General features: G+C 43.7%; 1 protein-coding gene across 1 annotated transcript; it reads right to left on the bottom strand.

The window, feature by feature from the left end:
- Positions 1 to 7,588: 7,588 nt before the first annotated feature.
- On the bottom strand, positions 7,589 to 17,025 carry CPOX (coproporphyrinogen oxidase). Its single transcript, XM_075197024.1, has 7 exons — positions 16,547 to 17,025; positions 15,539 to 15,682; positions 14,694 to 14,804; positions 13,549 to 13,690; positions 11,138 to 11,356; positions 10,287 to 10,391; positions 7,589 to 9,456 (listed from the first exon to the last, which is right to left on the bottom strand). The coding sequence occupies exons 1-7, from the start codon at positions 16,956 to 16,958 to the stop codon at positions 9,369 to 9,371; spliced, it is 1,221 nt and encodes a 406-aa protein (XP_075053125.1). The 5' UTR covers positions 16,959 to 17,025; the 3' UTR covers positions 7,589 to 9,368.
- Between the last annotated feature and the right edge of the window lie 48,691 nt (positions 17,026 to 65,716).

Raw genomic sequence — 65,716 nt, 5'->3', positions numbered from 1 at the left:
TACTAAACTGTGGGTTTGAAAAAGTAGAGATTTTGCCTATAGCAACCAATCATTTATTTAGTACCTTCTACAAAATGACAGCTAGAATCTGATTGGTTGCTACAAGCAACACCTTTTCAAACCCGCAGTTTAGTAAATCTAGAACTTAGAATTGGGATGGGGGCATGTCCTTGCTGATGCAACATCATTAACAATTTTACCAACGACTGAAAGTCGTGATCAAGGGCGGATCCAGAAAACGACTGTACCCGGGGCGATTTAGAGGGGGGGGCGATTTAGGCCCCGCCCCTTTCTAACAGTTTAGGCTGCCGACGGCTGCACAGTATGTGCAGGTCTGTCCAGCCGTGACAGGCAGGGACAGTGTGCTGCCCGGCTGCTCTGATTGTGTTTCAGAGCAGCCGGGCAGCACACTGTCCCTGCCTGTCACGGCTGGACAGACCTGCACATACTGTGCAGCCGTCAGCAGCAAGTGTCTGCTAGGGGCCCCGATCGCCCCCCCCTGGATCCGCCACTGGTCCTGATCAGCAGCCAATTCATGTGAACACACTATATATGTTTTACAAGACTTACCTTCAGTTCTGTGCTCTTCATCTGTCATAAGCATCGGCTGAAAAGATCACAACTCTGTAAACTCTATGGAGATCTACCTACACTGCTGGTCGTGAGTACATACACACTGTCACATGTTCCTTGTTCAATCATTCGTAGTGATTTTTAGTCAGTTTTTGATTTGTAGTCAGTTTGTAAAATCAAAACAAACGACACAATGTGTTTTGGAAAGATAAAACATTATCATGTGATATAGTCACTGGTACATCTATTTTGAGGATTATGGGAAAATATGTCAGTATAATAATATCAAGGTAGGTACATACTAACAAACCTTATTTTTGCAGCCATTCTAGCTGTTGAAGATAACTCAGACAGACCATATACTGTTCACGTGGCAAGTGCACATGTGTAGGTATCCTTAAACAGCTGACCTGGCAGATCTCCCATTAATATTAATGGGGCAGTGGACATCCATATAACATATATAATAAGGTAAGATAGCGCAAAACTCAAATCGATATAAAATTTATTACAAATACATGTGTATCAACGATAAAAATGACAAGCAATTGCTTATCATTTTTATCGTTGATACACATGTATTTGTAATAAATTTTATATCGATTTGAGTTTTGCGCTATCTTACCTTATTATATTAGTCTTTATACCTTTGACTGGTCCAGATCCCATTTAGATAGCTGCATCTTGATCGATTGACATAGGGTAACTAGCGCCCCATATATGTGTGTTTGTTTTGATAATCCATATAACATGAATATTCTAAATCCACAGTTCCTGCAGCTGTATGAACTAGAAAACCAAAATAGCAGCAAATACCGGGGAGTTTTGCTTGTGCAGTTAGGACACTAAGATTAGACATAAGCTCCTGCAGCGGCAACAGATGATCCCACTCAGAAATCCCTATTCTGAAATCAAGATGTTACTGTGAGACAGAGGGGCTGGAATGATGTTTCTTCTCTTCTCCAACACAGGTTGCACGTGTTAGTCATCATATTTATTAAATGTTATGTGCCGCACAGAATATACAATTGGCTACATTGGAATATTATCTCTAGGCACATATTGCTGCTCAGTAGGGACCTCTAGTGATATTATATGTCCTGTACTGTGGATGGGTGGCTGGTGCTACATACCCCAATATGCAGTAACTTGTAATTTACACAATATGCAGAATACTTAAACCAGGCTAGAAATTAATTAACAATATGAATATTGTTGTTAGAGTTCAGGGTCGAGTTTGCCCTTAGCTTGCCAGATCAAGGGGTAAATGTATCAAGCTGAGAGTTTTCCAGCGGGTTTGAAAAACCAATCAGATTCTAGCTATCATTTCTTTAGTACATTCCACAAAATGATAGCTAGAATCTGATTGGTTGCTATAGGCAACATCTCCACTTTTCAAACCCGCTGGAAATCTCTCAGCTTGATACATTTACCCCCAAATTTCACATTAATGATTAGCGTCATTTAGGGTATGCCAGTTAACATTACACCCCCACCTGAGATTCGTTGCCTCCAGGTAGCATAGACTAAGCAAAATGCAGCTCAGATTGGACTATCAAAATAGGATATTTAATCCCTATTCGTATCATAAGTGTCATTCTCATAGCCATTTGGTCCAACATAGGGTGTCCAGCACCTTTTTTCTGTATATGCACTGTTCAAATCAGAAATCTTTTTTTTTTTTCCCCCATTAACATCATAGGGGTAACAGAGAGACAATAAGGATACCCCAGCACTATAGGACTTTCATACAGAGCTTTTTTAAGGGTCAAGCAATTTACCCTATAGAATTTTGTGGAGTTATACAAGGAAGACCTAGACTGCCTTACAGTCCCGTTCAGCCAAAACACTATGTTGTACTGCCCAAAAGAAGCGGTCTACAATTATGAGGTGACTCAAGAGATTGGCTTGAACCATATTGCCTAGCTCTAAGTACACTTTCCTAATAACAGTTACATCGATCTGTATATAGACTGAACGGAAGCAGTCTGCCCTCTTTTGGACTCCTCAAGCAGGAGTTTCGTCAAACACTCTTTTTTTTCCCTGAGTACATGACACAAAATGCGGAGAACTAATTTCCCCCATAGTCATGTAAACATGACCAACACAACCAACTTGTGTAAGGAGATGTTCTTTACATTACTAAGAAACGGACCGAATTGGGCGCAACAACTTCTGAATGAGGTGGAAACTTGATACCACCTTGGGTAAAAAGGAGAGGACCATTCATAGGATGGGCTTGTTCTTGAAAAATATAGAAATGTAATTTATGGGACAGAGGAATGAGACTCAACAGAACCACAAGAAATAAAAACACAAGGACCAGCATCATCTTAAGTATGAGGAACCAAAATGGATAAGAATGATAAGAGGAGTTTAAGAAGAACCCCTTTTCCAAACATTTCTGTAGAAAAAAGTAAAAGCCTAGTAGGCAAAACAGATTTCTGTAGAAAAAGTAAAAGCCTATGTAGGCAAAACAGATCAGGAGACCATGAGTTCTCCTCACACCATGGCAGGTAGTTTCTGAGACGATAATGACCTGTGTGTCCTATTCATCATAGCAATCACAGATTTTACAAAACCCTTCTACCTGTGGATCATAGATTCAAGAGTTATGCTGTTAGAACCAGGAACATCATACCTTGCTTGAAAAAGGAGAAACCTCATTGTTGGAAGCCTCCAAGATCTGTTGATATGTTGAGGTCGAGGGCATCTATATACCATGTCCTTTTGGAGTAATCTGCAGCCATTATGAGGGCTTTAGCTTTTTTTTCCCTGAAATGAGGGAAAGGAGGGCAATGGATGGAAACAGATAAACAAAAGGTTTTCCAGACAGGTTGTGATAGCCACAGGAATAAGAGAAGATTTGTTGATATTCCAGACATGTCACATCCAGATTTAAATCGCTAAACGCTAGATCGCAAATCCTGGCCAAGGTTATTTTTTTTTAGACAGGGGATAATTATTTTCCCCTGAATCATTAACATGTGAGGGCAACAAGATAGCCTGAAAAGTAGGGTTTGACATTGGAAATTATTCACCATGAAAGTGAAATAAAAATACCTTTGAGACTCAAGTGAAATGAGGATGTAAATTGGTATTCCCCTCAATACCAAGGCATGAATTACTGACTTCACCGTTTCCATTGAGATAGGGAGAAAACAAAGCATTCTGACTAGATATGCCAGTGATTCCTGATCCTTAGAGACAATGGGCCTGAGTCATTAAGGCAAAAAATGAATAAATGTTCTCTGGGACAAACCATGTTACAATGCAAGGGGTGCAAGTTTGTTTATTATTTTGCACATAAGTTAAATACTGGCTGTTTTTTCATCTAGCACACAAATACTTAATAGCTTTATTACTACACTGAAAATTAAAGTTGATCTAGGACATGCCCTACCTCAACTATAAATCTGTCCCCACATTTTAAATTTACCTCCCCTCCAATGCAACATGGTTTTGCCCAGGTGCAAATGTTACTCCTTTTTTATGCTTTGCTCTCCTTAATAACTCAGGCCCAATGGGTGTATGTAGTCTCCTCACCATCAGCCGTGGGATCTCCCCAGCCATGCCCTAGGTACATTATAGTGGCTTTTCCACTGCAGCTGAATGATAGTCTTCACCAGCCACTGTTGGGTACATCTGCACATGTCTAACCTGGCTTGCTGGTTCACAGTGGAACTGACTTGGGCATTACAATACACTTGTTAAAAAAATAAAATGTAAAAAATATCTAAAATATTTTTTTCATAAAAATAATTGCCTGGTGATTGCAAAAGAAGGACAGCGACAGTACCATCGCGATCCTTGTTAAAAAGGCTTCGCTATTTTGAACCCGGCAAATGAACAATGATGCTGCTCTTTGCCACAGTCTGGAGACCATAGATAGCAGATAAATCATTGAAGCACAATGTATGTGTAAACTCTTATGACAGATGGATATTGCTAAAGTTATTCAGGGAGAGAAGAGAAGATTAATCCCACAGAAAAAATAAGAATGAGAAGTTAGAGGTCTTCTGATCAGGAAAGATTTAAACGCAAGATTTAATGTCACAGGCAGAAGTGCACTTAATACAGTGTCGAATCTAAATCAGATTGTTCACCTGTAAGTGTCAGTTTATCAGTTATGAGCTCATCAGCTGGAGAGAATTAAATACACTGCATGGTTTGAGTGTACAATAAACTCTGCTTTATTAGTTACAAGTCCCTATCTATATAGCAAAAATCACGTATTACAGAAAACTAGTCCTCAAAAGGTTTTAACCACTCATGCTCCCTTTACACAGATGTTAATACATTCTCTCATTATCACACAGGAAAACTACCCAGGGGGGGTTGGCTTAGCTTCTGTCTGCTATGTCCAAGGTTATAAGCATAGCCTTGCAAATAATGAATTACTCCTACAAAACAGGTGCATCTAATTTGTATTTAAGCTATAACAGAGCAAAATGGCTATAAGGCATCAAGATGGCGTCAGCTTAGCAAAATCACATTATTCAACAGTTAACAGCAACTTATTTTTCCTGGGAAATAATGTAATAACAATTGTCTAACATTACCAGATGAGAACAAGTGGTCCCAGAACAACCACTGCTTCAACATAACAGTTAATGAATAGGGAGTCCCTTAGATACATACAAAGGCCATAGGCGAGAAAGGGGTTCCAGGGATTGTTTTTCAGGAATCAAGAGTCAGATTACCCCAGCTAAGTTCCCCACAGCCATTGATCAAAAAATGCCTGAGCAAGATCCAGCAATCATCCGCATGTATGGCCAAATGTATGTTCCATGAAGCTGGAACACCTTTACCTACAGATCCTCCATTGCCTTAATGTGATGGCCTGGACTCCCTGGAGGTTGAAAGGCAGGACATGGACTTTTCTTCTCGGTTGGTGTAAATCTTGTTAATGCACAAAAAATATATGAATAATACACATTCAACATACCACAAAATGTAGGAAAAATTATTTATAACTACTGTGTTCCTGAAAAACAACAAGAGTCACGTATTGGTTATCTTACAACCAGCTTATATAAAAGGCATTATATGATAAATATCATGCTGTTAGTGCCAATCGTGTGAGCCAGTAGAGCATCAAAAGGCTTCAGAAGACCCCCCCCCCCCCCTCCAAGCCCTTTATCTGTGGCCCCTGTGTTTAAAATACCTGCTGATTTGTTATTACAGATAGGTGTCTCTTTCTTTGATTAAATGTATTGTTTTACTTATTACGGTGATTTAAAGGTGACGTGTGGACCAGTTAAGGGTATAGGGCCGAACCATGCGGCCCCTGAATATTATCAGGTTGCCTATCACTGCAGTAGTGTATCAGACATCCAGGACTTCTTTGGTAAGGAAACATTTATTTCATATTAAAAATGCAAGGTAGGGGTGTAGGATTCCGACAATCCAAAAACTCCTCTTGCCTGTTTTATCCCCGAATCTGCATTCCCCACCAGAGTAACATACATTTTCATTTAACAAGAGGGCTACCGAATGGAAGCGGCTGCTACTACGGAAGCTACTTATGGTAGAATTAAATCAAAATGTATTTCTACCACAATAGCGTTTGCAATTTGTGCAAGTCAAATCCCTTTGATGTGTGACATAATGTGACCCCAGGAAAACAGAATTACTGCTCACCCTGACCCTTGTGCTTTCCTTGTTTCTGCATAACTAACACTTCTTGTGCTACAAACTGTATATCAGACCAGTCCTTTTTATTGCTTTTGTTGATGCATCAGTCGCATTTTGGGAGTAGAGAAATTAACCCTTCGTTGTACTGACAGACGCGCACATCAGAAAAGGAGAATTATGTAATATGGGTAACAAATTAACCTTTTCATACTCATAAACTGGACATGTTCACCTGCTTTGTGTGACAAGTGTCCCATTGATAGTGACTACCCTCACCCCCCCCCCCCCCTCCAACTCTCCCCCCACCCACTTCCAGGCAGACACAGGTGTCATTGAGAAAGGGCTTCTAGGATCATAGGGAGGATTGTTTGGATCTTGAAGTGCTGTACATCCAGGGTACCTTTCTCAGAATAGAAAACAACCAGCACTGGGAGAACCAGTACTTTTAGCTCTTGTCCTGCTTTTACCATTAACAATGGTACTAGATAGATTGGTCAGCTTTCCTCCACGATCTTTGCGTTAATGATCTAGCCATTTGGGACCCTTGGGTTGGTTTGCAGCTTACAGGTTTTGAGAATAATATTATTATTATTAATTTTTATTTATAAGGTGCCACAAGGTGTCCGTAGCGCCGTACAGGGACAAACAAATTACAATAAAATGGGAGGCAGCACAGTACAGTAAACAGTAAGCACAGTAACTCAATAAGCGCAATGCACAGCTAGAGAGGGCGGGGGAAGGGGGAGGGAGGATCCGCAAACGACGGGGCACAAGAAGGATGGTGCAGAAGACAGGGAGACCCCCAGGGGGAGGAGGGATCGAGAGTGGACGTGGGGTGGAGGACCCTCGAGGAGGAGGGCTAAGTAGCTGGAGAGCAGAGTTAGAAGTGGTGGAAACAGGAGGAGAGATGGCCCTGCTCAGAGGAGCGTACAATCTAAGAATATGAACTAAATACCACCTACTTTCATTTCACCTTCCTCAAACACGACAGATTCTTATACAAAAGACAACGCGACAGCCTCAAGGTCAGTTCTCACATCCTTTTCTATTTACCTCCAAGAGATTTCTGTTTCAACACTAAACCTATGAAAAATATTTGATATATTTTATGGGGAAAAACGAAAACACCATGCCTCAAAATGCTCATTCCTGAAAAATTTGAAAAATAACATAATTACGTAAATATAACAGCACAATAAAACATGGTTTTTTTTATTTCTTAGTGGTGCATGGTTATATTTCCACAAGGAGCTCACTCCCCACCTCCTTATAAACCAGCTAGTAGTGTGTGAGTCGAACGTTTGTGAATGGTGAATTAGATTACATGGACCATGCAGATGCATTAGAATCAATACCAATGAAAAAAAAACAAAAAACATTTTGATTTGTCATGAAAATAATATTTATTCAATTATAATATTGTAACTGCTTTACATTTATGATCATAATAAATACAAAAAGTATAAAATCTCATTGGTATCTTCACAGTTGGAACTAAAGTCCAGCCCAACATAACATATAAAATATTAAATCAAGTAATACCCCATCTCCTGACCTAGCTAGCAGATACTGCTGTACATTGCAATTGGAGACCTGGAACACATAATGAATGGACCAGGATCTAATCTGATTGGTGAACTCATGGCAAAAACAAAGGATATTGATTTATGCTGCAGAAACAAAGGTACAAAAATGCGAAATGAAGATAACTGAAGAATTAAAAAAATGACTTCCATTATAAATGACAGTGCACGCTGTATAAAAAGACATTAAAACGAATTACCAACATGAATGCCCAAGTGTGTCCTGATATTTATAACAGGAATACATTGGAATTCCATTTAAGCCACAGTGTTGTTACAGGTTCACAGGCAGGAGGCTCCCGTCTATGAAGGTTGTGTACCTGTAATATTGTTTTGTAAAGATTTAGGGGTATACGTACGAAACTGCTGGTTTGAAAAAGTGGAGATGTTGCCTATAGCAACCAATCTAGTTATCATTTGTTTAGTACATACTACAAAATGACAGCTAGAATCTGGTTGCTATAGGCAACATCTCCAATTTTTCAAACCCGCAGTTTAGTAAATTTGCCCCTTACAGATGGAAAAGTTTATTACAGTGGAATGTCGCCATAGTTAGGGACGTAGATAAACCGTGATATACTATGGCAAATCTAATTAAATTAGTGGTATGTCAGGATTATCAAGATAATGACTGTATTAAACTCTCCATTTGTACGTACAAGACATTGGGGTATAGTTACTAAACTGTGGGTTTGAAAAAGTGGAGATGTTGCCTATAGCAACCAATCAGATTCTAGCTGTCATTTATTTAGAGCAGACCTGTCCAACCTGCGGCCCTCCAGGTGTTGTGAAACTACAAGCCCCAGCATGCTTTGCCGGTAGACAACCAGTTGATAGCTGGAAGGGCATGCTGGGACTTGTAGTTTCACAACACCTTGAGAGCCGCAGGTTGGACAGGCCTTATTTAGAGCATTCTACAAAATGACAGCTAGAATCTGATTGGTTGCTATAGGCATCATCTCTACTTTTTCAGACCCGCAGTTCAGTAAATATACCCCATTGTCACTTTATAGGGAGAAAGCAGTATATAATTTATTAAACACTTTGTTATGCCATTTTCTTGTGTTTGGGCAATGGTGTAAAAGTCATTGGACAAATTTTATATAAGGAGTCATAGACCCTGCATGCTACTTAGGCTGAACATTACACAGGGGCACTGAATGCACAATGTAAAGAGATCTAACAGCTATATAGCCATATATCTGCTGAAGATGTAACCTACTGCTATTATGATCATTGCAGGAAACGTATCATTCCAACAGCTCATCTTTACACAGATTTTATTTTCTGCATCTAATGTGCTGTCCAACAGTACAATAATTAGTATAGAATCACAATGTAAACATACATAAGATATGCTAGAAACACATCAAGAAGGGTGAATGGCAGATCTGATATACCCAATGACAAGATAACTCCAGAGCTGGGCTGGATGGGTGAACCAGGCACGGTTCCGAGACCAGCAGCATCCAGCAACAAAGGAAGTATTGTGCAATGAATGGATAAGGCACATGGTGAACTAGGACAGAAGATAGGACGTCTGCTTCTTCTTGTTAGGACATAAGTCTGAGGTAACTAGTGCACCCAGTCCTTGGGCTGCTGCAGGACACTGAGGATCTCTGCCTCCCGAGACTCCGGAGGTGGTATATGCATGTACTCCCATCTAAGGAAACATTCACAAGACTCAGGTTATCACGTGTAAGGAGCCCAGAAAAGAAGGGGTTTATTAAAACCAAGAACCTCTTCTTCCAAACTACTACTTATCTATGTTATATACCAGCTCCCCGATCCTCTCCTCCTTTCACTGTGTAAGCAGATCTGTGATGATTACTGGAAGGGGGAGACTGAATAGTGGGCTGGCAAACCCTAATCTATAGGAACAGTAAGCAGCATAGAACATCCAACAACCTTCATATCTTAGTATGTGTAAGGACAGCTATTTGCCCGCACATAGCAGGCAGTGTAAAAACCAGGGCTTGTGGCACACTACCACCATTAGGCTCTAGGGAATCTGCCTGCCAGGGAGTACAAGTGCCAGGTTCATGGGCTGTCACTAAACCTAAGCTCAATCCACATAGCATTGGAACTGTATTTTACCTCCATGCTCTAAATTTTGTCCAAGACACACTTGGTGTGTGTGTGTGTGTGTGTGTGTGTGTGTGTGTGTGTTAGGGAATTTAGAATGTAAGCTCCAATGGGGCAGGGACTGATGTGAGCGAGTTCTCTGTACAGCGCTGCGGAATCAGTGGCGCTATATAAATAAATGATGATGATGAGACAGTATAGAGAAGCCACAGTGATCCTACTTTATTTAGTGCATTGGCATTTACACAATAATCATTCTACCCAGATGTGTGGCAGAAGGTCTGAGAACTGAATGGAATACTAGTAAAACTGCAAGTGTGCAAGGTGTCACTAGAACAATGGTTTAGTGTTAGACCCGGTTACATGCGTTTTACCAACGTCCATACTAAATGATCTTTGTCTACTTACCTGGCAGTCAGTGGCAGGGACATGAGAATACTCTCAATCCTGGAGCCAGTAGTGGCAAGGCCAAATTTGGTTCCTCTGTCATAAACAAGGTTGAATTCCACATACCTTGGATTAGAAACATAAAAATGTAGTTCATTTAATAAAGTAAAAAAAAACAACAAAAACAACAACAACACTCACCACCCAAAAAAACAGTAGTAAAGAGACCAACAATATTCTTGGTATGATGTGATTGCCTTCACCAGTTGTTATGTCCACTGTAGAAGACCATCTATAAACTAGTCATGTGACTGAAGTAGTGGGGGCATTACTGTACAAAGAGTGGGGGCAAACCCATAACACACTTCTTAGATTTGGCAATAAAACATAAGAAATGGAATGGATTCAGAATAAGGAAATAAGAAAAGGACAACCCGTCATCGTTTTCCTCGGCTTACTCATGGAATAGTACATGAGTGCCGCCCAGTGGTACCAAATAGGTCTTACATAACATGCGTAGCAAAAATATTCAAAACCCATCAATGGACTATTGACTTAATTCTGCATTTGAGCGTTCAATGCTGCACCTCTGTGAAACGGCCTGTTCCACTGTGAAATTTGATTAATGTGAAGTTCCAGTGTAACTTCACTACTCTCAAACAGACAACATATTCCATATATTTTTTTCTTTCAAATCCACACTCACATGTCATTTTTTTTTTTTTTTTTGAAGTATGTGGGGGAATAGTAAATCATATACGTGGCTCTAAAGAATTTTAATCATGTCCATGAGATAAAATGATTTTTTGATGATGAGGTGATTAGAATGTTAATGTTATGTTACACAACGTCATACAACAGTTACTTCTTACCGTCCTCTTCTCAGTTGCTGCCACAGTTTTTCCTCTGGGGTAAATGGGTCGTTCTTGTGCTTGTTTACTATGGGGACATAACAAGGTACAACGGCCTTGGCACAGCTCTGTACAAACTGGAACAGTTCTTCTTTGGATGGGGAGTCCAGATCGTCAAAGAAGATACCACCAACTCCTCTCCGCTCTCCTCGGTGCTTAATAAAAAAGTAGTCATCACACCTACAAAGACATTACCAATAAATAAAGACTGACTGGGGTTCCAGGGCTTAATCACAGTCTGTTATATATGTATTGAGGTTAATGTCGGTGACCACATAGAAACTGCATTAAAAAATGACCACAGTTCTAATAGGAATATGAACCACATGGTCCATGTCATTGTGGCCTATGTTCAAGTAGGAATGGGCAGTGCGTGTTTCAAACAATAGTCACTGGTAACTAGGTGGTTAGCACTTCTGCCTCACAGCGCTGAGGTCATGAGTTCAATTGCCAATCATGGTCTTATCTGTGTGGAGTTTGTATGTTCTCCCCGTGTTTGCGTGGGTTTCCTCCGGGTGCTCCGGTTTCCTCCCACACTCCAAAAAACATACTAGTAGGTTAATTGGCTGCTATCAAAATTGACCCTAGTGTCTGTGTGTATGTTAGGGAATTTAGACTGTAAGCTCCAATGGGGCAGGGACTGATGTAAATGAGTTCTCTGTACAGTGCTGCGGAATCAGTGGTGCTATATAAATAAATGGTGATAATGAGGAGGTATCAACTACCCCATTTCCAGGGACATTCCCATATGGTCACCAGCATCACGTGTCAACTAGCCATAATCCAGCTATCAAACAAGCCCTAGCCGCTTACAGTACCACTCTTAGAAATATACTGTACATTCAAATGTGGAATGCTTTCAATTGATCACTTCATATAGTTCAACTTTTGCCAGCAATTTATTCTTTATGTTAGAAGTCTACATGAAAAATGGTTAACCAATTTGGAAGCTAGGGTTCAGAAGTCAGCCAGTGAAACCAAGCCACATGCAAAATATAACAAAGCATGCGTCTCATTAAAAATAGAACCACTCAGCATGGTTTAAAAACCACTTGTTCCTACTTCCTGTCCTGTTTATAAGAGACAAGAGGTAGAAGAAGCCTATCAATTTACTACACAGAGGCAAAGGGCTAAGGCTCCCATGAGATATTAAAAAAAACAAAAAACACAAACAAACAAAAGAAAACAAACAAACTTTGTGACCTGCAGTATGACTAGTCCACAACTGCCCCCCCCCCCCTTATTTCATTTTGTGTTAGAAATAAAAAGAGACTTCTTCCTTAACCATTATGTCAGTTTGGAACAGATGGAGACCCACAAGTATAAAATGCATTGTGGTGATGTCATGAATTCTTTGTGAGTTGACAGGATGAATAAACTTTATTTCACACGTACATATATTACATATGGGTAATATATAAAAGTCTGACTAGAGAGATGGGCTTCTGGTTTACATGTACAGGCAAAAGTTGCACAGTAAGCGGGAAGGGCTAAGAGTCACACAGACGAGGACTCCCATAGAACAGAGCTTTGTGATGCTATACGGCACAGTTACCACCCCACCCGCTTTATCCGAGAACCCAGCCTGTCAGTTACACCAAGGTATTTTATCTCTCAGGACAGACAGACCTCATTTACAGTGTGTTTAGTATCGTAACAAGGAGATAAACGTACTAGAGGTTTGTAGTTTCAGCAGTGTATATATTCTGCCACAATAATTTACTGTTCATATTCACCCTTATTTTTTTAAACTTTTATTAAATGGCATTAGAGTCCTGTGTACAAGACAGCAAATTTGCCATAGGAGGCAGCTTAACAAATGATAAGCTTTTTAATTTAAGAGCTGAGAAGAGTACATACTAACTTAAACTTATGTTAGAGGAAGTTTTAAATGTTTGAAGGTGTTACACCCTCTCAGTGGTTAGCACTTCTGTCTCACAGGACTGGGTTCATGAGTTCGATTCCCGGCCATGGCCTTATCTGTGTGGAGTTTGTATGTTCTCCCTGTGTTTGTGTGGGTTTCCTCCGGGTGCTCCGGTTTCCTCCCACACTCCAAAAAAACATACTGGTAGGTTAATTGGCTGCTGTTAAATTGACGTGCGTGTGTGTATGTTAGGGAATTTAGACTGTAAGCTCCAATGGGGCAGGGACTGATGCGAGCAAGTTCTCAGTACAGCGCTGCGGAATTAGTGGCGCTATATAAATAGCTGATGATGATGACCCTCATCCACTAGGACACAGCATCTTGTTTTTAGCGTACACAGCTTTTAAAAAGTACCTTAAATATTATTTAATAGATGATTAAATCTAAAATATCAGTATGTAAGTATTGATGTATAAGGCGGACAGAACGTTGATTAATGAGCACCTACCACTTCTTGAACTGGGGATAGAAGCCAGGGCTGTGCTTATCGCACGCTTCCTTCAGGGTCTGGTGGAAGTGTACCACATCCGCCTGGTTCAGGTAAGTGGGCGTGAGGTCTGTCCCCCCTCCAAACCACCACTGCTTATTGCCTGGAGAAAGAGAGAGACAACATTATTACGAGAGCAGAATAATACATATCCTGCTCTAACACTGACATTATGCTGAAGTATAATAGCAAATAAAACATTTTACAAGCAGTAGAGTTCTTAATGTAAATGACACCACTGTCCTAAGACTACAACCATGCCATCCTAACAGTACTCAGACAAGCAGTTCCTGTAATGTCCTCATGCTCTGCACCTACAGATAAATTCATCCACACTACCATAAATTACCCTCAATGTATACAGAGTGCTTTTATTACAAATTATATGTATATATTGATGAACTTGAGATTTCACACTGATTGCTGTATAATGTTATCGTGTGCATATCATGGTCTATGGCAAGAACAATTTGAATACTTCTCTTTTCATTCAGATGTGCTATGAATTTTTTACCCCCTATATTATGAGCTAAATACTTCTCATATGCATTCTTCTGCAGAAGAACCTTAATTATTGGTATATTGTTGGCATATTTGTATCTGTTAAGCGGTACTGGTCATCTAGTCGTGGTAAAAGCGCACATTGTGTTGGAATATCCGATAATCAGGAGACTGCAGCTTAGTTTGAGAAGATAGTAGTCAGAGATTTCCCTTCCCAACAATACAACTCTGCAGAAACTTCTTTATTTTAACTTTGTGGAAACAGCGTTTCTGCACCCTGCTGAACAGTTAATCCTCAGTGGTGCAAAGAAGCGGATTATAAATGTTTGGCAACAATAAAGATTAAAAATAAATAAATAATAATAAAAAAAAAGTTGCAGATCTGGGGTGAAAATTATTATTATAAGACAATTATAAGAAAGCCAACGCCTCGTCTCTATTAACCCATTCTGCTAAAACTGAAAGATATGCGCTCTATAATTACATAGAGCAGGCTGTCTGGTCTTTGTTCTATTCCCAAACAACTAACATATTGAACCACTTCGAATTGTGTATTCCTTCAATGAAATTGACTGTGAAAAGTATTATGTTCTTCCAATTCTTACCATCAGCTTCCTCGATTTCAAAGTATCTGTAGTTGAAGTGGATTGTAGGAATATGGGGATTCTTAGGATGGATGACGGAACTGACTCCCATGGCACAGAATGGCAGTTTTCCTTAAAAATAAAATAACGTAATTTAATTATATTACAACTAAAATGCACTAATACGAATGTGTCGATTACTGAACATGGATTATTTTATTCAGAACTGCCTTTATTCATCATTAAATAGTATGAGAGTATGTTAATGGTTTTAGGATGTAAAATGTGACAGGACTAATTAAAATAATAAACAAGAAGGATCAAATTGTAATAGTATTACTGAAAAGTAGTTGTGTTGTCCATAGAAACCAATTAGATATTTTCTCTCATTTTTTAAACTGTACTTGTAAAAAAATGACAGAATCTATACACAACACCACTCCAAAATCAGATATATTTTATGTATTTAGTGTGTGCAGAAAATTTATACCTTAATAGTAAACATTACATCTGGCCACAGTTATAGTGATGCCATTGGTTTCACATACAATTTTTAAACGTGAACAATAATATTACAGATAGACATGGTTGTGTGTCCCACACATAGTAATATTTGTGAAGTGTTTCCCTTTGAAAGTCTAGCTTAACGCAAAAACCATTAATAGTAAAGAAAGACTCTTCAAACCATGGCTTTATAACCGCTCATAAAGGAATCTTATCACAGGTTGGCCTTGAACCACTGTTACACCTTAAGGTGTAAAATTGTTTCTGAAGTTTCAAACGTAAACATATTTCCAGAAGTCAGCTGGCTGTGAACTCTGTGCAAGTGACAATAGACAAAATCTTAGATAATAAAGGGCACCCACCATCTTTAGTTTTCAGAGTCTTCCCTCTGCTTTTCATCTGTTGGATAGATTCTTCTGACAAGTGACCTTGGACCACAGAGACATTGACTCCAGCTTTCTCAAACACCTTCCCATCCTGCAGGACACAGCTCACACCTCCTCCACCTGCAAAAAGAACCTAACTAAATGTCCACGGATACTTCATAGGAACGTGTGTAGTTTGTCAAAGTAACAGTGTTAACAAGAGGGAATAAAAACTCTATAGAGAATACAAGCATAACATTTCATTCAAATAACAGCAGTCTAAACTGATCATGCCTATTTGCAGAATAAATAGCACACAACATTGATTACATTTCTCTGATTATTAGGTACTGCAACCAGTACCACTTAGGGTGGAATTCAATTCCCCCCAGAATACCGCCACGGTAAGTGTATTACCATTAATAAGGTAAATTTAACCCGGCTTTCTGCTCGTAGCACAGGGAGCCACAAGCAAAAAGCCGACATTGAAATTACCGTATTAATAGTAATTACAAGCAATATTCCCATAATATCAGTAATAGTGCGCAGGCCACGTTACTTCCGGCAGTAACGCGGCCAATTGAATTCCCTTAGAGTCCAATACTTATTATAGTTAGGAAGTGCACATACTTAACCACCACAGGTCATACATCGATTGTCATCCCTCATCATTCATAAGTAACCTGTTGTGAGTATATTTATTCTAAAGGGGAGGTTAAAAAAATATATATCTTCATTAATTACTACCAAAAGCACTGAGACACATGAACATTTTAGGACCCATTAGACAGAAGTCAATATGCAAATAAAATTGTGAAAATAAGTTCAAGCAATCCCAGAGAAAAGACCAATACTTAGAACTGAAATAGTTTCAAAGAAGGTGTAAGGAATCTTAATAATAAAGAGTGCTCAGGTATAAGCATATGCAATCAGTGTCCTGGCAGGTCATGCTGGGACCTGTAGTTCTATCACAGCTGGAGAGCCACCTGTGGTCAGGTCACTCACCCTCCGCCCTCTGCCAGGTGTCCACAGTGAAGGTTGCTCCCCCATCCGCCTCCTGCAGTGCCCGGCACACCTCCGCCTGGGTCTCCATGATGAGCAGCTCCATCCGAGTCTTCATGTCCTGCCCGGCGAGCCGCAGCTGCTCCACACCGGTCACCGGAGGGGCCATGAAGCACTCGCACCGCCTGGCCAGCTCATCCCCCCGGTCCACAGCGGCCATCTCCGCTCGCTGCAGGTGACTATACCCCGCCGCCAGCCCGGCCACCACCGCGGCCCCTGCGGCCACCAGCAGAGAGGGTCTCCCCGAGGAGCGGAGAGTAGAGCCATGCACGGCCCTGATACCGGAGCACATGGAGGAGACCGTCATCTTCCTCCGCACAGCCCAGCCGGCCCGCACCGCTAGCTGCAGCGACATGACTGACAGCTCTAACACACTGACCGCTGAGCGCTGACAGGTCTATAGAACGTCTGTGACAGATCGCACGTCTCAGGACACGGGGCGGGGCCTGCCGCGGAGGCTGCCGGGAACTGTAGTCCTGTCACATCCTGGGACTGGGCAAGTTGTCTGAGCGCTGGGACTGTCCTATTGTACCAGTGATGGGAAATCATCCAGTTCATTTTAGAGATTAGTTCATTGTGATCACTCAAAACATTAATTCATTTAGTTCAGTGGCTATGATAAGAGAAGTGATTAGAAACATAGAGCTAGGGGTAAAGGTATCAAGCTGCAATTTTGCATTGCCAGTGATTTTCTCTGGCGAGTTTAAATTCGCTGATTTATTAACAGCAATTTAATGTAAAATTGCCAGAGACGTGTTTCTTTCAAAATTGCTACAAACCACAGTCCCGACGTTTTGCCACTCTAGCTGTACAAGTCGCCAAATAAATGTATGTAGCTGTGATTTTGCAAACTCGCCCAAGTTTCAGTTCAAAATCGCCAGATACAACACGCTGCTATTTATAGGCAAGATTGGCAAACGCATCACTGCAGGGCAATGTTAATATAACAGGAGGCACAATGGAAGTTTAAATAAACCATGTTTTTTTTTTTTTATTGAAGAGGGGTAAAAAGGATTATGAATTTTCTTGCAGGGGACAATTTATTTTAAGAATAAATTAGTAGCCCAAATTTAATTAAAGATTATATCGTGTTTTTTATTTTTATTTTATTACAGTGGCTTACTATTTAATCACCGATAGGGCAATATTTATATTACTATGATATGACAACACTTTATATTTCCAGATAGGGTCACCATTTAAAGTACAGACTTGTGACACAACAAGTGCTCATGTGCATGCTGGGAATCGCGGGAATCGCGGCGTTTGGGATCTAATTCTGCCCACTTCACTAGGAAGTGGGGCACTTCCTAGTGAAGTTGGCAGAATTCGGGAGATTGCCACACTCGCACGGGAGTCCGGGAGACTCTCGCAAAATGCAGGAGTCTCCCGGACATTCTGGAAGAGTTGGCAAGTATGTGCTTCCCCCCCTTATCACTGTGCCATGCTGCTTCCCCCCTTCATCACTGTGCCATGCTGCTTTTTCCTCCTTCACCTGGCCCCCCTTCATCACTGTGCCATGCTGCTTCCCCCCTTCATCACTGTGCCATGCTGCTTCCCCCCTTCATCACTATGCCATGCTGCTTTTTCCTCCTTCACCTGGCCCCCCTTCATCACTGTGCCATGCTGCTTCCCCCCTTCATCACTGTGCCATGCTGCTTCCCCCCTTCATCACTGTGCCACAGGGCCGTAACTAGGGCTGTGCGACAGGGGCGACCGCCCAGGGCGCAACACTGAAGGGGGGCGCAATTTAGGAATATCTTAGGTTAATTTGGTTAAAATTGAGGGCTAGAGGGGCGGCATTTGTCTTTCTCGCCCAGGGCACTAGAATTTTAAGTTACGGCTCTGCTGTGCCATGCTGCTTTTTTCTCCTTCACCTGGCCCCCCTTCATTACTGTGCCATGCTGCTTCCCTCCCTTCATCACTGTGCCATGCTGCCTTTTCCTCCTTCACCTAGCCCCCCTTCATCACTGTGCCATGCTGCTTCCCCCCTTCATCACTGTGCCATGCTGCCTTTTCCTCCTTCACCTAGCCCCCCTTCATCACTGTGCCATGCTGCTTCCCCCCTTCATCACTGTGCCATGCTGCTTCCCCCCCCCCCCTTCATCACTGTGCCATGCTGCTTCCCCCTTCATCACTGTGTCATGCTGCTTCCCCCTCTCCTTAGTCACACTGTGCCATGCTGCCCCCCCCTTCTTCATCACTCTGTGCCTTTCTGCATCCCCCCTCCCCGTCATCACAACCACACTGTGCCCCCTTTCAGTGGCGCACGCAGCGGGGGTTTCTGGGTCTCCAGAAACCCCCCCCCCTCCGCTAAAAAGTGCCCTACATGTCGGCACTGTAGTATACAGCAGCCGCGGACGCTTCTTTGACAGCGCCGCGGCTGCTGTATACTACAGTGCAGCTGAAACAGAGCTGCCGCGCATGCGCGGCAGGTCTCTATGATTTTTTTTTTTTCCCCGGGGGCGGAGGAAACCCCCCCCTCACAAATCCTACGTGCGCCCCTGCCTTATGATCACACTTTGCCCTACATGCTATTTTCCCCCGTTCACCTGTTCCATGCTGCTCCCCCCATTCATCACTCTGTGCCATGCTGCTTCCCCCCCCTTCATCACTGTGTCATGCTGCTTCCCCCCCTTCGTCACTCTGTGCCATGCTGCTCCCCCCCCCTTTCATCACTCTATACCATGCTGCTTTCCCCTCTCCTTAATCACACTGTGCCATGCTGCCCCCCCTTCTTCATCACTCTGTGCCTTTCTGCTTCCCTTCCTCCCCGTCATCACTCGGTGCCCCCCTTCTTCATCACTTGGGGCTTTTCACTTCCCCCCCTTCTTCATCATTCTGTGCCTTTCTGCTTTCTTCCCCTTGCCCCTGTTCCTTTACTGTATTGGCTTCTTTCATCTCTTTTCATCTCTTCTGTCTTCTGTCTTTTTGCTGGCTCCTCTCTGCGCAGCTCCTCATTGAATGTCGGGAATGACATGATGACGTCACGACCAACAGTTAGTGAGTATTTTTTTTTTAAAGTACCCTGCTCCCCCCACCAATGAAGGGGGTGGAGACAACACCCCCCCCCGTCCCGCAAAAAAAAAAAAAGACAAGAAAAAACAGAACATTTAAGAAAACCCACCCCACAAACGGTCAGCAGTGAGGGCCCGGGACGGGTAATTAGTGCCACCCCCCATTCTCTCGGCGCCCCGACTGGAAATGTTTATAAAGCAGCTGTATTATACTCTACACAGACATAGAACATTACACATACTCAGTCTGACCTGAGCACTGGATACTTTCATAACAGATTTCTATTACACTGAGACTGAGAAGGCAATTAATGTAATTATAGTTTACTAATAGCACTGCTAGTGATAGGATTAATGGAAAGAGTAAAGTAGTGTGTATCATAGTGGTGACATCTCTTTCTGTGTGTAAAGCATACGCCGTCTGAGGGGCTTATTAGAGGGTCTAGAGATATCCCCTCTTCGTACACCACCCCCCAGAGCTGTTAGCACATGAGACATTCCTTATCCTATTATGGTTATGTAGTTGGCAACTAACCAGAGGTATATAATATTTGCCTCGGTTCTGCACAGCCAGCTATACCATCACTGTTGATGTATACATTATTGTAATACATCTTTGATATTCATTTGTTATATGGACAAACAATTTCATTATCAATAGAGATATAAAGCATTGGCCCGACCCAATAAGACCCATCTGCATACATGTTTATAATACACCCTTATTACACTTTATAGAGATATAGGTGGCTTATGCAAGATGACCCAGCCACTGGACATAATGCAGTATAAAACTAATGTGTTTCCATTGCTCACATTTCATTAATTTTAATTATACAACATACAGAAAACAAAGGCAGTAGTTGGGGGTCTATATTAAAAGCCAGATAACTTTGCTGAAGGATAATGGGAGCAAGTTACTCTGAAAAAAAGACCACAGAAAATATGTATTTCTGCCCATATGCTGATGTAGAACCGTACACATCGCGGGGTGCTCTCTTCTACGTATCAGCAGCATATACGCCTGGTTTCCGACAAGTCATCATGAGGAGCAATCAGGGCCGCACTGGGACTAAAAATCAGCCCTGGCATTTGAAGCATACAGGCCCACCTCTGTTGATGAGCAGGAAAAAACTGTGTGCCGACCCGCGCAGCCACATTATGTTGGGGGCGTGGTCAACATGGAACATTGATACATACATTATAATAAAACATTACATTTATCACGCCCTCCCCATTCACATCACCCCCCCATACACCTTACGACGCCCCCAGTCCACTGTACATATCTATGCTTCTGGTGCTGCTGACATGCATAAGGGTGGGAACTTCCTGTAGAATGAGCAGGGAAGCTCTTAGTTTCATGACTTAGAGCTCCTCGGCTTGCTCTGCAGGCTGTGTGACTGGGAGCAACTATCAGATTCCTCCTGCTAACCAGAGCTGGATTAAGGCTCGGAGGACCCTAGGCACTTAAGACAGGGGGGCTCCTATAATGTAATATGGTTATTAGACACATTTTCGACAAATACACAGGCAATACTGTGTGCACTACTGTTACGTACACGCAGTTCTGCCTTCACATGCAGTACAGTGTGAAGCAGGACATACCTCCCAACTGTCCTTGTAGTCAGACCAAATCCTGACTAAGCGGGACAGTCACCCACCAAATTCAGGACAGTTGGCAGACTGTCCTGGTCTCTCCTACCTGTCTTGTCACTTTCACCACTTGTGGCTATTAGTGTCTTTAGATCAGCTGGTGCTTATCTGGATCCTGGAATGATGGGAGCCCTATTTGAAAAACACAATGGGTAAAGGAAATTTAGAAAACTCCAACCAGCACTGGTGTTAAATCAATATAGCACCCCTGTTTTAAAATTAGGCCTCACTCCAGCCCCATTATTAAAATAATTGTATTCACATTTGATAAATACATCTATCTCCCTCCAACTAGCCCTGATATTAAATTAATAGTATATATATATTTAATAAATAAACCTATTTCCCTCCCACCAGCCCCAACATTAAATTGATAGTATTCCCATTTAATAAATAAACCTATTTCCCTCCCTCCAAACAACCCCAGCAAGATAATAAATAGCATTTACGTTTAATAAATATAACCATTTCCCACAAGACCCCCTTTCCCTCACACATTATAGTCATATACTGTTCCCCATGTTAGGCTGACGGTCTGATCACCAACCCACAGAACTAGATGGCGGAGGCCTTCACCTATAGCAGCCGCCTTTCCCTTAGAGCCTAATGTGCTCACCGATACTCGGATGCCCCAAGGACTTAACTCCAGGTGTAGTGTGGGTTGGTAATGCAGGCCCATAGCGGCGGGCCAGGAGACAGCGGAAAGTCAGACAGCAGCCGAGGTCAAGGGTCACAGGCAAGCAGAGTAGTCAGTAAAGACGCCAAGGGTCAGGGTCACAGGCAAAGTAGCAGAGTCCAAGGTACAAGCCAAAGGGTCAGGGTCGCCAAGAGGGAGGGGGAGCGGTTACTAATTACCCGCGCCCGGGCATGTCGCTTTTTTTTTAAAAAACTATACTTTTTTCCTTTGTGTTTTTGTTTTTTAACTTCCTTTCGCAGCGATGGCGCGTGGGGGGGGGGGGGGGCGGGGTGGCACGTTCGTTGGTGGGGGGAGCAGGGTAGTTAAAAAAATAAGCAGAAAAAAAACTTACTCACGTGGTCGCGGTTTCGGTGTCCCTCCTCTCTGCTCCATTCAGACTGAATGTCGGGCATGACGTCAAGTCATGCCCGGCATTCAGTGATGAGGAGCGGCGCAGAGAGGACCAAGAAAGAAGACAGAAGAGAGAAGAAAAGTAAAGGGTAACTAAAGGAACAGAACGGAAGTAAGGGGAGGAAAACGGGGCGGGGAGGGGTAGGGGGGCAGCATGGCACAGTGGGATTAAAAAATGGGGGGGAGCATGGCACAGTGGGATTAAGAAACGGGGGGAGGGGCAGCATGGCATAGTGGGATTAAAAACCGGGGTGGCAATGTAGTGTGCATGAGGTAGGTGATGGCTAATTAATGGGTGCTATTTTGTTTGTGGGGCGATGGTGGGGCAATTTAATAAGATGGGGGGGTTTGGGGGCTATTGAATGTGGGAGTGAGTTTGGGGAGAATGAGGTCTCTTTATTAAATGTGACAATGAATTATTTAATGGCAGTGATGGTTGAGGGAAATAGGTATATTTCTGAAATGTAAATACTATTAATTTATTGCTGGGGCTGTTTGCAGGGAGGGAAATTGGTTTATTTATTAAATGGGAATACTATTATTTTTTATGTTGGAGCTGGAGGAAGGCCTAATCGTGGGTGGTATTGATTTAATGCCGGGGTTGTTTGGAATTATCTAAATGTAGCCATTTTTTTCCCAAATAGGGCCCCCAGCATTCCAGGTTCCAGACAAGCCGCAGCTAAAGAAACCTGTAGCCACAGGTGGTGAAAGTAAGAAGAAAAGATAGGAGAGAGCAGGAGAGTCTGTGAAATGTTGTGATTCTAGTAGGGACATGTGATGTGCTAGCCACGCCCCAATGGCACATTGTCACGCCCCCAATGGTATGACCACACCCATGAAAAACTTTGCGCCACCGTAAGGCGTTGCAGATTTTTTTTACCATGCTCGACTATAAGGGGGGGCCCCATGAATTTGTTGCACCGGGGCCCTGAATTCCTCTTGGCAGCCCTGGTCAGAGTCACGAGCAAACAGAGAGAGTCCAAAGTCCAGGCAGGGGTCATACACAAGAAATCCAACAGACTATCCACAAGACAGGGACTAACAGACAAGAGCAGGTCAGCAAGACTGGGTCAGAAGCGCTATAACCGGCACGGAGACTAAGCCCTCCCTGCCCTCCCTGCCTTAAATACTAGCATCCACCAATCAGGGCTTAGCCCTATAGCAACACTCAGGAGGAGACTGATTGATAGTGGCCAAATTAATCAGCCCGCAGGCTTGCAGAGGTGCCCCGGCTGTTCTGAATAGCCGGGGCGCAAACGCTGTCATTTCGGCGTCCGGCCGTTGCCCTGGCAACGGTCGGACCAAGTACAGGAAGTGACGTTCCGGTCGTCATAGCGACGGCCGGGACGCCAGAGAGGGAGGCGGTGAGTCGTGGCAGTGCCCGCGGCCGCTGCGGCTCTCTAACACCCCACACACATAATAGTCATATACTGTCCCCCACACACATTGGCCATTTTTATTTCCCCCCTCCTACAGCCATTGTGCCCCCTGCAGTCATTTACACTTTCTTCCCCCCAGCAGACACTCACTCATACAACCCTTCCGCAAACATTTTCAGTTCCCCACCATGCAGTCGTTTTTACTTAATCCCCCCCTGGAGTCGTTTTTACATATGCTGTCACCTACACGCAGTGGAGGCAGCCATTTTGTGAGTAGCACCAATATCCATCAAAATATAGTTAGTGACTTGGTGGGCTGCATTCTCATGAATATTGGACCAGCTTACAAAATGCTGACAAAATGGTTACATCCCCTGTGACTAGGTGACTTAGTCTGCAAGGGTAGAGCTATGCAGGGTATTTTCATTTTATGTGATTAATCTCAAGATAAATCACCCAAAGGAGAATAAGGAGAAGAAAACCTTCCGGTCTATTTTCATGAACATTTCCTTCCCAGAATCGCCTAAGATTTCTTGAGTGAGTTCATCTGTGGTGGAGATTAATCCTTGACATTTGTGCACGGTGAATAAACTACTGCATTACACAATGGAAGAAAATGATTGCACCACAAAGTGAATAAAAATCACTTGTGTAAGATAGCACGTAGGAAACAATGAGTAACAAAATACCCAATCTCTCATATGAGATTGTGTAACAAAAAATAGATTGTGTAGCCGGGCCTATTGCCTAATGCTCTATTCTTCTGCAGTGAGGGTGGTGGCTCCAAATGGTTTCTTTTTTTAGTTTATTGTTTGTTTGTTTTTTTACTATTACATTTACCACTTTTCTTATTCCTGTCGCCTCTTCGACAGTGTAACATCAGTGAGAATTTGTGCACTCTCCACTGAACCTAGATTTAAAGTACTGTCTACATCTGTGTCTTGTAGATTTACTAAACATTCTAAAAAGAAGAGTGGAGGTGTTGCCCATAACAACCAATCAGAGCCTTGCTATCATTTATCTAGTGCATTCTAGAAAATGATAGCTAGAATCTGATTGGTTGCTATGGGCAACACCTCCACTTTTCTTTTTAGAAAGTTTAGTAAATCTATCCCTTAGGGCAGTGGTTCCCAAACTTTCTTAGTTCAAGACACCCTTAGGGTCACCATAATTTTTCCAAGGCACCCCTAAGCCAAAATAATTACAGGGTAGTCCCGTTTTTTAAGTAGTTGGGTCAAAATGACGTAAGATGTATTTAGACTCCTTCACCATTACATTGTGCCCCTTCATCATATCACTGCCCCTCTTCGCCATCTCTCACCCTGTGTCCCCCTCTTCCCCATCTCACACCCTGTATCCCCTCTTCATCAGCTCTCACTATGTCCCCCTCTTCATCAGCTCTCACTATGTCCCTCCTTCAGCATCTCTCTTTGTCCCTCCCTTCAGCATCTCTCTGTCCCCCCCTGCAGCGTGTCTCTCTGCCCCCCCCTCCTTCAGCGTCTCTCTGCCCCCCCTCCTTCAGCGTCTCTCTCTGCCCCCCTCCTTCAGCATCTCTCTCTGTCCCCCTCCTTCACCGTCTCTCTCTGTCACCCTCCTTCATCGTCTCTCTCTGTCCCCCTCCTTCACCGTCTCTCTCTCTGTCACCCTCCTTCATCGTCTCTCTCTGTCCCCCTCCTTCACCATCTCTCTCTGTCCTCCTCCTTTAGCATCTCTCTCTGTCCCCCTCCTTCACCGTCTCTCTCTGTCCCCCTCCTTCACCGTCTCTCTCTGTCCCCCTCCTTCAGCGTCTCTCTTTGTCCCCCTCATTCAGCGTCTCTTTGTCCTCCTCCTTTAGCATCTCTCTCTGTCCCCCTCCTTCAGCGTCTCTTTGTCCCCCTCCTTCAGCGTCTCTCTGCCCCCCTCCTTCAGCATCTCTCTCTGTCCCCCTCCTTCACCGTCTCTCTCTGTCCCCCTCCTTCATCGTCTCTCTCTGTCACCCTCCTTCATCGTCTCTCTCTGTCCCCCTCCTTCACCGTCTCTCTCTGTCACCCTCCTTCATCGTCGCTCTCTGTCCCCCTCCTTCACCGTCTCTCTCTGTCCCCCTCCTTCACCGTCTCTCTCTGTCCCCCTCCTTCAGCGTCTCTCTTTGTCCCCCTCATTCAGCGTCTCTTTGTCCTCCTCCTTTAGCATCTCTCTCTGTCCCCCTCCTTCAGCGTCTCTTTGTCCCCCTCCTTCAGCGTCTCTCTGCCCCCCTCCTTCAGCATCTCTCTCTGTCCTCCTCCTTCACCGTCTCTCTCTGTCCCCCTCCTTCATCGTCTCTCTCTGTCCCCCTCCTTCACCGTCTCTCTCTGCCCCCCTCCTTCAGCATCTCTCTCTGTCCCCCTCCTTCACCGTCTCTCTCTGCCCCCTCCTTCAGCATCTCTCTCTGTCCCCCTCCTTCAGCGTCTCTTTGTCCCCCTCCTTCAGCATCTCTCTCTGTCCCCCTCCTTCATCGTCTCTCTCTGTCCCCCTCCTTCACCGTCTCTCTCTGTCCCCCTCCTTCAGCATCTCTCTCTGTCCCCCTCCTTCACCGTCTCTCTCTGTCCCCCTCCTTCAGCGTCTCTCTTTGTCCCCCTCATTCAGCATCTCTTTGTCCTCCTCCTTTAGCATCTCTCTCTGTTCCCCTCCTTCAGCGTCTCTTTGTCCCCCTCCTTCAGCATCTCTCTCTGTCCCCCTCCTTCACCGTCTCTCTCTGTCCCCCTCCTTCAGCATCTCTCTGTCCCCCTCCTTCATCGTCTCTCTCTGTCCCCCTCCTTCACCGTCTCTCTCTGTCCCCCTCCTTCAGCATCTCTCTCTGTCCCCCTCCTTCACCGTCTCTCTCTGTCCCCCTCCTTCAGCGTCTCTCTTTGTCCCCCTCATTCAGCGTCTCTTTGTCCTCCTCCTTTAGCATCTCTCTCTGTCCCCCTCCTTCAGCGTCTCTTTGTCCCCCTCCTTCAGCATCTCTCTCTGTCCCCCTCCTTCACCGTCTCTCTCTGTCCCCCTCCTTCAGCATCCCTCTCTGTCCCCCTCCTTCACCGTCTCTCTCTGTCCCCCTCCTTCAGCGTCTCTCTTTGTCCCCCTCCTTCAGCGTCTCTTTGTCCCCCTCCTTCAGCATCTCTCTCTGTCCCCCTCCTTCAGCGTCTCTTTGTCCCCCTCCTTCAGCATCTCTCTCTGTCCGCCTCCTTCACCGTCTCTCTCTGTCCCCCTCCTTCAGCATCTCTCTCTGTCCCCCTCCTTCACCGTCTCTCTCTGTCCCTCTCCTTCAGCGTCTCTCTTTGTCCCCCTCCTTCAGCGTCTCTTTGTCCCCCTCCTTCAGCATCTCTCTCTGTCCCCCTCCTTCAGCGTCTCTTTGTCCCCCTACTTCAGCATCTCTCTCTGTCCCCCTCCTTCACCGTCTCTCTCTGTCCCCCTCCTTCAGCATCTCTCTCTGTCCCCCTCCTTCACCGTCTCTCTCTGTCCCCCTCCTTCAGCGTCTCTCTTTGTCCCCCTCCTTCAGCGTCTCTTTGTCCCCCTCCTTCAGCATCTCTCTCTGTCCCCCTCCTTCAGCGTCTCTTTGTCCCCTTCCTTCAGCATCTCTCTCTGTCCCCCTCCTTCACCGTCTCTCTCTGTCCCCCTCCTTCAGAATATGCCCCTAAATGTCAATGGTGCTTCCTATTATGTTCTCAATGGCACAATAGTGCTATCAGCACGTTTGAGCAAACAAGCTATTCTGAAGCAGGTATTAAAATTGTCCTGTCTGTTGGATGGCGGTTTTGATGGCGGTTTGGACCACTAAATCGTGGGCCAAGTGTGGCAGTTTCAAACCGCCTCCAAACTCGATTCTTAGTATATAGTAAAATATAGAGAACTGTACTTGTTGAGTCTAAAACTGGGCAGGGGATGAAATATGGCAAATAGATGCTCGTCCAGCAAATACGCCACAGAAGGTGGCTTCCGCCGTCCTCGCTTGGTCGGGGACAGGAAAAGAGTGCTGGTTGGGGTAACTTATAAGGGTATATTTTGTTGATGCCTCTTATGCACACAAATAAATTGCTCAGAGATGTCATCTTAACTCTTATCTCTAAAGATCTTTATCTTTAATTGTTGCTAATCCAGATTTAATGGGTCATGTAGATTTGGACACATGCGGTTTCCTGTGTATAATACGCTTTTTACTCCTGCGCACGTGCACGTGTTACGGTTGCGGCAATATGAAGACTGAATCGCATCTTGCCCTTAAGACCCCTCGAGGCTCATTATGATTGAAAAGGCGGAAGTGGAAAGGAGGCCGCCTGTAAGCAAAATACGTTATGGGCGTGTTGGAGCAAAATACGACTTTTTACAGTATAATGGGCATATTTTCCACACAATTTAACTTTTTTTTTTTTTTTAACAAATATTTAGTTATATTTACAAAGAATAATGTCAATTTTGACAGACAAATACTCTGGCAAAAGAACATCCCCTACGGCTGAACTTGAATTTCTACAATCGAGGTATTAAAACTGACCCTAGCTATTAAGGCTATTAGCTAGTTAGGCAGGCAGAATAATATACTAAGATCATCGGGACCACAGTCCTTCCAGTGGACCAGATACTGCAGATCTCTCCTGGATCTGCAGGAGTCAGTGATTGGTTGAATAATATATTCCTTCTGGCCCTTCTAGCTCTACTGCAGGAAGAAGAACCATCTTTCATTGGGCAAATGGATCCTTTGCCACCAGTTTTAGAAGGGAGACGTGAATCGTGAATCAAACTGATGTGGACATGACATGAATTGGATTTCTGTTTTTATATTTTAGGCTTACACCCTCCACCACCTCTGGTTATACTTTCATCACTTATCAGTAACATGAAGTCAGAGCCTATTATGACATCAGATCAGGTGACATAGTTCCCATGGAGACCATTATGATGAAATGATCATGGGACCGTATATAAAGGACCAGAAACTGCTGCAGTCAGTCAATCAGGATGTCAGTTGGGAGGGTGACGCCGAGGATCACTGATACCAGCGAAGAGATAGATTCAGGGTTGCTCAAGTAACTTGTTCTTTTAACAGTTACTGCGTGGGATCCCCTGCTCTCTTCGAATGTTGCAGGATTGTGTGAGCCCTATAGGCAAGATCCAATCACATTCCAGTTCTAATATATGGATGTTATTCTGTAGAGGTAAGTGAGAATCATTTTGTATCTTGTATAGGCACCCTTCCCTCTTCTGTGTAAATGAATCAAATTGTAAGCCCTAGTGGGCGGGATTCATCTCATTAGATTGTAAGCTCCATTGAGCAGGGCTCCCTCCCTTGTTCTGTGTAAATGAATCAAATTGTAAGCCCTAGTGGGCGGGATTCATCTCATTAGATTGTAAACTCCATTGAGCAGGGCTCCCTCCCCTGTTCTGTGTAAATTAATCAAATTGTAAGCCCTATGGGTGGGATTCATCTCAATAGATTGTAAGCTCCATTGAGCAGGGCTCCCTCCCCTGTTCTGTGTAAATTAATCAAATTGTAAGCCCTATGGGCGGAATTCATCTCATTAGATTGTAAGCTCCATTGAGCAGGGCTCCCTCCCCTGTTCTGTATAAATGAATCAAATTGTAAGCCCTAGTGGGCAGGATTCATCTCATTAGTTTGTAAGCTCCTTTGAGCAGGGCTCCCTCCCCTGTTCTGTGTAAATGAATCAAATTGTAAGCCCTATGGGCGGGATTCATCTCGTTAGATTGTAAGCTCCATTGAGCAGGGCTCCCTCCCCTGTTCTGTGTAAATGAATCAAATTGTAAGCCCTATGGGCGGGATTCATCTCATTAGATTGTAAGCTCCTTTGAGCAGGGCTCCCTCCCCTGTTCTGTGTAAATGAATCAAATTGTAAGCCCTATGGGCGGGATTCATCTCGTTAGATTGTAAGCTCCATTGAGCAGGGCTCCCTCCCCTGTTCTGTGTAAATGAATCAAATTGTAAGCCCTATGGGCGGGATTCATCTCATTAGATTGTAAGCTCCATTGAGCAGGGCTTCCTCCCCTGTTCTGTGTAAATGAATCAAATTGTAAGCCCTATGGGCAGGATTCATCTCATTAGATTGTAAGCTCCATTGAGCAGGGCTCCCTCCCCTGTTCTGTGTAAATGAATCAAATTGTAAGCCCTATGGGCGGGATTCATCTCATTAGATTGTAAGCTCCTAGGAGCAGGGCACCCTCCCTTTTATTTCTCTACAGAGCTATATATGATCCAGGGTGAATATTGATTGCCATACGTGGAGTCAGGAAGAATTATTTTTTCCCTCTTTGAGAAAAATGAAATGTCTCTGAGGGGTTTTTCGTCTTCCTCTGGATCTATAAGAAGAATAACTGAAGCCAGATCACCGAGAGCTGAAACAGGACTGGAACAATGGACATTATTACCAGAAATACTGGTGAATTTCACCTGTATGGATCAACAAACATTCCAACTTTACACGTTATCTCTGCAGCCCCTTAATGCCCAGAGGGAAGGGCAGTCCTCACAGCCATGGTTCCCCAGAGGTTTCCTCCACAGGGGGGTTTTTCCTCTCCTGAGCGCTGAAGGATGACTCTTCGTGAGTCCAGGGGTATCCGTTATCATGGTTCTCTTATAGAACAAGTGTGTAAAAGACATAGGACAGTGTTAAAACATATGTTCCTATTTTATGCAGAATAACAAATGTATGTTTTAATTTGAAATAAAACATTAGCAATATTTCAATTGCATTTCTGAATATTGTTAAATAAAAAAAATATTTGAAAATAAACTCTTTGTGATTCTTGTTTAAATTAAGCTGCACACACTCAAACACAATTATCAAATTAGGTATAACTAGGTAACTGGTTGGTTATCAATGGAATTCGGGGATAATGGGGAGGTGATGACTGAGAGGACGGATAGGGCTCCGGTCCCATCAGAGCCTGATTTTGGGGAGAATGACTGGGATAACGAATAGCTACCTGCTGGTCTGCATGGTCACCCCCCATAAGCCAAGACTAGGGGGTGCCCATAAGAAGCACATGCACAGGGCCCTGGAGTCCTATTGGAGGCCCTGAGTACCACGGATACAGACTGCCAAGCTGATATACGGAGGACGTTTGTTTATAACCAATCAGTGGTTCAGCAGGACATGAGCCGTCCCCATGCCGCAATACTCTTTGGTGCTATCTCATGTTAGGAATTCTGGGAAAGTGGTTTATTTTGCAAAAATACCAGATGGTAATAAGAATGGAAGGAAGGGTCACATGACTACTAGTTAATCATTATGAACGCAGGTACAGTTAAGGGTTATTTTATTTGGAAACCATTAACTAGATAATAAATAAAATCAGAAAGGAAGATTAAATAATTGGTGCTATTTGGTGATAATGTCATGCACACAGACATGATCTGTCTCCAGTTACTGTGAGGAGCTCTGCTTCACAACTGTCCGGAGGAGAGGAATGCCAGGGGTAGAAACTGGAAAGACTGGGGTCTATTTATAATTTTGTATATTTTAAGGCAAAGTGCTTCAAAATATAGAAAAAATCCCTTCTTCAGACAGCATAGTCCCATGTATTTTGGATAATAGATCTCATAGCGGTAATGTAAAATAATGTAATGGTGATAGGGGATTTCTCAGCCTCTTGGGTAATCCCACTCCTACAGACATTGGCTAATTAATAACAGTAATATATATTTACATAAAATGGTGTGTATGACATACATACATAAATACGTAAAGGTTGTAATGGGACTTTTCCAGAAAAAAAACAGCTTAGTGCAGTGGTTCCCAAACTTTCTCAGTTTGAGGCACCCTTAGGGTCACCATAATTTTTCCAAGGCACCCCCAAGCAAAAATAATTACCGGGTAGTCCGGTTTTTTAAGTAGTTGGGTCAAAATGACGTAAGATGTATTTAGACCCCTTCACCATCACATTGTGCCCCTTCATCATATCACTGCCCCTCTTCGCCATCTCTCACCCTGTGTCCCCCTTTTCACCATCTCACACCCTGTGTCCCCCTCTTCGCCATCTCACACCCTGTGTCCCCCTCTTCATCAGCTCTCACTCTGTCCCCCTCTTCATCAGCTCTCACTCTGTCCCTCCTTCAGCGTCTCTCTCTATCCCCTTTAGCGTGTCTCTCTGTCCCCATCCTTCAGTGTCTCTCTCTGTCCTCCTTCTATAGCGTCTCTCTCTGTCCCCCCCTTCAGCATCTCTCTGTCCCCCCATTCAGCGTCTCTCTCTGTCCCCCCCTTCAGCGTGTGTCTCTGTCCCCCTCCTTCAGCGTCTCTCTCTGTTCCCCTTCTATAGCGTCTCTCTCTGTCCCCCCCTTCAGCATCTCTCTGTCCCCCCATTCAGCGTCTCTCTCTGTCCCCCCCTTCAGCATCTCTCTGTCCCCCCATTCAGCGTCTCTCTCTGTCCCCCCCTTCAGCGTGTCTCTCTGTCCCCATCCTTCAGCGTCTCTCTCTGTCCCCCTTCTATAGCGTCTCTCTCTGTCCCCCCTTTCAGCATCTCTCTGTCCCCCCATTCAGCGTCTCTCTCTGTCCCCCCCTGCAGCGTGTCTCTCTGTCCCCCTTCTTCAGCGTCTCTCTGCCCTCCCCTTTAGCACCTCTCTCTGTCCCCCTTCACTCTCCTTTCCTTTACTTACCTTCTTTCTTCATGTTCCGCTGTCTTCTGTCCTGATGTCCTCTTTGCTGCCGCTCCTCACTGACACTGTTGGACGTGATCACGTCACGCCCGGCAGTCAGTGAGAACAGTGAGGAGGAGGATCCGGTGCTGGGTGGGTAAGTTTGTTTTCTTTTCTTTTTTTTTTTGGAGTGCGATCGTGGCACCTCTGTGACACTTTGCGAACCGCTGCCATGGGGGGAAATTCAATTAGCTGCATAGTATCTCACTGACATTAAGGAGACAGTTTGCGGCAGAGATTTTGACAGAAATCTCTGGTCATTTGACCATCCTGACAACGCATAGAAGTGCCAGGAAAAATGAGCGGATATTTCTACCGTAATTGCTGGCAATTGAATTCCCCCCTTATTATCAATTACCTAATAAACCCTAGGTTACTGCAATAAATAAAACAGGCAGACATTATCAAACTGTGATGACAAACACTCACAAATAAGACAATCTGCTTCTATTTCACATTATTTTGTGTGGAAAAAAACTACTAATGCTAAGAATGAATTGACTGAAGGACAAATAGCATCATTATAAAGTTTTAGTGAGGTTACCTGCACTACACAAAATATAAATTTGGAGTTATGACTCTGCGTAGCTGGAGTAACATACTGTACACTTCTGCTGGTTCTCAAGTGAGTTGTGTTGCCACACATGTATTATTAGCCATTTAAAGGAAATTAAAGTATTCCATTTAATCCATTTCACATGGGTATGAGACTCATGGTGTAACGTGCAGTCCAAGGCACCACTGGTCCACCTTAATGTGCACAGGGCGGACTATCCAGACACAGAGGTGCAAAATAAAGGCGTTTTGTAGTGTGCATCTAGTGCACTTCTTTCTAAATGAGGCCCCTTATGTCTCAAGCCACAGGTGCTCAAAAATGAGAAAAACGCCCCATCCTTGTACACTGAAGGATGGGTAATTAATTTATTGGAAATGCCAAAATGGAAACTGATAAATGCTGCCCCATACATACATACTGTATATGGTTGTGGTCACATATCGGATATAGCAATAAGACAGATGTGGGAATTTTTTCCTTATTATTAATCGGGCAATATAATAGGGTATCTATCTACGAAGCCTATAATACTTCTTGTTAGGAAAGACCTAGTAGACCTGGTGAAGGGCCCTTTGGATCAGCAGAGCCTGTGAGTCTTGTAACATAAATATTAGTATGTGTCTTCTCAAACAAGATCAAAATAACTTGTCATTATAAATTGGTGATCTCCACCGCTTCTGTGCATAGAAAATGTACAGAGTACAAGGGATATTTACTAAGCTATCACTGTTATCTTTGGAGGGTGTTACCACATTTGGGGGTGGGGGGTGATAATCGCTGACATCCCACTTTCTTTTTCTTTCACTTTTATACTAATTTTAAATACTTCGCCTTGTATTGGAGTTGCAAGATTTTTTTCATATTTCAGAATAAAGAGTGATATTTTAATTATTTTTCAGTGTCCTGACTAAGAGTAGCAATCATAATTTTCTCTTCTTCGTCCATGTGTATTTGGTACCATTATGGTTGCAGGGTGTCACTTCTCCCTAGCGTGGTATCAAATGATGACTGGCATCTCTCTTCCACTTCATACACTTTATGCGTATCTTCCTCCAGCATAAATATTTTCCAAAATATGCAGAATAGTATCTTAAATATGTGCAGCTCAATATCATAGCCCTCCCCCCCCTCTACACCTCCCCCACGGCAGCTCCCAGAAGGCAATGGCAAAAAGTTGGTAAGTATGAGTTGTACTCCAATCGTAGGGGTATAGTGTGTATATATATATATATATATATATATATATATATATATATATATATACATATATGGTTAGCACTTCTGCCTCATAGCACTGAGGTTGTGAGTACAAGTCCCGACCATGGTCTTATCTGTGAGGAGTTTGTATGTTCTCCCCGTGTTTGCCTGGGTTTCCTCCGGATGCTCCAGTTTCCTCCCACACTACAAAAAAACATACAGGTCGGTTATTTGGCTGCTGTTACATTGTGAAAAGGTTGCCACCGCACCAAGTAACCTCTTAACCGGGTTATTAAATATATTCAAAAGGATAATTACCCAATCTATAATGCATTATATCGGACGGTGCACCCACACATTATTATACATTATTGCAAGTCTTGCAATAATGCTATTAAATTGACTGTACTCTCTCTTGGTGTGTGTGTTAGAAATTTTAGCCTGTAAGCTCCAATAGGTCTGGGACTGATGTGAGTGAGTTCTCTGTACAGCGCAGTGGAATTAGTGGAGCTATATAAATAGCTGATAATGATAATGATTTTATATATATATATATATATACACACACTTTTTCGCTTATAAGAAATGAAATGTTAAGTATGTTTCTGAAAAACAGATTGTCTCACATTCAAAGAATTTGAAATATTATCCATCCTGTACCTAAGAATTATTTTTTATTGCTTGGCTTCCACTGAATCTAGCTCCAACGTATCTACATATATCTCTACTGCCATCTACTGGCAAAAGTGATAACTGTTTTCTTTATTTGAAATTATCCATAAGGTGTAAAAGAGGTAAAGAAATTATGTTATTAGCAAGGATTTATGCAAAATGTCTCCACTAAAATGTCTAATTACAACTTTAGGACCAGGTACCACATATATGTGTTGTACAATTTGTAGCTAATCTTCCAATGTTCCTGACTGTGGGTGACCTGCTCCTTCTTAGTGTCAAGGGGAAATATCTTTAAGGGTGGCAGTGCCATAATTATTTTATACATTGTGGACATTGGTGGCTAATAAGGCTGCAGAACAGTAGCCACATGCTCTTCCCCCACCACCGCCTACCTTATGTATCAAGTGCTCCCCTCACCTCTTTGCTGTTTTATGTCATTGTATGTCATTTGTACCATGGCTATCTGAATGTACAGCACTGTGTAATATGTTGGTGATTTAAAAATAAAGGGTGACAATAAAAATAACACTTAATAATACTAATAATATGAATAATCCTTAATAATAGTAATAATACTAATTAAACTTAATAATACTAATAATACGAATTATAGATGTAGAATTTATACTCCATATAACACAAATAAATCACAGCTGCATAAATGCACATTTCCAATCAATGTCCGCAATAAATTCCTGCACCAGAATTGCTGGCACAAAAAAGTAGCGAACAAAACTGTGCAATGACTATAGCGAGTTCTTCAATTGAAGCTTTAAAAATAAACCAGTTGCCATTTGTTATAGTCAATCAAAAAACTAAAATTACAGGACTTTACCAGAGCAACGGTTGGCTGTTTTCCCAATTGTTTAGCTTGTCAAAATTTACCTGTAAAGACATGTTGTTCAGTTTACAACCACTAGATGTCAGTCATGTCCTGAATCATAAATTACAATTATCAGGTTTCATGAAGCAGATATATCCATATTAAGCTACAAATATAATTCAGTTTTTCCATGTGTAGGTAGCTCCAAAACACTCATAATTATTGCATTTAGTTACAGAAATCTTGAAGTAATAAATAATAAATAACTAGGTTTATGACAATGTATTCTAAATAAATTATTAATAGCATTACACAGTTAGTTCATTATTATTTTTCACTTGGATGATTATCATTGTCATAGGCAATCTATGTGATGATAAAAGGCACGCTGGTAACAAGCAGTAACAGAAGAACATCAATAATTCCATGTTATTAGGTATGATGGTACTATTGTTTAAACGCGTCCTGTAATAATTTTACTCACTGTAACATCCCATGTCTCTGACACTCTCAGGTGTATGTAAAAAACACTTTGCATTATTTATTGAAGGACAAAAGAGGTAATGGTGGGAATGTTAAATTAATTAGGTGGTTGGATAGCAAAATGATGATTCACAGTATAAAAATTGTAAACAATGCAAATAGACAATAACATCAAATGAGGTAATAATAATAATAATAATAATAAAAATAATAAAAATTAGTATAATAGAATGACAACCATTTCAATAGAACAATGACAACCATACTATAGCTACAATATAACATACATTTTAATGTTATTGGAGTTAAGAAATCAGTGCAGAGAATTATTCATCCATAGCAAGCGATCTAAATCCTTCATGTCTGTGAGTGCAATGCAGATATCCCAGAGATTAGACTAGCATTAGACTTTCCATTGCAGATATTTGTTAAAACTTAAATTTCTAAGAAAAATAATTTTAATGGCCATTGTGACCTCTTTCGTTAATTAAACAGTACAGTGTTGTAAGCTTCCACAGCATAAAGGACTAGATACAAAAAATAACATTTTAGGAGAAGCTCAATAGGTGCTTTCACTATAAATGAAACAGTGACTTTAGTGATAATGATTGGTCTGTTCTGTTCCTTTATAACCAGTAATATGGAATTCCAGGGACTCAGATATGTGAGACACATACAATGAATTACTGTTGAGCACCACTCTGGATTCTTGGTGTCACGAGTAGAATCATAAGACCCATCTTATCATAGTTGTCCTCCAGGTACTGACATTGTCACCCCTATAGGTCACTGGGGGGATATTTGGTCAGGCGTAGAACTTATGTTTTTCAAATGATTTCCTGGCTCACTATCTTTAATATATAAAAGAGAAAATTTCTCCTTCTGTCCTTCTGTCCTTCTGTCTGTCTTTCTATACAAATCCACATTTTTCAAGCGAAGATCGTGAAATTTTGCATACGAGTGTATTAAAACATGACGGAGGCAACTAAAAAAATTTAAAATTTAAATTCATTACGGGGTGGGGGTGGCAAGGGGGGTAACACCTAAAAATCATCCAAAACGACCATAACTCTGGAATGTCTGGAACAATTTACACCAAACCTGGTACACATATGACTTACAGTCTGACAACAAATATTGTGGGGGCAAGACACCCCTAGCACTCCTAAGGGTGGGGGTGGCGAGGGGGGTAACACCTAAAAATCATCGAAAACAACCATAACTCTGCCATTTCAATTTAAGCGTCTACAATTTCCAGTTCGTTTAGCTTTTGCCATGTCTATCAATAAGGTCCAAGGACAATCTTTACATGTAGCTGGAGTCAACTTGGAATCACCTTGCTTTTCTCATGGACAGTTTTACGTTGTGTGCTCAAGAGTTGAATCACCAAGAAATTTGTATGTATTTGCCCCAAATGAAGAAACGAGAAATATAGTTTATCAAGCTGTTTTGAAGTAATTGTTTATCGGTTCGTTCCATCATATACAGTTCAAATACAGTTTGACATTTTCACTTTTCACCTTCTACTGGTCCAATTTTAACATGATATTTACATGTATGTTTAATATTTAGATTGATTTTTGTAAATAAACATTCTTTAAATCCCGGGCAACGCCGGGTATTCTGCTAGTAGGCTATAAAACAAATTGTAAAATTACTGATGAACAATTCTAATAAGAAAGATATGGTACCCTTCATGGCTGTGTTCTGTAAGAAGTGTCAGTTGTCCAGCAGCCCAAATAGGATCTGCAACATCCAACAATACAAAGACTAAACCACCTGCAGGTCTGGGACTCAGTAGCCACCACACATTGGGTGCAGGATAATAATTCCATCTGTTTGTATCTGAAATACACATCCTATGAATTGTGGTTTGTAAATCGCACAGTAATCCGCTGCCTGGTGCACTTACCCATCGCAGTTTTTAATCAAGTTCATTTTTTCTATCATATTTTCAAAGCAAAATGTCCCTTATTTCATCCTACCAGGTCACATCTTCACATTGTTTACACTTGTTCTGCAGCTGGGTACAGGTTGCTATTTTCTGTGATTAGCCAATATACCTTCATATGGTTTCTCATGCTAATATGTAGCTGTAGTAATAAGGGAACAATTACTGTTGTAAGGATTAATAAATTACATAACTGTGTTGAATAAATCATAATTGAATGGCAGTGCATTGTAAATACTGTAAATTGAATCAATCCATTTATAATTTGTGTTTCTCTGTAAATTAAATACAAATGACTTCAAAAAGGAGCACTGCTCTTAAAGGGTTAATGCTCTAATTCCAGGTGTAAAATGCGAGGCCAGAGGTACTGTCCTGTGTTAAAATAACTGTGCGATTACTGTGCGATTTGCAAACCACAATTCATAAATAGTATGTTGAAGGACAGCATATACGTTAAATAAAGCTGTCTGTCACACAGAGAATGAGAGGAAATTAGTATCAGCTCAACTAACATACTGGACCTATGCCTGTTTGGTATCAATAAATTGGTAAATTTGTATTGGATTTATAAATAATAAAATTGGGGCTGTGTGACACTCCCCAGGAAAGTTATATTACATTTTAGCATTGTGTATTAAACAGAGAAGATGTAAATTGTGCTTGTAAAATGTGTCACCGGCGTCCCCTGGAGACCATATCCCAGTAGAAGGGGAACAGTGGAAAAAGTTTCATTAAAAAGAGGAGGTCACTTACAAGATGTTGTCAGTCTTTTAAGAAATAAATCAACATTGGTAAGCTGTCCATCTTCAAAGCCAATTTCCTTTTGCGCAGATTATACAGCTTGTATGTAAGTTTATACTCTGAACTTTCTCCTTTTGTTTTACCTGTTTGCCCTATATTTTGTCATCTTTTATTAATTGTTTTTATTGATTGTAAGCATTGTACTTTTTTGTATATTAAATCTAAAAATGTAATAAGTGCTTTCCTTATTGCTCTAAACAAATTCACTTCCTGTTTAAAAGAAGTTGATTGCTTGGCAGTGTTAACCCTTTAAATACCATTGTGGCAAGTGTTAATTCTTTTAGCTATCAGAGCGCAGTGTGTGTGCAATTGAGTAATTAAACCATAGGTTTGCTACAGGCCTCATACGCAGCTGGTGGCAGTTGCGGAGTGGTGTGGAAGTGTGTGTCTGTGTTGGAGAAGGGACCAGTTAAATCTGTAGCCTAAGGGATAGGTGAGGGCGAGATTGAGATTGGAATCCTATGTGTCCCCTTACAGTAATCTTCCAAGCCACGAGTGTGCAGAGTGTGGTTCTGTGGTTTGAGACAGGTAACAGTGGTTAGGAGAGGTATCCTGATGAAACAGAGGTGATATATTGTTTTATTGTTTGATTATTTGATAAGTTATTAGATCAGAGAGCTGGCAGAGGCAGCTCTCCCTGAAAGTACACAATATGACCATATGAATTAACATAGCTAATATGTCCATATAACCTACCTAATATGCTCATATACTTTCATTTGTCCCCGTATATTTATAGATAAAAATATATAGGTAAAAGTATTAGGTGTTCAGACAGCATCTTACATTCATCGTGAGCCTGCGCATGCATAGATATCCGATGTTCCAACTGCGCGTGTACAAAATGGCGCTGCGCATTATTTAATTCCAGCCATACAGCAGGACCTATCTATTCATACTGATGAAGTTTCTCTGGAAACGAAACGCGTTAGTGTTGTATCACTAAGATATCTGGATCCTATTGCTGCACTTAAACTGGAGCCATCCACAATCTTCTTCTTGTCACGGGCACTAGGAGTCTTTACCCAGGGATCACCAGGTGATAGGCTTACCAGAGCAGTATAGGTGGTAATATGGTACTCTGGTAGCAGGGTGATCACGGAACAGGAAATAGCAGATGATGAGATGCTCAGGAAAGTCTATGACTAGCAGCACTGGCAATATGGAGGTAGTAATACACGAGGAACTGTATGGACAAAGGACACGTGAAGGTAGTCAGTGGTCTGCGGTAGCAAGTTGTACCACTGCTATAGTGAGGAGGAATGTCCAACAGAAACGAGGAGGTGATGAGAGTCAGCGGTCTGCGGATAGCAAGTTGTACCGCTGTCTGAGTGAAGGAATGGAATCCAAGTGGAGGTATCCGGGGAGTCAGTGGTCTGCGTTAGCAAGTTGTACCACTGCTATGTGAGAGGATACTGGAACAGGTGAAACTGTAAACAGGGGTCAGTGGTCTGCCACTAGCAAGTTGTACCACTGAATATATATGTGAGGAGGTGCACGGGGAGAGACTGCAACACAATATATACACGGGCACCTTGACTTTGATCCACAGTAATATGCACAATATAAATGTATAAATGACTGAACAACACTGCCAATATAGAAAGTCTCTTGAAGTAATCCAGCATGAGATAACACAGTCAATGATGGCAATAGACTCAGCGGATAGTACACTCCAGAGGAGAACCAACACAGTCAATGATGGCAATAGACTCAGAGAATAGTACACTCCAGAGGAGAACCAACACAGTCCAGCAAGGTATGCAATACACAGCACAGTCAATGGGAAGTATGCATACCGTGGTTCAGGAGAAGGCAGTCAGACAGGAGTGCAGAGATACCTGAACGGCAGGAGGCCGGCAGGATGCAAAGTCCCTGGATGGGTGAAGCGGTGGTCTAGCAGGTGCAGTAACGATGGGACACCGGAGCAGAGTTGAACTGGAACAGTTGATCACGGAGAGTAGCGGGTAGCAATAGTGGCAGCAGACTCAAGGAAACACGGGAGCGTAGACAAGGACTGAAGACTGAAGCGCACAGAGGCAGCGGATAGGAATCAGCTAAACAGTCACGATGAAACACAGACGGGTTGCAGGTTGAAGACTGTAGTGCACGGAGGCAGCGGATAGGAATCAGCTAGCAGTCACGATGATGAAACACAGACGAGTTGCAGGTTGAAGACTGTAGTGCACGGAGGCAGCGGATAGGAATCAGCCAAACAGTCACGATGATGAAACACAGACGAGTTGCAGGTTGAAGACTGTAGTGCACGGAGGCAGCGGATAGGAATCAGCTGGCAGTCACAATCATGAACAGGTGAGTGGATGTGAATGAAAGACGGTAGTGCACGGAGGCAGCGGATAGGCATCAGCTAACCGTCCCAATGATACATGGTAGAGTTGAAGTGGTTAGAAGACTGTAGTGCACGGAGGCAGCGGATAGGAATCAGCTCACAGTCACGATGATACAGTAGATGGTAGAAGTGGTATGGGAACCACAGTAGTAGAAGTGGTTTGGAAACCACAGAGGTAGAAGTGGTTTGGAAACCACAGGAATCAGCTGGGCTGAATAAACGAGGAAACACAGGAACACCTTCAGAGACTCATGGGGAATGAGACTCCAAGATCAGGCAACGTGGTGTTGACCACAGGTGCTTAATATAGGGAGGTTGCCTGATCTGCCAATTAAGTTAAAGGAACATACACTGGAGGTATAGAAAGGGCTGCGCATGCGCAGTGCCTCAGGATGGAGGACGGCCACGGTTCCTAAATGTCCGGGAAGAAGCACTCACAGTCCGGTGAGTGACACTTCTGTATGTATACAATGGACAGCAGAAACGTGGGAATCAACCCAGGGGCAAGAACAAGTAACCCCACTACCATCTTTGCTTGGACTGTTATTTCTGGTCTACAGATAAACGCATGTTTCTGTTTGTTTCGTGAGTGCACTATCGATTTTATGATTAAAAGTGCTATATTATAAAATACTACACTATATGGTTCTCCATTTTTACATGGAGGCATATAAGACGATATTGTGGCTCGATCATTTACAAATAACAAATTTATTTAAATTCATAGCACAGGGCGCCGATGTACATCATTGCAAATCTGCTAATTTTATTATATTGTGTTGTATTTCTGTATAGGAAATGCAGTAATTTCTGAGGTATTGAGACAGTATGTCACGTTTGGGTTGTGTAGCTTCGAGAGGAAATTCTCATTAAGGCTAATTAGATCTTTTTCATGTCAAGTGACAAACACTTGCTTTGGCCTAAATGGACCACACAAGGTCTTTGCCTTCCTTTCATGTGTAGTTTTCATCCTGTGTGTTAGAATCTGTCTGAACAATGTAAACAGCATGTGATGTGGGAAATCCCAGACTAGTGTAAATTTTGTTAAGCATAAATTGCATTTAAAATTCAAGTTTAAAAAACATATCACTTCTTGGGGCCTGATCGGAAAAGGGGCTGGTTTACCCCTGCCAGACTTTGCTAAAAACTGTATAAAAATGAGCACTGCTTGACCATGTAAAGTATTATACCATCTGTACTTCTGGAGATCACTAGTACCTTAAACTAGTGTATGTAACTGTCCTTATTAGGACTACTTGAGCTAATAAAACATCACTGCTTCAAGATCCTGTTTTGTAGCATATTTACCTATGGCAATTCCTGTGACCCATAGATTAGACCAATCTAATTCTTTTTAAAAAAAAATGGGATTGTCCCACTAGGATCACAACATTTTACACACTGTCCTGCTGTCTCCTATCTGCTGCTACTCTGTAATGTTGGCAAACTCTGCAAAACACTGTTGATGTCAGCAGTAGGAGTCACGGGCGCTCTTAACAGAGTCCTTCCTCAGATGAGCATCAGTGATTTGTACTGCTGTGAGATAAACCTGAGCCCTGTTCCACTGGACACCACAGCATGCAGGAACCCATGCAGGTGGGGAAAAAGATCCTGGGGGCATAGGTGAGAAATTAAGAATGGTGAGATTACATGTGACATGATGAGAGTGGGGAGAGTATTTGTCACATATTCCCCCAACCATTCTCCTCTTGTCACGTATATCCCAAACCCTCTTTTCTCGCTACAGGTTCCTAAATGTATTATGTATATGACAATGGGAGGGAGGGTGTGGGCCCTATGTGACAAGTGAAGGTGAGGTCCTAATTGACAAGGATAAAGAATGGGGGCATTTATTGCAATCGAACGGTATGTTGGCGCCATAATATGTGAAAAGAGGAGGTGGCATGTGACCGGGCCTGACGTTAAAATTAGGCAGCTTAAGGCAGCTGCCTAGGGCGCCTGGATTTGTGGGACACCACTAAAGCTGGGCAATAAAATGAAGCTAATTAAACCAAGCTCAGGAGCCGCTGGCCGCCATCGCAAAGGTTTTAAATCACCCGCCCATCCTGACTTTCATATATGACAGACCACACTGCAGTGCTCCTCCGTCTTTCACATATATGACAGACCAAACTGCAGTGCTCCTCCGTCTTCCACATATATGACAGACCACACTGCGGTGCTCCTCCGTCTTACACATATATGACAGACCACACTGCAGTGCTCCTCCGTCTTTCACATATATGACAGACCAAACTGCAGTGCTCCTCCGTCTTCCACATATATGACAGACCACACTGCGGTGCTCCTCCGTCTTCCACATATATAACAGACCACACTGTGGTGCTCCTCCGTCTTCCACATATATGACAGACCTCAATGCGGTGCTCCTCCGTCTTCCACATATATGACAGACCACACTGCGGTGCTCCTCTTCCGTCTTCCACATATATGACAGACCACACTGCGGTGCTCCTCCGTCTTACACATATATGCCAGACCACACTGCGGTGCTCCTCCGTCTTACACATATATGACAGACCACACTGCGGTGCTCCTCTTCCGTCTTCCACATATATGACAGACCACACTGGGTGCTCCTCCGTCTTACACATATATGCCAGACCACACTGCGGTGCTCCTCCGTCTTACACATATATGACAGACCACACTGCGGTGCTCCTCCGTCTTCCACATATATGACAGACCACACTGCGGTGCTCCTCTTCCGTCTTCCACATATATGACAGACCACACTGCGGTGCTCCTCCGTCTTACACATATATGACAGACCACACTGCGGTGCTCCTCCGTCTTCCACATATATGACAGACCACACTGCGGTGCTCCTCCGTCTTACACATATATGACAGACCACACTGCGGTGCTCCTCTTCCGTCTTCCACATATATGACAGACCACACTGCGGTGCTCCTCCGTCTTACACATATATGACAGACCACACTGCGGTGCTCCTCCGTCTTCCACATATATGACAGACCACACTGGGGTGCTCCTCCGTCTTCCACATATATGACAGACAACACTGCAGTGCTCCTCCGTCTTCCACATATATGACAGACCTCACTGCGGTGCTCCTCCGTCTTCCACATATATGACAGACCTCAATGCGGTGCTCCTCTGTCTTCCACATATATGACAGACCTCAATGCGGTGCTCCTCTTCCGTTTTCCACATATATGACAGACCACACTGCGGTGCTCCTCCGTCTTCCACATATATGACAGACCACACTGGGGTGCTCCTCCGTCTTCCACATATACGACAGACCACACTGCGGTGCTCCTCTGTCTTCCACATATATGACAGACCTCACTGCGGTGCTCCTCCGTCTTCCACATATATGACAGACCTCAATGAGGTGCTCCTCTGTCATCCACATATATGACAGACCTCAATGCGGTGCTCCTCTGTCTTCCACATATATGACAGACCACACTGCGGTGCTCCTCTGTCTTCCACATATATGACAGACCACACTGCGGTGCTCCTCCCTCTTCCACATATATGACAGACTACACTGCGGTGCTCCTCTGTCTTCCACATATATGACAGACCACACTGCGGTGCTCCTCCGTCTTACACATATATGACAGACCACACTGCGGTGCTCCTCCGTCTTCCACATATATGACAGACCACACTGCAGTGCTCCTCCGTCTTCCACATATATAACAGACCACACTGCGGTGCTCCTCCGTCTTCCACATATATGACAGACCTCAATGCGGTGCTCCTCCGTCTTCCACATATATGACAGACCACACTGCAGTGCTCCTCCGTCTTCCACATATATGACAGACCACACTGCGGTGCTCCTCCGTCTTCTACATATATGACAGACCTCAATGCGGTGCTCCTCCGTCTTCCACATATATGACAGACCACACTGCGGTGCTCCTCCGTCTTCTACATATATGACAGACCTCAATGCGGTGCTCCTCCGTCTTCCACATATATGACAGACCACACTGCGGTGCTCCTCTTCCGTCTTCCACATATATGACAGACCACACTGCGGTGCTCCTCCGTCTTACACATATATGACAGACCACACTGCGGTGCTCCTCCGTCTTACACATACATGACAGTCCACACTGCGGTGCTCCTCTCGTCTTCCACATATATGACAGACCACACTGCAGTGCTCCTCCGTCTTACACATATATAACAGACCACACTGCGGTGCTCCTCCGTCTTACACATATATAACAGACCTCAATGCGGTGCTCCTCCGTCTTCCACATATATGACAGACCACACTGCAGTGCTCCTCCGTCTTCCACATATATGACAGACCACACTGCGGTGCTCCTCCGTCTTCTACATATATGACAGACCTCAATGCGGTGCTCCTCCGTCTTACACATATATGACAGACCACACTGCGGTGCTCCTCTTCCGTCTTCCACATATATGACAGACCACACTGCGGTGCTCCTCCGTCTTACACATATATGACAGACCACACTGCGGTGCTCCTCCGTCTTACACATACATGACAGACCACACTGCGGTGCTCCTCTCGTCTTCCACATATATGACAGACCACACTGCAGTGCTCCTCCGTCTTACACATATATAACAGACCACACTGCGGTGCTCCTCCGTCTTCCACATATATAACAGACCACACTGCGGTGCTCCTCTGTCTTCCACATATATGACAGACCACACTGCAGTGCTCCTCCTTCTTCCACATATATGACAGACCACACTGCGGTGCTCCTCCGTCTTCCACATATATGACAGACCTCACTGGGGTGCTCCTCTTCCGTCTTCCACATATATGACAGACCACACTGCGGCGCTCCTCCGTCTTCCACATATATGACAGACCACACTGCGGCGCTCCTCCGTCTTAAACATATATAACAGACCACACTGCGGTGCTCCTCCGTCTTCCACATATATGACAGACCACACTGCGGTGCTCCTCCGTCTTCCACATATATGACAGACCACACTGCGGTGCTCCTCCGTCTTCCACATATATGACAGACCACACTGCGGTGCTCCTCCGTCTTCCACATATATGACAGACTACACTGCGGTGCTCCTCCGTCTTCCACATATATGACAGACCACACTGCGGTGCTCCTCCGTCTTACACATATATGACAGACCACACTGCGGTGCTCCTCCGTCTTCTACATATATGACAGACCACACTGGGGTGCTCCTCCGTCTTACACATATATGACAGACCACACTGCGGTGCTCCTCTGTCTTCCACATATATGACAGACCACACTGCGGTGCTCCTCCGTCTTACACATATATGACAGACCACACTGCGGTGCTCCTCTGTCTTCCACATATATGACAGACCACACTGCGGTGCTCCTCCGTCTTACACATATATGACAGACCACACTGGGGTGCTCCTCCGTCTTACACATATATGACAGTCCACACTGCGGTGCTCCTCCGTCTTACACATATATGACAGACCACACTGCGGTGCTCCTCCGTCTTACACATATATGACAGACCACACTGCGGTGCTCCTCCGTCTTACACATATATGACAGACCACACTGCAGTGCTCCTCTGTCTTCCACATATATGACAGACCACACTGCGGTGCTCCTCCGTCTTACACATATATGACAGACCACACTGCGCTGCTCCTCCGTCTTACACATATATGACAGACCACACTGCCGGGCTCCTCCGTCTTACACATATATGACAGACCACACTGGGGTGCTCCTCCGTCTTACACATATATGACAGACCACACTGCGGTGCTCCTCCGTCTTCCACATATATGACAGACCACACTGCCGGGCTCCTCCGTCTTACACATATATGACAGACCACACTGGGGTGCTCCTCCGTCTTACACATATATGACAGACCACACTGCGGTGCTCCTCCGTCTTACACATATATGACAGACCACACTGGGGTGCTCCTCCGTCTTACACATATATGACAGACCACACTGCGGTGCTCCTCCGTCTTCCACATATATGACAGACCAAACTGCGGTGCTCCTCTTCCGTCTTCCACATATATGACAGACCACACTGCGGTGCTCCTCCGTCTTACACATATATGACAGACCACACTGCGGTGCTCCTCCGTCTTACACATACATGACAGACCACACTGCGGTGCTCCTCTCGTCTTCCACATATATGACAGACCACACTGCAGTGCTCCTCCGTCTTACACATATATAACAGACCACACTGCGGTGCTCCTCCGTCTTCCACATATATAACAGACCACACTGCGGTGCTCCTCTGTCTTCCACATATATGACAGACCACACTGCAGTGCTCCTCCTTCTTCCACATATATGACAGACCACACTGCGGTGCTCCTCCGTCTTCCACATATATGACAGACCTCACTGGGGTGCTCCTCTTCCGTCTTCCACATATATGACAGACCACACTGCGGTGCTCCTCCGTCTTCCACATATATAACAGACCACACTGCGGTGCTCCTCCGTCTTACACATATATGACAGACCACACTGCGGCGCTCCTCCGTCTTCCACATATATGACAGACCACACTGCGGCGCTCCTCCGTCTTAAACATATATAACAGACCACACTGCGGTGCTCCTCCGTCTTCCACATATATGACAGACCACACTGCGGTGCTCCTCCGTCTTCCACATATATGACAGACCACACTGCGGTGCTCCTCCGTCTTCCACATATATGACAGACCACACTGCGGTGCTCCTCCGTCTTCCACATATATGACAGACTACACTGCGGTGCTCCTCCGTCTTCCACATATATGACAGACCACACTGCGGTGCTCCTCCGTCTTACACATATATGACAGACCACACTGCGGTGCTCCTCCGTCTTCTACATATATGACAGACCACACTGGGGTGCTCCTCCGTCTTACACATATATGACAGACCACACTGCGGTGCTCCTCTGTCTTCCACATATATGACAGACCACACTGCGGTGCTCCTCCGTCTTACACATATATGACAGACCACACTGCGGTGCTCCTCTGTCTTCCACATATATGACAGACCACACTGCGGTGCTCCTCCGTCTTACACATATATGACAGACCACACTGGGGTGCTCCTCCGTCTTACACATATATGACAGACCACACTGCGGTGCTCCTCCGTCTTACACATATATGACAGTCCACACTGCGGTGCTCCTCCGTCTTACACATATATGACAGACCACACTGCGGTGCTCCTCCGTCTTACACATATATGACAGACCACACTGCGGTGCTCCTCCGTCTTACACATATATGACAGACCACACTGCAGTGCTCCTCTGTCTTCCACATATATGACAGACCACACTGCGGTGCTCCTCCGTCTTACACATATATGACAGACCACACTGCGCTGCTCCTCCGTCTTACACATATATGACAGACCACACTGCCGGGCTCCTCCGTCTTACACATATATGACAGACCACACTGGGGTGCTCCTCCGTCTTCCACATATATGACAGACCACACTGCGGTGCTCCTCCGTCTTCCACATATATGACAGACCACACTGCCGGGCTCCTCCGTCTTACACATATATGACAGACCACACTGGGGTGCTCCTCCGTCTTACACATATATGACAGACCACACTGCGGTGCTCCTCCGTCTTACACATATATGACAGACCACACTGGGGTGCTCCTCCGTCTTACACATATATGACAGACCACACTGCGGTGCTCCTCCGTCTTCCACATATATGACAGACCTCACTGTGGTGCTCCTCCGTCTTACACATATATGACAGATCACACTGCAGTGCTCCTCCGTCTTACACATATATGACAGACCACACTGCGGTGCTCCTCCGTCTTCCACATATATGACAGACCACACTGCGGTGCTCCTCCGTCTTCCATGCATACACAATAAGAACATATAGGGCTTGATTCATTAAGGGACATAAACTGTGATTTTGGGCATATAATCCAGAACCGGACCATACACCACAGAACGTAGCAACATTGAATTCATCTTCAAGCACAAATGACACTTACTACAGCGCACGATTTCATTGATGGATTGGGGTGGGGGAGGGGCGTATGCACATAGTCAATGTACAGTAAGGGTGTGTCCTGCTCTACTGCAGCAGTGCCCATTCAAGCTACAGAGCTAGTGTAAGTGCCATTGTTAGTGATGACGACTGAGTATGTATATTAGTACATGTGTTTGCAATCAGGAGCAACTGTAAAAATGCATTTTATATAAGTAGACATTTATAACATCCTAATAAATGTATTTCATGGGAAAAAACACATTTTTTTAATGTTTTATAATGCCTATATTATTAACAGGAGCGTTATTTTGTGAGTTTATATTCCACATATGTATTGAAGGTATCCTATAATGACTTGTCTAATAGAGCAGTGTTCAGAACGGCTCCTTGTTCAATTCGGACGCGCGTATACTCAGTTTCCGTGCTTTTTTAAAAAATGCACATAAAGTTCAGCGTGCGTCCCTTAATGAATCAGGCCCAGAATGAGAATTGCATTGCAACTCAGTCTCAGTAGTACTGTAGAACTCTGCATCACTGACAGAATATTGTGCTTAAATCCTGCAGTATGTCTTTATTAAATATAGTCTCATTTAAATTCATGCAGCTTATATATTTCCTGTCACTTGCTTTCTGGCACTTGGAAAGCAGGAACTGTCCAGATCTGTGAAGAAGTGTGATGTGTATTGTGTGAAGAAGTGTGATGTGTATTGTGTGAAGAAGTGTGATGTGTATTGTGTGAAGAAGTGTGATGTGTATTGTGTGAAGAAGTGTGACGTGTGAAGTGTGACGTGTATTGTGTGAAGAAGTGTGATGTGTGACATGTCAAATGTGACGTGTGATGTATGATGTGTGAAGAAGTGTATGTGTGACATGTCAAATGTGACACGTGATGTATGATGTGGGAAGAAGTGTATGTGTGACATGTCAAATGTGACACGTGATGTATGATGTGTGAAGAAGTGAATGTGTTAAGGCCCCAAAGATAAGGATTAAAATATTATGCATATTTATTAAAAAACTTCAACAGGAACAGCAGTCACGAAAAACTGCTGCTCCTGTGAAGTCCTGTATCTATGGTCACTTTTGCCATAGTGACTGAAGGGTAGAGCAGTAAGATGCGGTGAGGGATCTGAAGATCCCTCTACTGCAATACTCTGCCCATAGAAGCAGAGCTGATAAATGACACATTCGGTAATGTATGCCAGCCTGAGCTAGCCTACTTTACAGTATGTGCAATTGCCTTTTCGGAACTTATTAAATTGCGGTATAGTGCAGTCCCCATAGACATCTATGTGGACTGCTATGGATTTATATCTACGATATCTGCTGCGATGCACTCTTAATAAATGTGCATTGTACTTAAATGTGTGTCGGTCCCTCGAAAACGTCCGTTTAATGAAAAGAAATGGAATTTAATGGAAAAAAAAAACAATAACAAATAGACCCCTAAGTGTTAAGGGTGGAGGAAAACAGATTTCAGAGTCCATGAATGGCAAACAGTGCAGTTATCATTCTGTGCATGTCATTAGTGCAGGGGGATGTGAGGGTCTGCTTGCCTATTGGTTTTTAAATGACTTTTTCTAATCTTATCTTGGACATACAGCATATGTGATATGTTAGACTACAAGTGTACTCAGTTAAATAAATATGTAAAAAATTACCCAATGTAATATGATCAAACCTTGGTTTTTGTCTGGTTTTTTTTCTTTTTTTCCATTCCTTACCTGAAAATATCCTTGTGCAACTAATCTTGCGGAGGTCAGAGCTTACCATTAAAGAGAGAGCTGGAGCCACACGGAACGACAAATACTCTGTCGGGTTGCAAGGAAGCAGGCCCAATTATTAAATGAGGATGCTATTAAATTAATGTTGTTGCTGGTTTGGGGGGGGGGGGGGGGGGGCTGGAGTGTTCAGTTCTTGCTAGCCTGTCCATACTTCATGTACTTATCCTTTTTCCATACAGCCTTAACATTCCAGGATCTGGAAAAGGAGAAACTGGGATTAAGAAACAAGCAACCGCAAGTAGTGAAAACTGCAAATACAGGTTGGCGAGAGCAGGACAATGGTCATGATTCTGGTGGGACAGTCCCGATTTTGGGTGACTGTCCTGCCTGCAGGGAAAGTTGTGAGGTATAACCTGCTTCACACTGCTCTGCTCATGAAGGGGGAGCTGCGTGCACCTGACAGTAGGTCAGACAGTATTGTCATTGTATTTTAAGGGCAGTTGGCCTTCGGCTTGCACTGTCTAAGATGATAGCCTTGCATGCTGGTCATGTCCACTCTAGTGCCATGGCATGGAAACCCACTTCTAGAAATCCTGTATTTGCCCCTGAATAATAAATGCATAATTAATTTATTTTCAAACGTCAAGTATGTGTGTGAGGGGCTGGGAAGAGAATATTGGGGGGGGGAGCAGGAGCAGGAGGCTGAAGCTTTGTTTAGGGCACCTAAAAACCCTGCCTGTGACCCAAGACCAGGAGAGGTGTTTGCAGCAGGATCACGTGAGTCAGGAGTGCGGCACTGCATGATGTACTTATCACATGTAGCTGGACCTCGCATGCGGGGTTCTGGCCCATGATGTACGAACAGCCCAGGGCACCAGATCATCTAGATCCACTGCTGAAGAACACCAGAGAATAATAGAAGACAGACTGCTGAAAGGTAAAGTGAACAGAGCTTCGTATCACTCAACTGCACCACACACACTTCTTCATCTTTATTATACTATATAACTTTTAATGAGAGATATATATTTTTATGAGGGTAATATTTAAGTTAACAACACTTTTGAATAACTGTAGAAAGTTTTGTGCAAAGGAACTTTGTGATTGTAGGACACCCAGATAACATCTCTTAGGATGTCAATAAGGGTACATGAGATAAGATGGGAAAATGCTGAGTTAACAAGTGATAGGATTTCATTGGCATTTAAGTAGAGTAAGCAGAGAGACAGCGGACAGACCATGTGTGTTGATATTGTAGTTAAGGAGTAATCTTTGTTTGACACATCCCATTGCACCTTACCTTCCAGCAGCCTCCCTATCTCTAGTGTTCTTACCTAATAACATACTTGCCAACTCTCCCGGAATGTCCGGGAGACTCCCGCATTTCGTGAGAGTATGGCAATCTCCCTGATCTGCCCAGAATTCGGTTTAAACGCCGCGATTCACCGGGAATCGCTGCGTTTGGCCCCGCCCCCTCTGTAAAATGACGCGATTTGCGTCATCATGTCACGGGGCGGGGCTAAAATGACGTGCTTTCTGAAGCCCCACCCCCTACACGTCCATCTCCACCATGCAGCTCCCGGATGAAAATTATTGAATGTCGGCAAGTATGCCTAATAATTGATATGTTCCCTACCTTGTAAACATAGCAGATAGCTGTTCTCTGTTTACCGCCAGCAATTGTTGAAATTATCAACAAGGAACAGCTCCCTCTATTTGAACATATATTCCTTATAAATCATACTTACCAACTTTACAATGTTGGTATCCGGGAGCCTGCGAGGGAGGTGGGCGTCATGGGGGCGGGCCTCCAAAATCCACATCATTTTGGACCCGCCCCCGTGACGGCATGACGCAAAATGCGTCATTTGACAACGGGGGCGGGGCCAAACGCCGCGATTCACCAGGAATCGCGGCGTTTGTGACCTAATTCTGCCCACTTCACTAGGAAGTGGGCAGATCCGAGATTTTGCCACACTCGCCCGGGAGTCCGGGAGACTTTCTCAAATTGCGGGAGTCTCCCGGACATTCCGGGAGAGTTGGCAAGTATGTTATTAATTTCAAACTGATGTATATAAGATGCGTTAGAGCATACAACCTCACTCATCACTCATCATATTGACCTTTTGGGGCTGAGAACATCAAATCAGGATAGATAGATAGATAGATAGATAGATAGATAGATAGATAGATAGATAGATAGATAGATAGATAGATAGATAGAAGCTGTGCCTTTCCTTTCTCTCTGATTATTATTAATTCCCCATTTATGGAACTCTCTACCCTACCTTATCAGACTCTCCTCCAACCTTCAATCTTGTAAGTGTTCCCTCAGAACACAACTATATTCTACCCTACCCCCACTTAATACTTCTCCCTTTGAGTACTGCCAACCACCAACCACCAACTACCTACCCAAACATCACTCCCTCCCGCTAGCTCCTATTGTCTCAGCATTGCCCTCTCCCTCTAGATGCTAAGCTCTCACAAGCTGGGCCCTCTCTAATGTCTGTCCTACCTCTGCATCCATCTTCTTCAACCTCACATGTACTTGTTCTGTTTTTGTAAGGTTTGACCTGACAGTCGATAGAGGAGGAAGGATCCAGTCATCTCCAGCCAGAGTCCAGAATACCTATGTAACTATATGGTAAGTAAATAAGGGGAAGATATAAAACATTCATGGTTCCAAGGATCCTGAAGAGGACCATGCTTAGCATTAACTACATTAATATCTATAATGGTTTAGCGTGTTCCGCCCTTCCAAGTATAAGGAGCTGCAAGCACAGCCAAACCTGCATATGATGTATGTGTATGCTTATTTTTGTGGGCATGCACAGTACAAATGTGATGTATTTTATGCTAAAGGCATGGGTGTACACCCACCTGAGCATAAGCCCCAATTTCTTCAGTGTAATGTTCAAGCCTGCTTTCTTCATATTACACTGAGCTTCCATCTCTGCTGCCATCACTGACCTGTAGAAGTCATCAGAGCACACAGCCAGCAGAAGAATCTTCTATAATACCACGTTCACAGTGACCTATAAACCTGGGTTATTGCTGGGGCAAGCCCCGACAACTCGGGTGGTGGCTCAGTGTGAACGGGGGGGTCCCTGCATCTACCCGGGTCTGATGATCCAGGAATTAGACCTGGGTTTTTTCCGTATGAACGGGGTCGATGCGGGAGTTTCCCGGGTCTAAGGTGCAGTGTGAACGGAGTCTGATGAGCTGGGATGCTCTGTGACATGGCAATATCCCGGGTTCAAAAACCCAGGATATTGCTGGGGGGGCAGTGTGAACAGGGTATTAGTGAGTTCTTAGTCGTTTGCTGTCACTGTTTATACACACCTACAAAAAAATGTTTAAAAAAGACATTGATATCGCTAGAAAAGTGAGATGAGCTTATCTTGTTTCAGTAACCAGTCCTCACCAGTTCCCCCTCCCACGATATACAGTCCCCGCCTGCACCCATTATCCTATCCACTCTTCACCTGGCTCATCTAGAATTCTATAAATCGGTTGGCGTTAATTTCAACTTGGTTCTAAAGGTGGACATTTAATTTATCTTTGTACATTAAGCACTTAAATAAGTAGGACGTGCAATGTATACATAATTTTGCAACACAGGGATGTTTGGGAAGTACACATATGTTCCCTGAGATCACACCTCTTCAGATAAGCTTATATAATTCCTGATCCACCCACTTAAGCTCCCTAGGCTAGTCTACCTGATTACACAATTCAATTTACGTAATCTTACATTTATTCTATTTATCATCTCAAACAAGCCTCTGATCCCCAAACCAACATTGCTGTGAGACTGGATCATATAAGTACTTTTCCCATTGTTATCTGGCTGGACTAATTTCCAGTATGCGGTACTTAAACTCCTGTATGTAACTCCTATTTTCCTGTAGACTGTAAGCTTGTGGCCCTCTAACCTCTCTGCCATTACCCAGTCTTGTTTTATTACTATGGTTGTTTCCAATTGTAAAGCGTTATGGAATATGCTGGCGCTATATAAATAAATATTAATAAATAAATAGATACTGGTGTGGAGTAATAGATAACTTACCACTTGAACTATCCAGTCTCCATCTGTGTATGGTAAACTGGTTTGTCCAGATTTAGGTGTTCAGTTCAATTAAAATATAAACAAGGAAACAAACACACACAGAGACAGCAGTATTTATAATATATATAATTTCACATTTAGTGCACCAAATGCCATTCATTTCAAGGCATATGTCAATTTAAAGTTAGCTATGTCTGTAAAATATTACATATAATGTTGGTCTTTCTTTACATAACTTTATGAATATTATATCATTTTAATAATTAAATTAATATTATTTAAACACTACTGCATGAAAAATGCTTTATTATAGAAATAAAGAATTTTACTTAAGGCTTTTGTTCGATTAACGCAATCCTGAGTTCTAATAATAGCTGTACAAGAAATGTACGTCATGATTTCAGTACTTTCGTATGGCACTCCACTTGGACCATTGTGATTCTTCAAAACATACGTCAGCCCAGTGTAGTGATGGCGCTATAGCCTCACCATCCCGTATATGCCACAGCCCACCATGCTGCTTGCTAGCTACTTCATCCGCATCCTGTTTTAGAGCAATCGTGAGGGCAGTTTAAGACAAGTGAATTCAATCTTGTTTGCCATAAAGTACGCTTTAGATATTATAGTAGATGTTTCTTGTTATTGTGGGTTTTGTTAAATATATACATAGATCAGAGAACATCAGATATTGTTCAGTATTATAGCAATAAAATTATCCACTTAATTCAAAGCGACCTTACTTGGATTTGGGAAAAAGTCAGGAGTTATATATAAATATAATACAGCATTTTTAAGCAGATTTTTCTACTCACATTTGATTTATTCAAATCTGGCAGACTGGGCTGGGCTGGCTTCTGCTCTGTGTCCTTAGGCTTCTTTAATTCAATTCCTGCTTGCAGTTTTGGAATTTCTGCTTGAATTTTAGGAATGCAAATGACTTGGCAAATGGCGATGGCACTGTCTGGGGGTGGGGTACGGAATAATGATGCTGATTATTCCGACAAGACTTACCCCGACGTCTTCACACTGAAGGGCTCCTTCCCGACGAGGCTCCAGGACGACCGATGTGCCAAGCGACTGGAAGCAATCGTGATGAATGAAGAAGCCGCTGAGACTTGATGACGTCTCTGGCAACCGCGACGCTGTTATCGGTGCTGTTAAGGGGGTAATGTAAGTATGCAGGCATGGACAATGTACTTTACAAAGCGATGAACTGCGGGGAGCAGAAACACTGAGAGCCACACAGGTGTTATAACTCTGGAACAAGACTGATGATGAGCGATACTCTGCAGTGAGGCCACAGGTTGACTGTGGTATAAGCTGAACAGGTAATGCTGTGAAGCGATGAATTGCGGAGAGCAGAAGCAGTAAGATCCACACAGGTGTTATAACTCTGGAACATTGGAACAGGGTAAGTATGAGCATGGATGGGAGTCAGAGGAAATGCTTCCTATCAGGTAGGAGACCTGATGATCTGACACCCATAGAAAGGAGGAGGACCCTTATAAAGGGAACTGGCTGGTGATCGTCCTATCACCGTGGAGCAGAGGTTTATAAAGGTTCCCGGGTTGCGTATGTGCAGAATGCTTGGCAAGATGAATAGAGGAACGCCAGGCTGTACAACAGAAAGGAGTAATTATGGGAAACCCATGTACACAAGGATCAGAATGGGACTAAACCAGTGAGATGCGTGATAAGGGGATTTTAGAGGACACCCTTGTGTATGCTAGGACTCTTGATCGAGAGTCCATGTTAGATGTAAAAGATAAGAGACCTCAAATTCACAAGCCAATACCTCCAATGGGCTAAAATTTGTTTCAAAGTATAATGTGAAGTCAGAGACTATCAAACGTATTGTACCCAAAAAATACAATCTACTAAAACAAGATCATGTTGTAAATACTTTTCATCCTGAACAACCTACTGCCATTTTTAAAAAGAACAAACATTTGAAGAATATGCTAGTTCTGAGGTTCTTAAAACCTATAAAGTAAACTAATAAGACACAACCACAATTAAGGGGTTTTCTAGAAAAACAAAAGGCAACTTTAAATGTGGCAAATCGAGATTCACAACATGACATATGAAGAATAGAAACAAGGAAGTGGTTTCCCAGTTATCAGGTGAAAGTTTTAAGATTCTAGTTTTTCACAATTGCAATACAACGTATGCCATATACGTACTACAGTGTCCCTCTGGACTACAGTATGTTGGCAGAACAATCAGACATTTACTAATGAGATTTATGGAACACAGGCGAAACATATTAATGAAAAACATGGCGCAAATCCTCTTGAGTTTCACAGTTCTGAAATCTATTAACCCCACTGCCAGAGGGGAGATAGATTCAGGATTCTCTGTGTGAGAGAGATATTCTGGATCTTCAAACTACACACATTGTCACCTGAAGGGCTAAATGAAACTTTAGAATTTAATTTTAGATAATCTAATACTCAGATGTGGGTTTTTTTGAGCTTCCTCAGGAACATAGAACAAGATTATACTTTAGTTGGTTCATGATACAATGAAAGTACATATAGATTATACTGTTTGCACCAAAACCTAAGTAAATATAAACAAATATAGTTCTTCAGGTTTTTGAAAATTCCCTCTCTTGAGAAATGTTGGTTGAATGATTATAAGAATCTTAAGTTGAATCATTATACCTTTCAGATTTAGTCTGTAATCAAAAATATAAAACTTGATAATGGCTGATTATTAATGTGGTATTAAATACACTGGACTAGTGGATCCCTTTATAAGATATATTTCTATATAAATGAAGGTTGTCTATCTTTTTTTCCTGCTAAAACTCACTTGTCATGCTGTGGCTCAGAGAGCTAAGACACTGAAAGGAAAACTATATAATCTACGTTTGTATCCCCTGTTGGGAGCATTGAATTTTGAGTAATAATATTTTGATAATAATTTTTAAAAAATCCTGAAAAAAATCCTAGTTTTTATTATAACGGATTGCTTATGTTTCAATTATTATATAATGATACTTTTTAAGAAAGATACGAACATTATCCCCTAAGAGTGAACCACTATGTTAGGTAACAGATTGTTCTTTGATCATAAGCAATAATCTGGATGCTTAAGTATAAGCACTTAGGGCTAGATTTACTAAGCTGCCGGTTTGAAAAAGTGGGGATGTTGCCTATAGCAACCAATCAGATTCTAGCTGTCATTTTGTAGAAAGCACTAAATAAATGAAAGCTAGAATCTGATTGGTTGCTATAGGCAACATCCCCACTTTTTCAAACCCGCAGCTTAGTAAATCTAGCCCTTAGACTCTCTATATGGTTTCCCAGACTTGTAAGATATTTCTTTGTGCATATATCTGTATGTTCCGTTATAAACGCTGTCCAGCTAGATAGTACAATTTAAGTCATCAGTGTTTTTTGGTGAATATATGTGGAAGCATTTTGTGAGAATATGCTGGGGGAAAAAACCCTAATTAGTTTAATTTACCAAGCTAATTAGGTAACATGTTGTCTTCAGCCTTTTAGATTTAGAATTAGAATAGGAAGATAATGATCTTTTGTTTTATATTAGAAGTGCTATGATTGTTTTAGATTATATAATTGCTACTGTTTTAAAGATATATGATCTTAGACTGACATCATCATCCCAGGTGATTACCCTGATTATGAGAACATACATCTATAAAATGGTGTTTATATGAGTGGCAGTTATCTTTGAGAAAGTCATAATTGCAATGATAAAACGCGTCAGTTAAACCTTATACCTGTGGTTGAGCCCAAGAAGCAGGTTTTTGTTGATCTCGATTTCTGTCTTTATCTTCTTTTTATGAACACGCAAAAAGACTATAACCAAGCAAACTATATTATTCGGTGCTAGATAGGCTGTGGTTAGGATCACCAATTGCAGGGGGTCTGCGATCCCCCAACAATACAGTTGTCAAAAAAACACACAAATGCAATGGTGCACCTAAACCACATATGAGCATACACTGTGGAAATAAATTGAATTGGTTTATGGTTATAAAACATCAAATGTAAATAAATAAATGATAATAAAAATATACAACACCAATCTGTATATATTATCATATAGTGCTATAAAGACTGTGCTACTGTAACGCCCCCTGCGGGGAGAACAGAGACAGACGCAACACAAAAGAACTTACCTTATGAACGATGGTCACCTCCAGTCCGCCTCCGATATCCCAGCTGCGATCCGATCCCAGCAGATCCGCAGCCGCAACCCTTGTCACCTCCAACCACGTCCCTCTAGGGAAGAGACAAAGATTACGGCCGTGCCTACCAGGTAAGGGCTGTCCGAGAATACGGCAACGAACAAGAACACTCTCAGTCCAAGCCCACTTGCCGCCTCCTCGCTTTTGCTCTTGCCAAGACGCGGGGGACTACAGGCACTTAAGACCAGGACAAATCCCGCCTCAAGTACCTCACACACCTGCCGGTGAGGGCCTAACCGAAAGGGGGAATAGAGCGTGATACTCACCGGGACACTCCCACTTCCGATCCGGTTCTCCTGCACCTCCCCAATACCTGCGGAATGACAAGAACACACAGCCTCCCTCTATGCTCTTAGTGAGACTAAGATGGCACCCACAAAACTGGACTGACTACAACAGCGACCCGACCCTAACAACGTTCTAATGGTCGGCAATGCAACTAAGTCAAACCACTATGACTAACTAGGTATGATGCACTAACAGAACTGCTCACTTACACACTACGGGGAACACCAGCCGGTGTTCACGGACTAAACCGGAGGGCGGTTCCTAACCCCCTCACCCAGGTCTAACCAAGGAGACTGTCTCCTTACGATGGGGTCATCCACGGACCCTAAGGACCGGCTGCTTCAAGCCCAGCTGAGGCTCAGTGGAACATCACACTAACCCACGGGCCGACTGCCGCACGGAACAGCCGATCGAACTGAACCGCCCGACTGCCTGTACTCGGGTATCTCACACGTGTCCCTACGTCCGGAACCACAGGTCCACCTGCACGGAACTGGCCTTGGGGACCCTCAATCAGAACCACGGCCGCCCCGGAACTGCCTCAAGGTGTGCTGCACTGCCACCAACTCACTCAGCCACCCCCTCTGGCAACCAGTGTGACCCCGGGGACCTAAGGGACAGGAAAACTACGTGTGTTCTCCCCTGACTATGTGTATGCTGGTAACTACACTTGTCCCCACAGCACGGGTTAGCACAGAACAACACAGGGACAAGAGCCTACCTTTAATGGGGGCCTGACGTCTTGCCCCTAGACACAAATACGTAGCACACCCAAAATACTGTAATTCAACAATACCCGCCGCACAGACAGAATACCATATACAGTACTTTGTAAGCTACTTACCAGAGCACACCGCTGTTAGCCAACCAGCCGGTTGCTACAGCACCACAGGAGCCTCCGCTCTACTGTACCTCCTAATTACGTGTGCTCACCTCACACAGGACCGCGCCTACACTCACGAGGCTCCCACGCCTCTATCTCACCACCTCCAGGGCGTTCTGCCCTTCACACCATGGGCCTCTTGCCCAGTTGCACACACAGCCTTGTGCTCTGATTAATGGGCCTCAGCCCCCTCTCTACCTCAGGGCTCTGAGCCCACTAACTAGGGCCTTGTGCCCTGCTACCTAGGGGTGCTAGCCCCTGCCTGAGGCCTGTGGCCTCCCTGACTGACTGAGGGCCTTGTGCCCTTTATAGCCTACGGGCTACCAGCCCCTAACCAGGCCCTCTGGCCTTCCTATGGCCTCTAGGCCACTAACTACCTAAGGGCCTTGTGCCCTTTTATACCTGGGGCTCTCACGCCCCCTGTCTAACTAACAGGGGCTTGTCCCCTTTATCAACAGTAATATGGCCTACTGGCCCACTAACTCGTAGGGGCCTAGTGCCCAGGTCCCTGGGCCTTGTGCCCCTAATTTACTGTGCCAACGGGCCTTGTGCCCGACCGTGGCCCCGGGCCTAGTGCCCGAATTTAACGTTGAGTATACTTACCTGCTCTGCGCAGGAATCTCAACTTGCCACGCCGTCTTCTGCCTTCTTTCTCCGGGTCAGCTACCAGGGGACTCTTCACCCCCTTCAGGGGCGCAGCACAGCCTGACATCTTCGCCCTCTTCACGGGCACCAGGCACATCTTCAGCCCCTCCAGGGGCATAGCGATGGCGGGCATCTTCGCCCGCTTCTCGGGCACAGGATCTGGAGGCATCTCGGCGGGCACCATCCCCACACTACAAGATCTGAGAGATGTGCTGACTAACTCCTGGATAAACGTGGAGAGATTCCAACTGTGGCCTGTCTGTCTGCTTGGGTGGATATTAAGAAGGGGAGATTTTCCCCCAACAGCTATTACTCATAATCGGGGGAGACTGCTGCCAATGTGTCTCTTAATATGACTTTTCATTTCAAATTTGTGAGTCCAATATGATGCACAAATAAGATCAGGATTTTTTATGACATTTGCATATGCTATTGATTTGCATCCTATTAATTATGTGACCTGGCCATTCACTGTGATCCATGGGATTATGCTTTCTGACAGTGTTTCAAACGAGATCTGAGCTTGTACACTTTACCTGTGATCGTGTTTCTGCAGGATAAAGAGCTCATTATTTACATAAGGAATAACTGTCTTTTTGGAGGAACACGGGAAACTTGGATGCCAATTTATATTCACTGGCATTATTATAGTCTTTTGAGAATTTTTTACACCTTTAGGGGCTGATTCAATTATGACACGAATAGGTAATTTTAGCCTGGATTTCATCTCGCAGCTCAGGGAGCCGCGAGTAAAAATCCACCATCCTATGGCGGACCTGCCAATGAATTTTAGATACGGTACTTGTGCTTGCTGTTCGCAGAGTCAGCTGTAACTCTGAAGGGTGTGTATCTGTGGTAGGACTGAAAGAGTTACCAGAGCGTGGTGTTGTGTGTTGTCTGCGTGTTTAGACCTGTACACATTCTATGCTAAGATAAACCACTTCAACGTTATTATTGTCTGATGTGTTGCCTTCTTATTAAACACTGGCTTACTATTGTTCAGAGCAGCCATATTAGGCATACTAATAGTAACAATTTATTTGTATTTGCTAAATACTGAATGTCTACAGTGCCATTAGTGATGATCGGTCATATTGCCATAGTGATATAAGTAACATACATATAGAATAGGACAGGGCTTTGTTCATTGCTCTTCAGCTACAGGATATCTTACTCAGTGGTGCACGCAGGGGGGGTTTATGGGTCTCCAGAAACCCCCCCCCTCCGCTAAGTAAGTGCCTACCATAGCGGCACTGTACTATACAGCAGCCGCGGCGCTGTCAAAGAAGCGTCCGCGGCGGTGCTGTATTGCCGCGGACGCTTCTTTGACAGCGCCATGGCTGCTGTATAGGAAACCCCCCCTGACAATCCTGCGTGCGCCCCTGTTACTAATCAGATGGCAGTTCCCCAGCTCTTTATACTGCTTCTTACTTTCCCCGTATGATGATTTTATACTCTCACTAAGTAAAAGATTTATTATCTAACTTGCTGGTGGTTATGGGGTCTCATTCCTCTCCATAGATTTTACTGAGAGCCAATTGAGCAACCTGACACAGTATCTCACGGCCATTAGGTCTAGCGGTAAAGCTTTGGGACGGGTCACTTCAAATAATAGTTTCAGCGCATATCTTAGCGATTTTTTTCTTTAAAGTACCATTTGCTTTTTTTATATATTTTACTTTGGGGGGAAAAAAGCAGTTGTTGTTTTATTTGTAATGCTTCACAAACCTTTGTTGTGACTTATCCTGTGAAATGTGTTCCTCGTTCTGAGCAGATAACAGGTAACACACAGGTACACTGACATCACTTACAAATCCTTTCAGTAGTTTTGTTGCCACCATAATAGCATCCAATGTAATTATTATTATTATCAATATTATTATTTTCCGGCCTATTTACCATTAATTCTGCAACAGCAAAGATGTTTTCCAACAAAATCAGAGAAGAAATAAGCCTGTGTTCGGTGAATCCCATGTTATACATGGAACCAGCTGTATGTATACAAAACAAGAAGACAGTTGTCAGCCCTTGTCCTTACCACTGCATATGTGATTGTGTCCAGTAATGATGCCAGATACACACACATAGATGACTTGTCAATGTATTGCTGCAGCAGTTATGATAATTTCCCCTCAGAACACAGGATTTTTGATTTGAGCAACTTCCTTTTATGTGGTTATCAGGGGCGCCGAGAGATGAGGGGGGAAGGGGGTCGTGTACACATTACCAGGGCTCGGTGCTGCCTGGGGGGCCCGGTCCCCACACATTCAGGCAATTAATTTTTATTTTAATTGGGTTGGGTTTTTTTTTGGGGGGGGAGATAAAGGGGAAGGGGAGAGAGCGAGCTGACAGCTGTCACCAGCTCCCCCGGACAGTGATGTCATACACTGTCAGTAGCCTGGAGAGGGAGGAGGAGGAGTTCCAGCTCAGCTTAGGTAAGTATGCTGGGCTGCGGGGGCTTATGATGTGTCTAGGGGGGGTTTATGCTGGGCTGAGTGGGGGGCTTATGATATGTGTGTTGGGAGTATAGTGTGTCTAGGGGGTTAGGATGTGTCTGGGGGGGGGGGGGGGAGTAATGTGCCTGTGTGGGTGGCATGTTAAATGTTATGTTTTATTATAATGCATGTATTATATACTGCATGCTAAAAATTAAGAGGTGCTTAAAAAAATAATATATATATATTTTGTATTGTGAGACATAGGGGGAGAATCAATTTTTACTGTAATTGTCGGCAATGTGCACAGCGCAATGTTTGCGTGCCACATTGCCAGCAATTTAATCTCCCCCATATTGTTACTTTATGAATAAATTAGTTTGGAGTTATGTAAATTTCTCTCCTCTTTCTCTCATCACGTGATCGTGGTGCCGGCGTCCCTCTACTCTGCTCCATTCACACTGAATGTTAGGCAAGTCACGCCCAACATTCAGTGAGGAGCGGCGCAGAGAGGACCAATTATTATTATTATTAATATTATCATTTATTTGTTAGGCGCCACAAGGTTTCCGCAGCGCCGCACATAGTACAAACAGTAGACTATACAGGGTGACACAGTACAGAACAATAAACAAAAGTACCAATACTTCAGAAACTCCAGGCAGGCAGATGCAATAGACAAGGAGCAGAAGAACGGGTAAGGAGACAGGAGGGGAGGGGGCCCTGCTCATACGAGCTTACATCCTAAGGGAGGGTTAAACAGACCAGGCACAAGAGGAGCCAGTTGAGGGAATGGGAGAGAGGGGAGAATGAGTGGAGGAGATGGGGGTTAAGTGGATGGTTGGTAGGCTTTGAGAAAGAGGTGAGTTTTGAATGCACGTTTGAAGGAGCACAGAGTAGGAGAGAAGCAAGAAGAGAAGAGATGAAGAAGCTAATAGAAGGTAAAGTAAAGGGGTGAGAGAGAGGCACAGAGTGTGTAAAGGGGTGAGAGAGAGGCACAGAGTGTGATAAAGGGGTGAGAGAGGGGCACAGAGTGTGTTAAGGGGTGAGAGAGGGGCACAGAGTGTGTAAAGAGGTGAGAGAGAGGCACAGAGTGTGTAAAGGGGTGAGAGAGAGGCACAGAGTGTGTAAAGGGGTGAGAGAGAGGCACAAAGTGTGTAAAGGGGTGAGAGAGAGGCACAAAGTGTGTAAAGGGGTGAGAGAGAGGCACAGAGTGTGTAAAGGGGTGAGAGAGGCACAGAGTGTGTAAATGGGTGAGAGAGAGGCACAGAGTGTGTAAAGGGGTGAGAGAGAGACACAGAGTGTGATAAAGGGTTGCGAGAGAGGCACATAATGTGATAAAGGGGTGAGAGAGAGGCACATAATGTGATAAAGGGGTGAGAGAGAGGCACAGAGTGTGTAAAGGGGTGAGAGAGAGGCACAGAGTGTGATAAAGGGGTGAGAGAGAGGCACAGAGTGTGATAAAGGGGTGAGAGAGAGGCACAGAGTATGTAAAGGGGTGAGAGAGGCACAGAGTGTGTAAAGGGTTGCGAGAGAGGTTCATAACGTGATAAAGGGGTGAGAGAGAGGCACATAATGTGATAAAAGGGTGAGAGAGAGGCGCAGAGTGATAAAAGGGTGAGAGAGAGAGGCACAGAGTGATAAAGAAGGGGTGGGGAGGGGCACAGAGTGATAAAGAAGGGGGAGGAGAGGCACAGTGTGATAAAGAAGGGGGGGGAGAGGCACAGTGTGATGAAGAAGGGAGGGAGAGAGGCACAGTGTGGTAAAGAAGGGGTGGGAGAGAGGCACAGAGTGATAAAAGGGTGTGAGAGAGGCACAGAGTGGTAAAGAAGGGGTGGGAGAGAGGCACAGAGTGATAAAAGGGTGAGAGAGAGGCGCAGAGTGATAAAAGGGTGTGAGAGAGGCACAGAGTGGTAAAGAAGGGGTGGGAGAGAGGCACAGAGTGATAAAGAAGGGGAGAGGAGAGGCACAGTGTAATGAAGAAGGAGGGGAGAGAGGCACAGTGTGATGAAGAAGGGGGGAAAAGCAGCATGGAGGGCGCAGTGTGATCATAAGGGCACACAGCGTGGTTGTGATGAAGGGGCACAGTAATGTGTGTGTGATGGCACAGGGGGCTTGTGGCAATGTAGTGTGTGTGAGGTAGGTGGTGGCTAATTAATTGGTGCTATTTTGTTTGTGGGGTGATGATGGGGCAATTTAATAGTGG

The sequence above is a fragment of the Mixophyes fleayi genome, chromosome 2, assembly GCF_038048845.1.
Source record: "Mixophyes fleayi isolate aMixFle1 chromosome 2, aMixFle1.hap1, whole genome shotgun sequence".
NCBI classification, from domain to species: domain Eukaryota; kingdom Metazoa; phylum Chordata; class Amphibia; order Anura; family Limnodynastidae; genus Mixophyes; species Mixophyes fleayi.
The sequence above is the reverse complement of the archived record's forward strand: the minus strand, read 5'-3'. Positions and strand labels throughout refer to the sequence as shown.

What these genes read in the sequence shown, in the direction of transcription:
- CPOX (XM_075197024.1), bottom strand. Translation starts at nt 16,958, where the DNA reads ATGTCGCTGCAGCTAGCGGTGCGGGCCGGCTGGGCTGTGCGGAGGAAG. An exon ending in TGAAATCGAGGAAGCTGATG is followed by an intron (nt 13,691 to 14,693) that starts GTAAGAATTGGA and finishes CTCTTTCTCCAG; the next exon opens with GCAATAAGCAGTGGTGGTTT. An exon ending in TCCCTGCCACTGACTGCCAG is followed by an intron (nt 9,457 to 10,286) that starts GTAAGTAGACAA and finishes ATGTTTCCTTAG; the next exon opens with ATGGGAGTACATGCATATAC.